This window comes from Lactuca serriola, chromosome 8, assembly GCF_051521515.1.
Source record: "Lactuca serriola cultivar US96UC23 chromosome 8, Lser_US96UC23_V15, whole genome shotgun sequence".
Lineage (NCBI taxonomy): Eukaryota > Viridiplantae > Streptophyta > Magnoliopsida > Asterales > Asteraceae > Lactuca > Lactuca serriola.
The window spans coordinates 55,101,263-55,173,351 of NC_136415.1; the positions used below are offsets into that span (position 1 = coordinate 55,101,263).

The 72,089-nt window shown below is 37.3% G+C and overlaps 3 protein-coding genes across 3 annotated transcripts; all 3 read right to left on the minus strand.

Annotated features, from left to right (window-relative positions):
• Positions 1-28,274: 28,274 nt before the first annotated feature.
• Positions 28,275-29,582, minus strand: LOC145069475 (Copper transport protein family). The gene is made up of 3 exons (XM_079016403.1): positions 29,349-29,582; positions 29,127-29,208; positions 28,275-28,590 (listed from the first exon to the last, which is right to left on the minus strand). The coding sequence occupies exons 1-3, from the start codon at positions 29,358-29,360 to the stop codon at positions 28,400-28,402; spliced, it is 285 nt and encodes a 94-aa protein (XP_078872529.1). The 5' UTR covers positions 29,361-29,582; the 3' UTR covers positions 28,275-28,399.
• Positions 29,583-29,947: 365 nt separating this feature from the next.
• On the minus strand, positions 29,948-32,400 carry LTA2 (2-oxoacid dehydrogenases acyltransferase family protein). The gene is made up of 6 exons (XM_079015390.1): positions 31,367-32,400; positions 31,040-31,231; positions 30,875-30,962; positions 30,698-30,768; positions 30,502-30,585; positions 29,948-30,396 (listed from the first exon to the last, which is right to left on the minus strand). The coding sequence occupies exons 1-6, from the start codon at positions 32,267-32,269 to the stop codon at positions 30,292-30,294; spliced, it is 1,443 nt and encodes a 480-aa protein (XP_078871516.1). The 5' UTR covers positions 32,270-32,400; the 3' UTR covers positions 29,948-30,291.
• Positions 32,401-44,694: 12,294 nt separating this feature from the next.
• On the minus strand, positions 44,695-46,545 carry LOC145070807 (ACD11 homolog protein-like). The gene is made up of 5 exons (XM_079017764.1): positions 46,380-46,545; positions 46,043-46,265; positions 45,625-45,797; positions 45,118-45,263; positions 44,695-45,010 (listed from the first exon to the last, which is right to left on the minus strand). The coding sequence occupies exons 1-5, from the start codon at positions 46,421-46,423 to the stop codon at positions 44,904-44,906; spliced, it is 693 nt and encodes a 230-aa protein (XP_078873890.1). The 5' UTR covers positions 46,424-46,545; the 3' UTR covers positions 44,695-44,903.
• Between the last annotated feature and the right edge of the window lie 25,544 nt (positions 46,546-72,089).

Below are 72,089 nucleotides of genomic sequence, written 5' to 3' on the forward strand. Positions count from 1 at the left end.
AAATTATGATATGATATACATTTTGTGGTTTTAAAAATTAAAATTTTAATTGGAAATTTTACGTTGTTACAAGTTGGTATCAGAGCCTTGGTTTGAGGGATTCGGATGCACCTTCGGGCGTATTTGAACTCAAACCGAGGATTTGAGAAATTTTACAACCAAAACTGCAAATTTTCTAAAAAGAAAAAGAAGTTTTGGAAACGAGCAAAGTGGATGGTGTGTACGGTCAGCCAGCGCCCGAACGGTGAATCCCCAAAATACCCTTACATTATATGTTATGAGTTATGAGATATTATTTTATGCATGATAGAGAGGCTAGGTATTCCTATAAGGACTAGAGTGGCCTGATTTGTGATGCCTTAGCCTAGGAGATTACCGCTGCTATGAGATACTTTGAGAGTGAGTAGGTGGCAGTGAGGAGCTCATGAGAGGTCTACTGAGGGTAGCCAGTGCATAGCGAGAGTAGAGTATTTACGACTTGGGATCCTAGGAGGAGGACTTGGGTTGTATATTGATTCGATGTGGACAATAGTATTGGGCCCGTACTGTTGAAAACACCGGATTGGTGCGCAGTCCAAGTAAGAATCCTTGGGGTACCAGAAGTGAGGATGATTGAGTTATCGAGTGTGAGTATACTCGAGAGTATCCCTGATATTTCTTATGTTGTATTTCAGAGGTTGATCATGGTCGGGACACGCCATACCCCCGAGAGCAGTGGGGTGAGTGATGAGGAGATCCGTCGGATCATCCATGAGGAGGTGGCTGCTGCCATCAGAGCCGAGATTCCGGAGATGTTTGGGTCTATTAAGACCACACTGATCGAGACGTTTGACGAGCATTATGCTGCCTTGACTGATGCTGCTGTTGCTGCAACCATAACAGCTGTTGCTGCTGCGAGAACCCAGGGTGGTGATTCGTTGCTGTACCGAGAGTTCAGCAACACGAAACCACCAGAGTTCGATGGTACACAGGATCCGATTGCCGCTATGAGGTGGATCTCAGACATGGAGGGATGTTTCTATACGTGCTCGTGTCCGGAGCACTTGAGGGTGCGGTTCGCACTCAACCAGCTTCGCTTGGGGGCGAAGGACTGTTGGAAGTTTGTGACCGCGAGCTATTCGACAGCTGAGCTGACTGCAGTGACCTGGGAGAGGTTTACTGTGATGTTTCGTGACGAGTATGTTCCCCAGGTGGAGAGGGAACGTTTAGCTCAGGAGTTTCTGACCCTCAAGCAGGGGACAGAGTCGGTGACAGTGATTAAGAGGATGTTTCATGAGCGGGCGCTGTTTTGCCCGGAACTGGTGTCCACTGAGCAGGGTTGCATGAGCCGTTATCTGAGTATATTGAGGAGGGACATCCGTGAGTTCGTGGCGAACTCGACTTACCAGACATTTTCCGAGCTCCAGGCAAATGCCCGGAAGAGGGATATTGAGCTTGAGACACAGGCGAGGGAGGAGACTGAGTTGCAGAGGGGTGATCGACGACCGACGCAGTCGCAGCCGGCCGCCAAGCGGGCAAAGCCCACTGATTCGAGGACGAGTAGTTCGAGGGGCCGCACTTGTGGGAAGTGCGGCAAGAGCCATGATGGGCCGTGCAAGACGGGGGTATGCTACAAGTGTGGGAAGGAAGGACATTTCGCGAGGGATTGTCCTAAGGGGTTCTTGGTTTGCTTTCATTGCAACTAGACCGGCCATCGGAAGGCCGAGTGCCCCTAGCTTCAGAGGTCAGCGCAGGGATCTGTACCTGCGGTTCGAGCTACGGAGACCCGACCAGTGAAGGCCGAAGCACCGAAGGCTAGGGGGAGAGCCTTCCAGTTGACTGCGGAGGAGGTCCGCGCAACACCTGACGTCATGGCGGGTATGTAATCTCTATCTATTTTATGTTGAGTTTATGCTATTGAATTTGCTATATGTTATGCGTAGGTACTTTTCTTGTGAGTTCTGTACCTGCATTAGTTTTATTCGACTCGGGTGCGAGTCGGTCTTTCATATCTATGACTTTTAGTCGGCACATTAGTATTCCGAGAGAGGCGTTGAGTCGACCTCTGCGGGTTTCCATAGCAGATGAACGTGAGGTATGTGCTACCGAGGTGATACGTGGATGCGTGCTGGAGATCTTCGGGGTGGAGTTCCCGATTGATTTGATTCCGATTACTATGGGGGATGTTTATGTCATAGTAGGCATGGATTGGTTGAGCCGTTTCGGGGCTGTCATAGATTGCGAGCGTCAATTGGTGACGATCCGAGATCCTAGTGGGGGAGCGCTGACGGTTTATGGCGAGGGGACTCGTGGTGGTTCGGTTTTCTGTTCGGCCGCAAGAGCGAGGCGGAGTTTGCAGTAGGGCTGCAAGGGGTTTGTAGCCTATGTGACGGATGTACGAGAGGCCGCTGGGAGGCCAAGTTCAGTGGATGAGGTGCCGATAGTGCGTGAGTTTCCGGACGTGTTTCCCGAGGAGTTGCCGGGTGTGCCTCCCGAGAGGCAGGTAGAGTTTCATATCGATTTGATTCCCGGGGCTGCGCCTATCGCTAAGACGCCATATCAGCTAGCACCGCCAGAGATGCAGGAGTTATCCTCACAGCTGCAGGAGCTGTTGGGGAAAGGGTTCATCCATCCCAGTAGCTCTCCCTGGGGAGCGCCGATCCTTTTTGTCAAGAAAAAGGATGGTTTACACCGGATGTACATTGATTACCGGGAGTTGAACAAGTTGACGGTCAAGAACCATTATCCGTTACCGAGGATCGATGATCTATTCGATCAGTTGCAGGGGGCGTCTTGGTTCTCCAAGATTGACTTGAGGTCGGGATATCACCAGATGAGAGTTCGGGATGAGGATATCCAGAAGACGGCGTTTAGGACTCGTTACGGGTATTACGAGTTCGTGGTGATGCCATTCGGGCTCACCAATGCACCAGCGGCGTTCATGGATCTCATGAACAGGGTGTGTAGGCCAATGTTGGATCGTTCGGTAATTGTATTCATTGATGACATCCTGGTGTATTCGAGGACCAGAGAGCAGCATGCGGAACATTTGAGGGAGCTCCTCGGAATTCTGAGATCGGAGAGGCTCTTTGCCAAATTCTCCAAGTGCAATTTTTGGTTACGGGAGGTCCAGTTCTTAGGGCATCTCGTTAACCAGAATGGGATATTGGTTGACCCAGCCAACATTGAGGCTGTGATGAGTTGGGAGGTGCCGAGGTCACCTACGGAGATCAGAAGCTTCTTAGGGCTGGCAGGCTACTATCGGAGATTTATCAGAGATTTCTCCAATATCACCGTGCCACTTACCAAGTTGACCCAGAAGGGTGTTACTTTCTCATGGGGTCCAGAGCAGCAGACCTCGTTTGAGACCCTTCATCAGAGATTGTGCGAAGCACCTGTGCTCGCACTATCGGAAGGGATGGAGGATTTCGTGGTGTATTGTGATGCATCGATATTGGGGATGGGAGCGGTGTTGATGCAGAGAGGGCATGTGATCGCGTATGCATCGAGGCAGTTGAAGCCTTACGAGACGAGATATCCCACCCACGATCTGGAGTTGGGGGCTGTAGTGTTTGCCCTCAAGATCTGGCGTCACTATCTATATGGGGTTCGGTGTACGATATACACTGACCACAAGAGCTTAAAGTACTTAATGGATCAGCCAAACCTGAATATGCGCCAGAGGAGATGGTTGGATGTGGTGAAGGATTATGATTGTGAGATCTTGTACCACCCAGGCAAGGCTAATGTCGTAGCCGACGCTTTGAGCCGTAGGTCGGAGAGCGCCCCGATCCGAGGCATTTGTATGAGGTTGACAGTGATGACTCCGGTATTGGACACCATCCGAGGGGCCCAGGCTGAGGCTGCGAGACTAGAGAACCGAAAGCGGGAGCGGGTTGTTGGGCAGGTGTCGGAGTTCGTTACCAATAGTCGGGGACTTATGACGTTTCAGGGTCGGATTTGGGTACCGTTTGTGGGCGGGACGCGTACCATTTTGATGGAGGAGGCACATCGATCGAAGTTCTCGATCCATCCCGGGGCTACTAAGATGTATTTGGACCTAAAGAAGGAATATTGGTGGCCTTGTATGAAGAGGGATGTTGCTTGGTTCGTCGAGAGGTGCCTAACTTGTCGCCAAGTTAAGGCCGAGCACCAGCGTCCGCATGGTAAGCTGCAACCGCTGGAGGTTCCCGAGTGGAAGTGGGAACAGATTACCATGGATTTTATCACCAAATTGCCAAGGACTGCGAGAGGAGTTGATGCAATTTGGGTGATTGTGGACAGGTTGACGAAGAGCGCTCATTTTCTTGCTATAAGTGAGAGCTCTTCTGCTAAGAGGTTGGCAGAGTTGTATGTGATGGAGGTGGTATCGCGGCATGGGGTTCCGATGTTGATTGTTTCAGATCGAGACGTGCGATTTACTTCTAGATTTTGGAAGAAGTTTCACGAGGAGTTAGGTACGAGGCTGCATTTTAGTACCGCATACCACCCGCAGACGGACGGACAGAGCGAGCGGACGATTCAGACGCTTGAGGATATGCTCCGAGCATGTGTTTTGGATTTTGGAGGGAATTTTCGAGCATTGGTATGCCACCTTTTGAGCTGTTGTATGGGAGGAGATGCCGCACCCCCATCTGCTGGGGAGAGGTGGGGCAACGGGTAATGGGTAGCACAGAGATTGTACTCTAGACGACCGAGCAGATACAGCAGGTCAGGCAGAGATTGTTGACCGCGCAGAGTCGCCAGAAGAGTTATGCGGACAGGCGTCGGTCCGAGCTCGAGTTTCAGGTTAGTGACCTTGTGCTCCTAAAGGTCTCTCCTTGGAAAGGAGTGATACGATTCAGGAAGAGGGGCAAGTTGGGACCCCGATACATTGGACCCTTCAGGGTAATTGCTAGGGTAGGCAGGGTAGCCTACCGGTTGGATCTACCTGCTGAGTTGGGACAGATCCACGACACCTTTCACGTCTCTTAGTTGAGGAAATGCATTGCCGACGAGTCGAAAGTGGTGCCATTAGATGATATTCAGGTGGATGCAGGCCTGAACTATGTGGAGAGGCCAGTGGCGATCAGGGATCGAAGGGTTAAGGTTCTGAGGAACAAGGAAGTACCCTTGGTACAAGTGCAGTGGCAACATCGGAAGGGGTCCAAGCTGACATGGGAGCCCGAGGCTGAGATGTGGGATAAGTATCCGGAGTTCTTTTCGGTATGAGACTTTGGGGACGAAGTCTGGTTCTAGTGGGGGAGAATTGTAACAGCCCGAAAACCAGGTACCCTTCTATTTAGCCCCTTTATCTTTGTTATGTTATCATTTTAGGGTTGCATGTTAGGTGAGTACGTTGGGCGTACAAGGAGTACGTTGCGCGTACTCGTGCACTTCATTTGGACGCGTTCACCCTCAGGTACGCTGGGTGTACCCAAGGTTACGCGGGGCGTAACCGGTCTAGACCTAAAAACCCTAATTCTTTTGGAGGGCTATAAAAGGAATGTGTGGCTCGACTTCTTAGCCACCATTCCTCAGAAAGAAACCCTAAAGAGAGTGTGCATCCATTCTTAGGCCATTTGTGAGTATTCTAAGCTTGGTGGTGCCATTGCAAGGTAGCAAAGGAGAAGAGGAGCTCATTGGGAAGGCTAAAAGTGGTACTCAAGTGTAGATCTGAGCTTTGCAAAGGTTGAGGCTTCATTATAAGGTAAAAAGATCGGATCTTGTCCTATAGTTCTTGTAATATGCTTCATGTACCATTTTCTAGGGTTTTAGTCCCAAAGGTGGAGACTTTTGAGCAAATGGTCTCCATAAGCTTAGATCCTTCGTATTTCTGGTCTATTTGAGTTGTAGACTCATAAAAATGTAATCTTGGTCGTGAATATTGCACCATGCATGAGATCTAGGTCCTTGAGTTGGAATAGAGTGATGTTATGAAGTGTTGGAGCCTTTACAGCCATGCCAAGGCTTAAAGGTCTCGACTTTATGGGTATAGACGCATAATGCCGGATCTAGAAGTTGGAGTAATGGCTTAACCGATTTAGACCAGAAATGGTGTATGTTAGAGTCTGATGATTACGCTGGGCGTAACTTCCAGTACGCGCAGCATACTGGGTGGAGACCCCGATCCATGGGTTGGCGATGTACGCCCCGCGTACTCATAAGGTTGACTTTTGTTGACTTTTAGGGTTTTGGTCAACATGAAGACTTTGGGTCAAGGAAGGGTAAAATGGTCTTTTACCCTCTGAGGAATGATGATAAGGGGTAAAGTTTTGTTGTGAAAGTCTTTGATTATTAAAATGATATTTTTATGATTAGGCGAGGTAGAGTCGTCGTTGGATTTTGGGAGGTAGCGAGTATGCGAGATCTTAGACTTTCCACGAGGTGAGTCTTCTCACTATACGTTACCTTGAGCGGCATTCTGAGTTGACCAGAGGGTCTTATGTGCTATGTATGAGATTATGTGTTATATTTGAGATTACATGCTATGTGTTATTTGTATGTTGTATGACTATATAGAATGGACCGGAGGGTCCAACGATTCAGACCGAGCCAGAGGGCCCAATGAGCTATGACTGGACCGGAGGGTCTGACGAGCTGCGGGACTGGAGGGTCCCGCTGAGACATCTTGACTGGGGGGTCGGGTTAGCCTCGAGTGGCGTATTTGTGGTATGTGGTATTTTGGGGAACTCACTAAGCATTATGCTTACAGTTGTTGTGTTTGGTTTCTCAGGTACAAGCGAGGACCGTGGGAAGGCGACGGCTTGACTCGTACACACTCACACCGATGGAGTTCAAATTTGAGAGATCTTGGGAATTTGTTTTGAAAACACTGTTGTTTCTGATTTGAAATTATGATATGATATACATTTTGTGGTTTTAAAAATTAAAAATTTAACTGGAAATTTTACGTTGTTACATCAAGAAACTACCAATTACTTTGAAAGATGAGAAGAACATGCATCAAGCTCCAAAAATTGCCTCCAATGGTCTCTAATGGTGGAAAATCGAAGTATGTGCTGAAAGACCTAACCCCCAAGGTAAATGGTGAGAAAAATGACCAAAATGCCCAAAAGTGTGCAGTTGCATGGGTACCCTCGCAAGTGTTGCGCGACTGAGACTCCACCTTCGCAAGTGTTGCTAGAATGTTATTTCTTCACTACACCGCTCCACTACTCAAGATTCCCTTGTTCCCCTCCACACCTCAGATGATTCAAATTTGCCCAATCATCTTCAAGCTTCAAAAGTGGATAGTCCAAGCCCAAAATAAGAATCTAAGACCCATCTTCATAAGCCCACTTCATCCAAGTCTTCAATTTTTTAATCCCAAATTTTCTTTGATGGCCAGTGACACATACCAAGTGTTCGATCATTGGTCAACACCTACAAATGGATCAGATCAATACTTATCATCCCTTCCATGGATCATCATAACGCGAAATGGTAATTTCCTTGTAATTTTTGTTTATTGCTTATTATAATAAAACTGATTTTGGTTATTTTGCCACTTCAATTTTTAAAAATACAATCCATGGATCAGTACTTATCATCCCTTCCATGGATCACATATTATATTTGCCTAAAATGTTTTTTTTTTTTCAGAATTCATATGTTGTAAATGAATATGAAAAAAATATTTTTTATATTTTTTGTTTATGTTGCATGACACATGTGTATGGAAACGCCTAAAAGAAAATTGATATTCAAATTCTAAAAATTCTAAAAGAACACAAGGAGAATTTTGACTTGGTTATTAGTGTTACTTGGTTCTGACCATGTGGTATGCATTCTGTCTGAATTATTAAAGTTTCTTGTTTTTGAGTGGGTTTTCGGAGGTTTCTTCATTTTGTCGGCTTCATTTTTATTTTTTGATACCAGGTTAATTGCAGTTCCCTTTTCTTGATCACATTTCATGGAGAGTATATTTTTGTAATCTAAAAAAGACGTAATTTGTTCTTTAATTTGATATATATGTTTTTAGTTCATTAAAGTTGGATACAGAAGGTAAGAATTTTGTGGGGGAAGGTGACTTGGAGATTTATCCAAACTTGTCGAAGAAAAATCATGGAGGTATATTTGATTTTTTTTATTCAAATGTGTGTTCTAAATTTCCATTTTGGATTCATATATATTAATGGTGATGGTAATTATGCCATAATTGAATCTTGAATTTCAACTATATCAAAATGAAATCTCGAATTCCGATTCTGTTGGAATTGAATCTCGATATTTCATCTGTGATTTGTGCATTTTCAACAATTATTGGTTATGAGTTTTGATGCAATTCACAAGTATGCAGATTTTGTACAAAGGACTTTAGTTTTTTCTTTTTCATCTGGTAATGAACTATTCTTTCATAATGGCTTGAAGAATGAGTCAACGATTGATCATACAATAGAAAGACTTGGATTTGAGTTCAATAGCAAGTTACATTGAAGAAGATTAAGTGATTATTTGGACCACTAAAGAAGGTTAAGTGTATTTGTTCAATAATTGTAAATTTGAGAATGTTATTCTTAAGAATTTTATTCATTTTGATGACATTCTGTTAGAATATGTACAATTATATTAAAATGTATCGGTATGTAAGAATATTTATGAATTTGTATATAAGTTCGGATGTGTATGAATATATTAGAATGTTGTTATTATTCAATTTCAGGTTCAAGAATTTTATTATTCTTTACTAATATTCAAATAGAAAAACAGTCTAACAAAACAATATCATAGAGCATCATTCCAACGGAATAGCATTCTGACAAAATTAAAATTGAATTACTTAAAAAAAAACCAGAATTCAAAATTAAGATAATAAAAATATCCCTTAAATTCCGAAAAATTCCATTTTAAATTTGTGTTTCCTAATTTGAAAGTAATAGAAATGTACATTTTTACCTTTCTTTTAATTAAATGGTATTATTCTATTTTTTTAATTTAATAATAGGGATAAATGTATTCTTAAAATAACTAAAATTATTAGTCCACAATCAATCCTACATCTACACAATAATTAGTTAGAATACAATAATCTAAGCCTATATATATATATATATATATATATATATATATATATATATATATATATATATATATATATATTTTAACACCCGAGATCAGAAAGGTCAAGAAAGGAAAGGAAAAACCCTAGGTTGAAGAGGGTTGACTCGTCGACTCCAGGGAGGAACTCGGCGAGTCAGAGCGGGATCCGGGTGTAAAGCAATTGACCGACTCGGCGAGTCGGCAAGTGGACTAGGCGAGTCAGGTCTGGGTTTGGAAACCCTAATTTCGGGACTTGGTACCCTATTTAAGCATCTTATTCTCTTTCCTAGGGCTCAGTTGCGGCCCTATAGTCCAGAACCAGAAACCCTAAGCCTCCATTGTTGCTCATTCAAGCTTTCTTGCATTTTTGGGTGATTTGACGGAAGAAGGAAGAAGGCACACATTGGGGATTCAAGAATTGGCAGTAGATCCAGAGTTTGTGAGGTCTTCCAGAGCATTTGAAGGTAATGAGTCGTTACCTTCCCTCTTTTGCATATAGATCAACCTTTATCATGGAACTTAGGGCTTTTAGGACAAGTTCATGAACCATTTCGAGTTAAAAGCCCAGATATGAAGTTGCTACTTCAGATCTATGTGTATCTTGGCCTAGAGAATCATAAAGCATCAGTCTATGGGATGATTGTTGAGCCCCTTTGTCTCAACCCTAGTCTATAGTGATTTGAGCCTAGATCTCGTTAGCTACACGTAAAGTTTGCCACTTTACGTATGGAATAGGCTTTAGAAGAGTGGATCTACAGTTTGGAGCCCATGCATAACTCAAAAGTCCTCTGCATGTATGTAGATCTGAATGGACTCGGCGAGTCCTTCGAGTGGACTCGGCGAGTAGCTTGAAGATGAGGAGGAACTCGACGAGTGGGATGAACAGCTCGTTGAGTCGGATGAAGTTAAGCATGAACTCGGCGAGTTGGAAGAACAACTCGACGAGTTGGTTGAAGATTGCCTTGGACTCGGCGAGTCTATTAGTGGACTCGGCGAGTCAGGTCGCGAAACCCCAAACCCTTCGAGTTGAGACTCGAATCAGTGAGTCGGGTGGTGACTCAGCGAGTTGGACAGGACAAGACTTGGAACTAGTTGGACTCGGCAAGTCATAGACTGACTCGGCGAGTCAAGTCGCGAATAGAAAGACCCTGAGCATATGAACTTGGCGAGTCATTAGGAGGACTCGGCGAGTAGGGTTGACCTGGAAGGTTGACTTTGACCAGGATTTTGACCTTGACAAGAGTTGACCTAGTTGACCTTTGGAGGTCAGTTGGACTAAGTGTTTTATGGATATTGATAGCTCGGAGAGCTAGAAGAGTAGTGGTTCAGGAGATTGTCGAGTAGCAGCCAGAGGTTTATCAGCAAAGCTCAGCAGTTCAGGTGAGTTTCCCTTCAGTAGGAGCGGGTCTAAGGCCACAATGCCGGCCCGTTCAACTAGCAGTAGTTTTCGGACTACGGTCCGATGTAGGGGATGAAGGTCCCAGTCAGCTTCGGACTTCGGTCCGATGTAGTAGTTAGTATGTTTGATGCCTTCGTGGCTCAAACGGGGTTTATGTGTTTATGCTAGTTGATATGTTTATGCTATGTTCAGCCAGCTTCGGACTTCGGTCCGATGTAGGGGACAAGGTCCCAGCCAGCTTCGGACTTCGGTCCGATGTAGGGGACAAGGTCCCAGTCAGCTTCGGACTTCGGTCCGATGTCAGCTTCGGACTTCGGTCCGATGTAGGGGACAAGTTCCCAGTCAGCTTCGGACTTCGGTCCGATGTAGGGGACAAGGTCCCAGTCAGCTTCAGACTTCGGTCCGATGTAGGGGGCAAGGCCCAAGTTAGTCCGGACTTCGTTCCGATGCAGTGGGCAAGGCCCAGTATGTGCTTTATATGTTATTGTGTGGTATGTGGTAAATTGGGGGAGCTCACTAAGCTTCGTGCTTACAGTTTTCAGTTTTGGTTTCAGGTACTCGGTTTTCAAAAGAGGAGCTCGGGAAGATTGCAAAGCACACACCATAGTCAGTTAGCCTGGGGACGTTTGACTCTGATAATGAGGTTATGTTTTGAATTAATACTCCAAAAATTATGTTATGACTTATGATACAGTTTTGTAAATATGGTTTTAGTAATGTTTTAAAAGAAATTTTTAGTCGTGATTTTTGGGTCGTTACAAGTTGGTATCAGAGCCTTGGTTTGAGGGATTCGGGCGCACTCCCGAGTGTGTCTGAACTCAAACTAAGGAAGTGGTATAGAGTTTTCAAAAGAAAAATCATAGTTACAAAAGGATTTTGAGAAAAAGAAAACAATTATAGAAAAGTGTAAAGAAAAGAGTTTTAGCAAAAAGAGTTTTGAAAAGAGAAAAGGGTGTGGTGAATGCAATCAGCCGAGCTCAAGTAAGTACTCTCAAGTTACCCATACAAGTTATGTTATGAGTATCAGTTTCAGTTTCAGTTTCAGTTTCAGCTTCAGTAGAACAGCATGCTAGAATAGGACTAAGGATCTAGGATGATGCCTTATATGCCTGCTTTATGTGTTCCAGCTTGATGAGAATTGCATGCTAGTATTGAGTAGACAGTAGTAGGATCGCCTGTGTAGGTGATGCCTGATAGTGTGAGCTTAGCATTGTATGCTAGTGCAGTTTCTTATTATGAGAATAGTTTTGCCTGAGTATGTTTCCTTTATCCGAATGCTGCTTGCTTTGTGTTTTGTGGGACTCTGAGTGATGGGAGTTAGCCATTAGGTGAATACGTCACATCACATGTGATCAGGGTTGAATAATCTCAGAGTGCTGGATTTGGCCCTACTGCGCAGCTCTCGTCTGAGTCTAACCGTTGTAGGGACGAGACTTTTACTCGAAGGATTATCCGAGCCTCATTGCATGTGATGGTATTCAGGTGGTGGCTAATTGGCATTACGAGGAGGCCTTCAGCAGCTGAGGATTGGTTTGGGTGGAATCAGAGGTTCCCTAGGGAAAGCCTAGGATGAGAGTAGTAGAGATCAATATTAGTAGAAGTGAGTTGGTAGAGTTGAGGTGACTCTTGAGGAAAGTACGGATAGATGTGGAAGGTAGTAGGGGCCCATACTACTGAAAGCAGAGGATCCGTACTCGATTCAAGAGGGGCCAAGACGAAACCAGAGTTGGTGGAGTGAGAAATCCCTCAGCAGTAGTGTGTAAATTGATCAGGAATTGTTATATTTTCAGCATGGTGACATTGCGCGAGCTACCAGTTAGCAGTTCACGCGCCGAGGAGGGATCGGGCTCGGGCTTTAGAGCCGGGCAGCTTGATGATCAGATGAGGGATTTCATTTCCGCAGAGATCGCGCGCAACATCATTGATCAGACTCCAGTGATTTTCGGTTCGGTTAGGGAGGCCATTGTGGAGCTCATGGACAGTCATCTTGAGGCCTTTAAGGTCGGGATAGTTTCAGGATAGGTTGGGGCTCGTCTAGATCCCGATTCTTATGGAGTTCGGGGATCCATCAGGGAGGGAGACCCCATTTCTAGTTTTTGCCATCAGGGGACAGGAGTGAGTGGGGCATCCTGTCTCCAAGAGAGACCTTTGGATGATTGGATAGTTGAGGAAGTTTTGCGAGCCATTCGCGAGGATCTGCCCGACATGGTCGTGAGGATCACTGATAGATTGATCGAGAGGCTCCAGGATCAGACAGTTGTTGTTCAGTCGGCGGACAGGGAGTCGGAAAGGAAGAGGAAAGCGGATGAGACTCAGGTAGCCTCAGGTTCGGGTAAGAGGCCCAAGGGTTCGGATTTGAGGACGAGGAACTATCAGAACTGCAGTCGATGTGGGAAGTGCGGAAGGACGCACATGGGTGTGTGCAGGCGTAGAAGTGGTGATGTTTTGGGTTGTTTCAGATGCGGTCGAATGGGTCATATTAGCAGGGATTGTACTACTACCATTGCCCAGGGACTTGACCCGATATGTTTCCATTGCGGTCAGAGAGACCACAAGAAGGACCACTGTCCGAGTTTGTATACAGCAGGACAGGTGCCAGCTCCTGCCCCTGGGACTTCGAGAGCCCAACGGACATCAGGGTCGGGCAAGGGCGCCTACGGCTCGGAGCCGAGTTTTCCGGTAGATTTTAGCAGGAATTCGAGCAGCACTGAGTGATGGAGGTATGTATCTTTTGCTTTTCTGTCATCTATTATTGTGATATTATTGTTATGTTGCTGCATTACCTGCTTGTGGTTGAGTTTTATGCCATCTGCATACCTTGGAATTCGAATAGTGAATTGGAGGTCGTTCCCTCTAGATCAGGTTACTTCGGATTCAGTATCTGTAGCATGTATGTGTAAGATGCAGTAGTGCTTTACTACTTGCGGAAGGCGTTAGTTGGGTAATGATCAGTTATATTCTCAGGAGTGATAGTCCAGAGTTTTAGTGGAGTAGCTAGTGGTCAGTAAGGAAGTGGGTTGGGGATGCGCACCCCAAACGCAGATTCTCGGGATGTAGTCCCTAAAGCAATTACAGTTAAGGATCGAAGGGTGCTCAGTCAGATAGCAGGAAGGGTGCGGACCTGGCAGGAGTTAGTTGGAGCGCTGGCAAGGGTAAACGTCGGCGGTCAGCATATCGCCCTTTTAATGGAAGGAAGGATGGAAATCCTTTCGACCAGTGAGTAGTAAGGATCTAGTCGAATCCAAGTGGGGGAGAACCCTTCCAAGTATACAAGGATAAGATCCATGTAGACTCAGAATGATTTCGCGGCCTCCAAAATGATTGTAGCACAGTAATCGATAGATTGAGGAGTTCAGATTTGGGAGTTCGAGGACCTTCCCAGCAATTAGTTCATGTAATCAAGATGATTAGAAGCTGGTTGAGAATCCAAGATTGGAGGACCACCTGTAGAGGCTCAAGTGAGTCGGAATGGGGATCCTGAGAACGGATAGCAGGAGATGTTTTCGTATTAGTAGCCAGTGGCAGAGTCAGCATGCTGGATTGCGTGGATTCAGGAGTTGGGAGTTTGGAAACTTCCCAACAAAAGCTTCTTGTATCCAGATTAGTAGACGGTTGGTTTGGGAACCAAGCCGAAGAGTTCCTCGACGAAGCGCTAAGTATATCAAGGATATAAGATGTCAAGAATGATGCAATATTCAAAGACTAAGAGCTGTTTTTGGGAAATCAGGATGAGGAATCACTAGCGGGACTATGGATAGTCAGGATGTCCTCGGGATAGTAATAGTAGTGTTGTAAGTCTGCGGGGGTAGCCGTAGCATTCACTAGCAGTCAGATAGTAGTAGTAGTGTTGTAAGTCTGCGGGGGTAGCCGTAGCATTCACTAGCAGTCAGATAGTAGTAGTAGTGTTGTAAGTCTGCAGGGGTAGCCGTAGCATTCACTAGCAGTCAGATAGTAGTAGTAGTGTTGTAAGTCTGCGGGGGTAGCCGTAGCATTCACTAGCAGCCAGATAGTATTAGAGAGTTGTAAGTCCGCGAGCGTAGTCACAGCCTTTATCAGATTGGTAGGTAGCATGAGCGCGTGTTGGACGCGGGAAAGCAGTAATACCCACCAGTTCGGGTGCAACGGTGAGGATATGGGAATCCACGGGTTAGGTTTCGGATTTCCCAAATGGTTCAGTTATGGCTAAGTCAGCAATTTTGGCTATAGATCGTCACATCAGTTATGAGATCAGAGTAGCAGTGGACCGTTGGGGTTCGGGTATGTTAAGGGCTACCGTCAGTCTGGGAGCCATCATGTTGTTAGTCGTGGAATTGATGATGTCAGGATGTGACGTATGGACCCGATCGGTTGGATCGGAAGATTGTTAGAGCCGCAGTGACAGGATAACTAGTGGAAACTAGTCCCAGAGGAAGATTTCGTTCAGAAGTCGTGGAAGCGACTAAGTGAGGAGTCCTTTGACTCCACAGTTGGGTTGGAGTTCAGTGTTTCAGTCAGTTCAGTGTTTCAGGTAGCTCAGTGTTTCAGTCAGATCAGTGTTTCAGGCAGCTCAGTGTTTCAGCCAGTTCAGTGTTTTAGGCAGCTCAGTGTTTCAGTCAGTTCAGTGTTTCAGGCAGCTCAGTGTTTCAGTCAGTTCAGTGTTTCAGGCCGTTCAGCGTTTCAGTCGGTTCAGCGTTTCAGGCAGTTTAGAGTTTCAGGCATGTTCAGTATTGCAGGCAGTTCAGTGTTTGGAAAGTTTCAGAATTTTGGACAGTATTAGTATTTGTGTTGGAATGCAAGTGCTGACGGTATAGTTGGTTGATTTGGAAATGGCAAGTCCCTCTCAGCAGGATCAGTCGAGCCTTCTGCCAAGTATAAGTGATCTGTAAGGATAGCTAGGCAGGTAGCTTTTCTTTCAGCATGGAAGGCTCGAGTTACTAGGAGTTGAGTAATCAGATGGGATATAAGCAAGCTGGTTCCAGCAGCTTCGTTTCAGTAGTGACCGACACTGTGAGTGGCTGGAGTGATGGACAAAAGGGTGTTAGTTTTTCCAGATAGAAAGTTGGAGGCAATTCGCAGGACAGTTGGCCATAGCAAACTTCGAGGACGAAGTTTAGTTTAAGTGGGGGAGAGTTGTAACACCCGAGATCAGAAAGGTCAAGAAAGGAAAGGAAAAACCCTAGGTTGAAGAGGGTTGACTCGTCGAGTCCAGGGAGGAACTCGGCGAGTCGGAGCGGGATCCGGGTGTAAAGCAATTGACCGACTCGGCGAGTCGGCAAGTGGACTCGGCGAGTCAGGGCTGGGTTTGGAAACCCTAAATTCGGGACTTGGTACCCTATTTAAGCATCTTATTCTCTTTCCTAGGGCTCAGTTGCGGCCCTATAGTCCAGAACCAGAAACCCTAAGCCTCCATTGTTGCTCATTCAAGCTTTCTTGCCTTTTTGGGTGATTTGAAGGAAGAAGGAAGAAGACACACATTGCGGATTCAAGAATTGGCAGTAGATCCAGAGTTTGTGAGGTCTTCCAGAGCATTTAAAGGTAATGAGTCGTTACCTTCCCTCTTTTGCATATAGATCAACCTTTATCATGGAACTTAGGTCTTTTAGGACAAGTTCATGAACCATTTCGAGTTAAAAGCCCATATCTGAAGTTGCTACTCCAGATCTATGTGTATCTTGGCCTAGAGAATCATAAAGCATTAGTCTATGGGATGATTGTTGAGCCCCTTTGTCTCAAACCCTAGTTTATAGTGATTTGATCCTAGATCTCGTTAGCTATACGTAAAGTTTGCCACTTTACGTATGGAATAGGCTTTAGAAGAGTGGATCTACAGTTTGGAGCCCATGCATAACTCAAAAGTCCTCTGCATGTATGTAGATCTGAATGGACTCGGCGAGTCCTTCGAGTGGACTCGGCGAGTAGCTTGAAGATGAGGAGGAACTCGACGAGTGGGATGAACAGCTCGTCGAGTCGGATGAAGTTAAGCATGAACTCGGCGAGTTGGAAGAACAACTCGACGAGTTGGTTGAAGATTGCCTTGGACTCGGCGAGTCTATTAGTGGACTCGGCGAGTCCGGTCGCGAAACCCCAAACCCTTCGAGTTGAGACTCGAATCAGTGAGTCGGGTGGTGACTCAGTGAGTTGGACAGGACAGGACTTGGAACTAGTTGGACTCGGCAAGTCATAGACTGACTCAGCGAGTCGAGTCGCGAATAGAAAGACCCTGAGCATATGAACTCGGCGAGTCATTAGGAGGACTCGACGAGTAGGGTTGACCTGGAAGGTTGACTTTCACCAGGATTTTGACCTTGACAAGAGTTGACCTAGTTGACCTTTGGAGGTCAGTTGGACTAAGTGTTTTATGGATATTGATAGCTCGGAGAGCTAGAAGAGCAGTGGTTCAGGAGATTGTCGAGTAGCAGCCAGAGGTTTATCAGTAAAGCTCAGCAGTTCAGGTGAGTTTCCTTTCAGTAGGAGCGGGTCTAAGGCCACAATGTCAGCCCGTTCAGCTAGCAGTAGTTTTCGGACTACGGTCCGATGTAGGGGATGAAGGTCCCAGTCAGCTTCGGACTTCGGTCCGATGTAGTAGTTAGTATGTTTGATGCCTTCGTGGCTCAAACAGGGTTTATGTGTTTATGCTAGTTGATATGTTTATGCTATGTTCAGCCAGCTTCGGACTTCGGTCCGATGTAGGGGACAAGGTCCCAGCCAGCTTCGGACTTCGGTCCGATGTAGGGGACAAGGTCCCAGTCAGCTTCGAACTTCGGTCCGATGTCAGCTTTGGACTTCAGTCCGATGTAGGGGACAAGGTCCCAGTCAGCTTCGGACTTCAGTCCGATGTAGGGGACAAGGTCCCAGTCAGCTTCGGACTTCGGTCCGATGTAGGGGGCAAGGCCCCAGTTAGTCCGGACTTCGGTCCGATGCAGTGGGCAAGGCCCATTATGTGCTTTATATGTTATTGTGTGGTATGTGGTAAATTGGGGGAGCTCACTAAGCTTCGTGCTTACGGTTTTCAGTTTTGGTTTCAGGTACTCGGTTTTCAAAAGAGGAGCTCGGGAAGATTGCAGAGCACACACCATAGTCAGTTAGCCTGGGGACGTTTGACTCTGATAATGAGATTATGTTTTGAATTAATACTCTAAAAATTATGTTATGACTTATGATACAGTTTTGTAAATATGGTTTTAGTAATGTTTTAAAAGAAATTTTTAGTCGTGATTTTTGGGTCGTTATATATATATATATATATATATATATATATATATATATATATATATATATATATACACACACACACACACTACATAACCAATAAATTTTTGCCCCCTTAGCGACTTGGGCCCTGGGAGGTTCCCGAGTTGTCCACAGTTAGGTTCGAGCCTGCCTAAAAAGGTAATTTAGTATTTATTTTGTACACATTTAGTCCTTATTATTTTTTGGGTAAAATTGAGTTCGTGAACTTATTGTATTTGTACACCTTTTGTCCTTATGACCAACTATTTCCAGGTTAAGTTCTTAATTTGAACACATCTAGTCTTTAACGCTTTTTTTGTTTTTTTTTGCGAAAATAAGTCGTCGTTTTTAAAAATAAGTACTTATGATGGGTTTCTTCTGGTTTTGCTCACGTGTATTAATGATGTGTTCTCATATGTGGCTCGTATGAGCAGTGAAATCATATGTTATGTGACAACCCAAAAAAATTTCCGTCACGATAACCCTTTCCCGTCAGCGAAACCCGTCTATCTTTCAATTTTTCCGCTAACATTTTGGGTTAGGTCATTTGATTTGAGACTTTTATAATGACCTCGTGAGTGTCCAAATGCATTAGTAACGCATGAAAACACCCAAAATTATTAATTGGAAAACTTTTAGTTTCGACCGCGTCGGTTTACGGTAACTTAATCGGGTACGACTAAAAGCCCCGTTTAACGTCAGTATCGGGTTGAATTCCACCGTGTCTCAAACTTAATCCATATTTAAAGTTCAAAGAACCTCATTTGAAACTTTTTCAACCTCTCTCTACTCTCTCTCTACAATTCCAAGCTTTTGATCCAAAATCACCCCATTCTAAGCTCCAAATCGGTAAGATAACTATCCTAGCTCATAGATTAACATCTTTAGCCTTCAAATTCGTGTTTAAATTATGAAATAGGACCATAAACATGTGTTTACGGCCCTGGAACACCCTTGGGCCGCAAACTCACCTAGATGGGGTTTTTGAGCCTCAAAACCCTTCCAAACCACATTTGGAGCTTAGATATGACTTAGGGGCTTACAATACTGGACTTGGAACACCAAAAACTCATCATTTAAGGGGTAAACATGTGTTTACAGCCCAAGATCATGCTTGGACCGTAAACCCATTTTCATAGGCCGTAAACACCTTTCAAGGTGTTAAGATGCCCCTTAAACACCTCGTAAGCCTTGGAATAAAGTCTAGAACCATCCAACAATGTGTTAGGGACCTTAAACATGTAAGAAACCACCCCCTAAGGAGTTCACGATCGTAAACCCCCCAAGGATGGGTTCCTGGGCCGTAAACTCCTATAAATGAGTCAATTGGTGCCCTAATTTCCTTCCATGGCTTGTACTTTGGACTAGAAACTCTTGTAATTGACCTAGGACCACCAAAACACATTAAGACTTGGTACATAAGAGTTTACGGCCGTAAACTCCTAGTTTACTGTAGTAAACTCCTCAAATGGTCCTTACGATGTTCACATTACCTTCCAATGCCTTAAAACCAAGCCTAACATTACCCCACAAGAGTTGTAAGACCATTAGGTACCCAAGAACACCCCCACCATGAGTTTACGGCCTTAAACGCATGGGGAGTTGGTCATTTGGGCCAAAAACTCCATTAGGAGTTTACTCTTGAAGAGCAAACTCCATATTCAAGCCATACACACCCTTAGATGCTACCCGGGTCACTCCTAACACTTGAAATAAAGTGTTTTCGTGCCTCGGAGTGTATATTCTATTCTAAATAGTAGTTCAAGGTCTAATTAGATACAATTATGTATATCTTCATATTACATAGGAACCTCGCGCGTTTTCAAGCCCCGAACCGACGTTTAGCATCCAAACCGACACATTCCTCGATTGGTGAGTTCATACCCCTACTCATTTTTCCATGTTTTTTAATTGTTTTCAGGGGGGGAATACAAGAAAAAGTACAAGGAAATCTTGTACTCAAACTTATTATTTCAGTTCAAATGTTCATATTTTGTATGCTTTTAATATCGAAAACCATATTAACCAACAATTTGACTTGCAGAGTTAGCTTTCATACTAATTGCAAATTTCTTTATAAAATGTTATAATCTATGTTTCATTTTATAATTTTACGAAAGATTAATGCTAATCATAAATTAAGGTTACTACTAATACAATACGCCTCCGGATAGTACCAGAACTTCGAAAGTAAAGCTAGGGCACGCCTTTAGATGGCACCAAGACTTCGGAGATACAACTAGTGTACGCCTTGACTGTCACCAGAGTTTCGGAAATAATTCGAAAGTACGCCTTTGGATATCGGCAGAGTTTCGAAAACATACGCCTTTGGATGTTGACAGAGCTTCAGAAATACGTCTAAAACACGCCTTTAGATGTCACCAGAACTTCGAATATACAGCTAGTGTACGTCTCTGAGTGTCTCCAAAGATTCAAAATTTCGAATAAGTATAGTAGATATTCAACATTCGTGTATAGGATAACCAGGCTTTAGAATACTTATCTAATACTATAAGTATGATAGATACTAATACATTGCATTCCGAACCAAGAAACGAACCACGACTTTTAGGAAAATAAGGGTTTTTCCTGGGATAACAAACTGTTCATAACCAAACTATAGAATAAACGAATCACCAAACTTACATATAAGAAAATATGGGATTTTCTTGGATTACGAACTGTTCCTAACTTGATTGTGTAATAAACGGATAACCAAACTTCACTTAACTGTGTAACAAGCGGATAACTAAACTTGCTTATAAGAAAATATGGGATTTTCTTGGATAACGACTTTTTCAGAAAAACCAAAGGAAAATTGTTCTTTTACGAAAATAAACCGCTTATGAACTCACCAGATTTATGCTGATTTTCAAACTGCTTGTGTTCTCAGGTCTACATTAGACAGGTACACAACGATCTTTTGGAGAAGACGGAGCGTATAGAAGACTCGTCTTAACTTTTGTTCATATGATATATATATATATATATATATATATATATATATATATATGTATGTATAACTCTTGTAACACTTTGTTTTCAGACAATGTAAATATTTCTATGTAATGTAATGGTTGTGTTTACTACGCTTACTATGTATATTGGTTGCGATACTACATGACGTCCTCCGCCCCGGAACGTTTTCGCCATTGGTTTTGGGGTGTGACAGATTGGTATCAGAGCCCTTGTTTATAGTGAACTAGTATACCAAATCTTACATGGTATAAGACTATAAACACTAAGGGGCCGAAGTGCTCTGAACTAAAAATATACTTTAAAATATAAGTATTTTCAAAAGTATACAAGTATACCTAACCGCTAGGAACCGTAACTACGAGTAGAACAAAACATAAGTAATTGGGTGTTGTGTGCTGCGGTTAAACCTGGGCAGTTATGTAGTCGTGTCTAGGGTCAATATAGTCTGATCAACTATATTCATTCGAGACACGGCCAACATGTGCTTGGAAGTGACTGTGGTGTGCAACATGCCTAAAACTTACCTAATATCCAAACAATGATTCATCGACACAACGAAACATAAAATACTATGGGAGTATTTTAGCCGCAGCCGAGTACATTGTAGAAACTCATTCCGAGTGCCGCTACTCATTCCTTCCTTAGCAATAGTTTATCTGCTTTGATAACTTTTCCTGTTTTATCGCTTACTAGATCTTTATATCTGTCATAAAGAGATATCTCTTGTTCCATATCTCTTGATTCAAATTAGAGGACTTACGATCCTCTCTTTCCTGGCTATTATAGATCAAGATGCATCCAAGGAAAAGACCCAGCTCAAAGAACAACAATCCTGCTCCGCCACCACCTCCCCCTCCATTTGATCTCGTCATGTTTCAAGCAGCTGTCAACGCTGCTGTGGCTGCTACCATATCACAAATGAACCTCTGTGGTTCAGGTGGGCAAGGAGGTGATACTCAGCCCCAAAACCAGGAAGGTAGCTAGGGACACCGGAAGGAGTGTTCCTACAAGGACTTTATGAACGCGAAACCCACGTCCTTCGATGGCACAGGAGGTGTCATTTCCCTAACTCGGTGGTTAGAGAAAATCGAATCTATCTTCAAAATTTGTGCCTGTTCAGAATCCGACAAGGTAAAATTCGCCGCTTGCACGTTCACCGATAAAGCTTTGACTTGGTGGAACGGCCGAGTCAAATCCTTAACCCTACCTGTAGCCAATGCTATGGGTTGGGAAGTCATGAAGGAGTTTCTACTTGCGGAGTACTGCCTTCGGGGCGAAATGCAGAAGCTGGAGCATGAACTCTGGAACCTGAAGATGGGTTCCGATATCGCCGCTTACACTTCGAGGTTTGACAACTTGGCGCTTCTTTGTCCGGGAATGGTTACTCCGGAAAGCAAAAAGATTGAGAGGTTCGTATGGGGGTTGACCCGGCCAACCAAGGGTAATGTATTAGCTGCAAAACCAGACACATACGACAGCGCCAAATGCCTAGCGCAAATCCTGATCGACCATAGTGATGACCTAGAGGAAGCAGCCACCACTCCTGAGCCGACAGAGAGAAGTGGTGAGAAAAGAAAGTTTTGGAAGAAGAAGAAGAGTCAGTCTTCACAGGAGTCCTCGAAGAAGCAGCAAACAGCGGCAGTCCATGCTGCTACTACCCCTACTGTTGTTTCTGTCATCGGTTCTTCAGCTCAAGCACCTACCACTGGATATGCTGGTCTTTTTCCGTGGTGCAACAGGTGCAGTTACCACCATCGTATCCCCGGTCCCTGTCGTGAAAAGTTTTGTAAAAACTGTGGCCAGGATGGTCACCTAGCGCGAAGCTGCAGAACACCAACCCAATCAACCAATCAAGCTTCCGGATAAGAAGCAGCCACGTCACCCTCGCCTCGTGTCCAAAGCTGCCGCGTCACCGAGTTGTGGCCAAATCCGAGACCGACACGTGCCTTCTCCATGTTAGCTTCTGATAGGCCCGAAGCCGAGGTCCAATAGAAGACCGATGTGCCTCGCATCGGTGGTCCTTCCGAGCCTCGCTGGCCTTCGCTGCTTCCGACGCATGTTCGCTTCTCAATCTCTCGCATCTGAGCCACGTCTCCCCTCCGTGTTCGAGCCTCGCAGCCTGTTGCGAGATTTGCCGACTAGAATTAGAAAATTAGCATTTTTCACCCCTCTCTCCATATATTGACTATTTTGACTTTTCTCAAAGCCCCGATATCATTTTTAAAGCCCGAAATACGTCCCGAAGTGCCCGAAGACCCGAAAATTTTTATCTTTTCGGTTTTGAAGCTCCAACCCTCGCAGAGCCCGGTTTCTCAATAAAACTCCTGGAAGAAGCAGCAAACAGCGGCAGTCCATGCTGCTACTACCCCTACTGTTGTTTCTGTCATCGGTTCTTCAGCTCAAGCACCTACCACTGGATATGCTGGTCTTTTTCCGTGGTGCAACAGGTGCAGTTACCACCATCGTATCCCCGGTCCCTGTCGTAAAAGTTTTGTAAAAACTGTGGCCAGGATGGTCACCTAGCGCGAAGCTGCAGAACACCAACCCAATCAACCAATCAAGCTTCCGGATAAGAAGCAGCCACGTCACCCTCGCCTCGTGTCCAAAGCTGCCGCGTCACCGAGTTGTGGCCAAATCCGAGACCGACACGTGCCTTCTCCATGTTAGCTTCTGATAGGCCCGAAGCCGAGGTCCAATAGAAGACCGATGTGCCTCGCATCGGTGGTCCTTCCGAGCCTCGCTGGCCTTCGCTGCTTCCGACGCATGTTCGCTTCTCAATCTCTCGCATCTGAGCCACGTCTCCCCTCCGTGTTCGAGCCTCGCAGCCTGTTGCGAGATTTGCCGACTAGAATTAGAAAATTAGCATTTTTCACCCCTCTCTCCATATATTGACTATTTTGACTTTTCTCAAAGCCCCGATATCATTTTTAAAGCCCGAAATACGTCCCGAAGTGCCCGAAGACCCGAAAATTTTTATCTTTTCGGTTTTGAAGCTCCAACCCTCGCAGAGCCCGGTTTCTCAATAAAACTCCTGGTTTTATCAGAAACGATCATTTTAGGGAACGAATTGCTGCCCGATTATCATCAAATCAAGTGAGTGTATAGTCACTTTCTTCTTACACATAGATATGAAGTATTTTCTATAAAATACGTGCTATGTGTAATTATATTGATTGTTTATTTGAGATGACTGTTGAATACATGTTTTATACAAGTTATAAACTGTATATGTATTTTTATCTACAAATATGTTGAGTAAAACATGGGTAGATGAAATAGTTGATGTGTGTTAAAATGATGAGAGGCCTCGATGTTGTTGTTGTTCCAGTCATCTAGCGGAGTATGGATGACGACGACGGACCCTTCTAGACAGTCTAGTGGAACGCTAGCAGGCTCGCAACATGTAGGTGTTTGTGGGCTTGATGTTCACCGGTGTACTCCATCCCCCTCATGGTTGCCTTACGGACATATATGGTTGAGGAATCCTCTTAGCAGTAAAGTCCATCCCGATGATAAAATCCTTAGACTAGGTCCCTTGTATAGGTGTTTAGGGACGTAAAGTGAGGATAACGGGAATGAGTAATCAGGGTTATTGTTGGTTTGATAAAATTAATAAATTTATTGTTGATCGATGAAATTAATAAATTTATTATTATTTGTGGGTTGAAAACCCTATATGCTCATCAGGCTCCCAAGCCTGACCCACTCAACTTTTTGTTTTACAGGTGGTGGACCCAGAGCATAATTTGGATGATGATGAGGGATTTTTGGATTATAGGCCAATAGTTGTAAATAATTGTTGTAAGGCTTATAATGTATTGTTTATGCTTTTGATCTATATCGAACATGACATCCCGAGTCTTTTTAATGAAATACATTTCTACGGAAATGCTTTGATAAATCTTTATCATATTTTTATTTTTGGAACAAATTCCGCAACACTTTTATGTAAAATATTACTCTGATTTTCAAACAAGCATAAACAAAATCGGTCTTTTCTGGCCGTGAAATTGGGGATGTCACAGTTTGTCGTTACTCAAACTTGAATCTTAAGGACAACATAAAATACTAAATGGTAATCGTTTATAGATTTATCTTGCATTTTATTTCATTAGAGTATGTGGTATTGCCTGTGATTGATTTATAAAGATTTTTTTGGGAAAGTAGCACAAAAATCATTAAGTTTACACTAAAATTCTAACTTGATATTGCGGTTTTTTTGTCTCAAATTTGACACTGTGTTTTCTAATTTGTTACAATTCTGACTACTTGACCGGTTAAACCGATTGCCTACGGACTTGACATGATGGCGTGTCATTTTTGTTGACGTAACATACTAGCATGACATGCTGATATGTCAGAATTGATTTTTTTCACACAAAACACTAGTTTTTATTTTTTTCAATTTTGACACTAAGTTTAATTTTTTTTTTTTTTTTTTTTTTTTTTTTTTTTTTTTGACACTTCATTCTTTCTTCCAAATCGAATATCATTTTTTCCATTTTGTTAAATATTGTCCGTTTTCCATTTGAAACCATATAACTTTTTTTTTCATTTGAAAACCACATTTTTGTATAAATGCAATGTTTTTTTTTCAACATTCAAATTATAATGTTATGTATAAATATGTTTTAGTTATATTATAACCAAGGTTGTAAAACTCGTTACTCGATACCTGTTCGGACGATTACCGAGTAGCGAGTACTCGGGAGTACTCGGATTCGGTAATTCATGTTGAAATATTTTTAGAGAAATTATATATGTCAAAATCATAAGTTAAAATCAAAATTTGATTGAAATATATAACGAAATTAGATACATATGAATACACAAAAACAGAAAAACGCATAATGAATACACACACACACACAAACACACACACACACACACACACACACACACACATATATATATATATATATATATATATATATATATATATATATATATATATATGTAGTAATAGTCACATGTGTGTGTTAAATAATAAATCATTAAGTATATTATATATATTAATCACTGAGTTGACCGGGTTTTACAACACCGCTTAGTTCAGTAAAGGGCAGATCGGGGAGTACTCGAGATTCTGCAACTCGCCTCGGTAAGGGGCCAAGTAGCGAGTACTCGGATGAGTAATCGGACAACTTGGCGAGTTTTACAACACTGATTATAACCGTATTTTATATTAAATACGCAACTTTAAATTAATAAGTTTGGAGATGTGGAGTGCACAATTAGATAAACAAATTTGATCATTATATATAGTTATGATTTTTTGGTTTTTGCAGATATAATTCTTCTTCATTTAATATTACAATAGTGAATTACGGTTATAATATAATTAATACATATTTATATACAACATAATGGTTTAAATGTAAAAACCTTATATTTATACAAAATGTGGTTTTTAAATGAAAAAAAAATTATATATATATATATATATATATATATATATATATATATATATATACACACACAGCAAGGAATAAATTTTTTTTCAACTTTTAGAACATATTTTTTATCAAAAAAAAAAACTAAAAATGCAGAAATTCATAACTTTTTATCATTTTTTCGATGATATCAAATTCAATTTTTTTTTCATCAAATTCACAATGTGAATATTTGAAAATTCACAATGTGAATCCGGATTCACACGGTGAATCCGAAAAATATTTTTCACATTCACAATGTTAATATATGAAGATATTTTTATATTTTTTTCCGATAAAGAATAAGCTCTAGAATTTGAAAAAAAAATTTGGTTCCTTGAAGAACCAATAATTATGGTTCTCTATTGAACTTTTTCTTTTATATATATATATATATATATATATATATATATATATATATATATATATATATATATATATATATCCACACACACAATTTCAAATGAAACAAAAAAATAGTGTCTAATTTGGAACAAAAAATGAAGTGTCACATCATCAAAACTAAACAAAATTGAAAAAATAATATTCGATTTTAAACAGAAAAACTGAATGTCAAAATTTTGAAAAAATAAAAAAAGAAAACCTAATGTCAAAATTGAAATTTTTTTTGAAAATTTAGTGTATTTTGTAACATTTTCTTTTTTTTCAATTTTGACATGTTGGCATGTCAGGTCGTTAAAACTAACATGTCATAATGTCATATCAATAGGCAACCGGTTTGACCGATTAAGTGGTCAAAATCATAGCAAATTAGATAACACAATGTCAAATTTGACATAAAAAAAAGTAATGTCAAATTAAAATTTTGAGGTAAACTTAATGATTTTTTTGTTATTTTCCTTTTTTTTTCACAATGTAATATAAGGCACTCGCATATGATCAAGTTAATCGAGAAACGAAATGCGAACAACAACCAAATCACCATCGATGTAGGGTTTGTACGAGAAAATATGCTATGTATATATTATGTGTCAGCATGATTAAATGTTGGGTTTTTGGACTTGTTTTTTTAGTTGGGTTATATATATATATATATATATATATATATATATATATATATATATATATATATATATATATATATATATATATATATATATATATATATATATATATATATATATATATATATATATATATAGGTTCAGGTTCATTTGAGACCATTCTAATTTTGTGAGACCGTGAGACCAAATCTAAAAATAATTTTAAAATGCAAAATAAATAGAAAAATCCAAAAATTCTTTTTTTAAATGTTATTTTCGGAACTTGAATTAACTAAAAAAAATATTAAAAAAAATAAAAAAAAAATCCGTTTTTTTTGAAAAATACGTGAAATATTCTAAATAGAATATTTCACTGACATATTCTAAAAAATAATTTTAAAATGCAAAATAAATGGAAAAATCTAAAAATTCTTTTTTTAAATATTATTTTCGGAACTTGAATTAACTAAAAAAAAAAATAAAAAAAAATTCTATTTTTTTTGAAAAGTACGTGAAATATTCTAAATAGAATATTACACTGTACATATTCTAAAAATAATTTTAAAATGCAAAATAAATGGAAAAATCAAAAAATTCTTTTTTTAAATATTATTTTCGGAACATGAATTAACTAAAAAAAATAAAAAAAAATAAAAAAAAATAAACAAATGCGTCTCACGGTCTCACAAAATATAAGTGGTCTCAAATGAACCTAACCATATATATATATATATATATATATATATATATATATATATATATATATATATATATATATATATATATATATATATATATATATATATATATATATATATATATATATATATATATGAATGAGTTCTATGGAAAACAAATAACTAAGGCAACATCTACTGGAACCAATAATCAAATGACACGTGTCCATTTTTTTCTTCACAAGTAATGTATTGTGGAAGTGATGTGTTGTCATGTTTTCATTGGTTCAAATATGTGTTGCCCTAATTATTTATTTTCCATATATATATATATATATATATATATATATATATATATATATATATATATATATATATATATATATATATATATATATAGAGAGAGAGAGAGAGAGAGAGAGAGAGTTTATTTACGTTTTTTTCTGTAATTCAATTTTTAGTCAGTAATAAAACCTTAACTGTTTTTTGTAGATCGTTATTAGTGTTCTAAAGAAATACGATAACATCCAAATAACTATCGATGTAGGGTGTCTACAAGTAAATATGCCAAGTATTATGCATATCTTCACCAAGGATTCTTCACAATGATTGAAGAAAAGAAAATTTGAAAGATTATTTACATGTAAATATTTACACCATGAATACACGTTTGTCATGATTATAACTTTGATACATAAATTAGTATTTGTAATGATTTATGATTGAATGTTCATGTTGTGCTTCATAATGAGTAGTCAGCTCCTCGATTTCAAGAATTTCAACTCTACGATTCATCTTTTTCCTTAATTTTATAGCAACATCTGATGGTTTAAACCTCCCGCAAATGCTAACCCTGTTTTGTTGTTTTTCTATCAAGTGTTTCTCTATTTCTTTGAAAAATAAAAGAAGAAAAATGTTAGTACATTTGTTATCTTTCTTTTTATGATAATTAATATTGTTGTTTTAAGTTTAAACCTCATGCATATTCTCTCCATGTTAAGAAACTACAATTAATATCTTCTATTTGGGTTGTCCAAAAAAGGCAATGTTTCCTTTTAGTTTGTATTTGTTTGTGTATGTTTTCTTAAAACTGTATGGTCCCAAACAAAATTAATTAAAAAAATTTAGTTGTATTTGTTTGTGTATGTTTTCTTAAAACATAACACAAAAGATGATCACTTAAACATATTTTGTTGAGGACACGACTTGATTTTCTTTAGGTTGATTTTTTTTTTTATAAATATAATACAAATAAAAGAAACGAACAACATTTTTTTTAAATTTATATATGTGATTGTTGTGTTATGATTTTGTTTAATAAAACTATGTATACACATTATTAATCATAAAAAAACTTGTAAAAATATATTTTAAAAGTTAATTTCACCAAAATAAATATTGTCATGGTTAACAAACAAATCTTTACCTTTCATGTTTAAGATGTTTCTCCTCATTTTTCTGCAACAAGAGTTGCAGTCAAGGTTGATCCTCATCACCATGCAACATACCTATGGAATTTCTCACACAACCAAAAAAATGACAATGATTTACCAACAAAATAAATAATAAAATGTTATTTAGTCACAAAAACAATTCATTGCTCAATGTCATAAATAAATAAATAAGTAAATAACAATTTGATGCTTGCCTGTCCTTCCATGACTTATTGAGATTTTTTTTTTGCTACGAGTAATATCAATGACGTGAATACAATAAAAATATATGGTAAACAAATTGTTTATATTATGTATGTTGGGGTTGTTTTTGCATAGATATGGAAATCATGATGTTTTTAAGGTTGAATACTGAATGAATGAGGATGGAAAACTTGATGAAAAGAAAGATGAGTAGGTTAAGTCACCTTTCTCAACAATTTAGGGGTTACTTTTGGACTACTTGATGTCATGTTAGGGAAAGCATATTAAGTTTCTTTGCTAAATCATTATGTGGAATAATAACTAATAAGCTTTGTCATAAGGATTGACATGGTTTAATTTTATGCAAATTCCAAGTGGGGTATTTATATTTACGTTACATGTTATTTTGAAATGGTTTAAGAGGATATATCTTTAGTTGTGCATAACATATGAATATATTGGGTTGTTAGAATTTCAAAATACCAAAGTTTCTCTTTTTTCCAAATACCTGTTTCTCAATTCATATGAATATAGTTATGTGTTTGATTAAGTTTTCAATTCAAAATATTTTAATCACTCAATAACCATTAGAATAATTGATTCATGCAAATTCTTTCAAACCAATAAACTTGATTTCTAACAACTCCAACCAATTACTCCATTGAAAGGAGCATAATCCAAACCAGAGAAAAAAAAAAAAACCAGTTTCTCAATCCTAAGCACTAGACAAAATACCATATCAATTTTCTTTGTTGTGAAAAGACTTTATTAACCCTGTTCAAAAACCACCTCAAAGAATATCCGAAAATGACAAAAAAGAAAAAAGAAAAATGGAGCTACAACATGTGCTAGAAACCGAATAATAACGCCACCTCTGCAAACCAAGTTTCTTAGCTGCAAGATCATATCATGTAATTGTTGTTGTTGTTAAGGATAAAAAGTTGGAACAACATTTTACATTGTCAAGATGTCTGGTTCTTGAACAATCTTTGCAAATGTTTTAAGGAAAGCAGCCAAATCTGCTCCATATACAATTCTGTGATCAGCAGTAACATTTACCTGAAAAAGATTATAATAATAATAATAACATCATGAATTTCTTAAAAAACGAATTTAATAAAGATTCCAAAAAACATTATTTAATATACAAAAAATAAAACTCACCATCATTTGATTTTTCACACTGAAATATCCATCTTTATCAGCAACAGCAGTAGGCTTTGAAGCTCCAACAGCCATAATAGCGCCCTGCAACAAATCAAACATTTCAAAATTTCAATATGACCTAAATAATATAAAACTTACACAGATAAAGATTTCATAAATTGACTAAAATCAAGCTTTTTTTTTTAACACATACCTGTCCAGGAGGAAGAATAGCATCAAATCGATCCACTCCAAACATGCCTAAGTTTGAAAGTGTAAAAGTCCCTGCAATCAAAATGGCATATGTCAATAAATACTATTTCATCCATAAAATCTTGAAAAGAAAGAGGATATAATTACAATGAGAAACTTATATGGTTTAGTGGTTTACCTGAGTTGTATTCATGGGGCTGAAGTTGTTTGGATCTTGCTTTCTCCACAAGCTCCTTCCATTTTTGGGATAACAGATAAAGATCCAACTACAAGAAAGCAAAAAGAATGAAGGATTTCTGTCTATGTTTGCTAGGAATAAAAAGACTTAAGATCCAATGCATACCTTGTCAGCATCTTGGAGAACAGGGGTGATTAAACCACCATTGATAGCCACAGCTACTGCAATATTGATGCTGTTGTTATAAGTAAAACTCTTTCCATCTTTGCAACTTGCATTGACCACAGGATGCTGAACAAGGGCCATGGCAGCAGCCTTTGCTAGCAAAGCAGTCATGGTAACACCCTTGGGCTTAACCTGAAGATCCATCCACCAACAAACAAGTTAAATTTAGGAATATTATAGGTCAAATGTTCAATCGAACTGTGAGAGTATATGATTAGTATGAGTATGATCAGATTTCAGTAAGAGATAGGTAAACATGAATTTGACCTTCTCATATAGAGCATCAAGAGCATCAGTGATAATCGGGTAACCAACACGGAATGTTGGCACAGACAAGCTCTCAATCATGTTCTTTGACACAGCAGCTTGCATTGTGGTAAATGGAACGATCGTAGCCCCGGGAATTTCAGCAAATGTTGGTGATGATTTAGCCGGAGCAGCAGGAGGAGGAGCAGAAGGAGCGGTGGCGGTTGCAGTGGCAGGCGAGGATTTCGCAGGTTTGATTCCGGCAGCAGCTTCAACATCCGCCGGAGTAATCCTCCCAAATGGCCCAGTCCCAATTACCTTGTTTATATCGACCTTATGCTGTTTCGCCAGCTTCTTCGCAAATGGTGTCGAAACAATCTTCCTCGATCCATCCGCCGCAACAGGAGCCGCAGCTGGTGTAGAAGGAGCAGCAACCGGAGCCGGAGGAGGCGGAGGAGGAGAAGGAGCGGAAGCAGCAGGAATCGACGGAGCAGAACTACCAGCACTAGCGGCTTTCGCCTTAGCTTCTTCAATTTCCGCTTCAGTCTCCGCTAACAAACCGATCGGAGCGCCAACTGGAGCCGACTCACCCTCAGGAACAACAATAGCGGCAAGAATTCCATCATAGAAGGTTTCAACATCCATATCAGCTTTATCAGATTCAACAACGACAACAGACTCACCTTTGGAGAGAACATCCCCTTCGGACTTGATCCATGAGACGATCTTGCCCTCAGTCATGGTGGAGCTGAGTGCAGGCATGAAGATCTCTCTGATTTTAGCACGAACGGTGTAATTCCTTGTGCGGCGAGTGAATGTAACGGCGGGTGAGGAGGTAAAGCGCCATTGGGTGTTGGCTGCGGAGATGGATGAAGAGAAAGAGAGTGATGGGGAAGCCCTGGCTTGCAGAAGTGAAGAAGACATTGTAGAGAGGGATATGGAGAGGATGGATTTGAGGGTGAAATGAGAAAATCGGGGAGAGAGATATAGGAATGGAAAGAGAATGAGGCGGAGAAGACGAGGATATGAGGAAGAGGGAACACTGTAAACATCGCCCAAACATTGGCCATGTCATCCGAGTTCGTTGGTCTACTCTACTCCCACAACTAAACACATTTCTTCTAAATTTGCTATTTGTTTCCTTCACTTAAAAAAACTATAACTATACCTTAAACATTGTTTTAAAAATCAAATATTTTACTTAGTATTGTTTTTCACTTTATAAAATTGTAACCATATGATCGGATTATGGTGGAAAGATAATGTGACTTTGGGACTTTGATATGTTATAACCGTTATTGATACGTTAGCAATAAGTCTATATGCAGTTGTTATAGCTGAAATAAAAAAAATCTCTTAATTTTAAAGGTAAAATTTAAAGACTTGGCTTTACATAAGATATTGATGTGGTTATGAACATTATTACAAGTTTGACAAACATGTGTTGTTCTTATGTGGATGTAGCAGAATTCTTTTAATCCTAATACTAATGCCAACTATAGACCAAGAGAATCCCATTAAATCAACAATCAACTCTCCGTAGACAACTCTGTAGACAGAAGAGCGACTATCATTATATGACCACCGATATACGAATAAAGAAAATCTGTAAAAAGAGCAAACAAGGGTAAAGTAAGTCATACTATGCAGTAGACATATACATGGTACTTCGGAAAGAAGTGTACGGATATGAGAACCTGCAAATGGAGAAAATACAGAGGGTATTGAATAGAGAGTAGTAAAACGATACATGGATAAGCATAAACTAACATAAGAGCATAAATCTTTTTCAACAATAAATATAAAAAAACAAAAAAAAAAACAAATACATACATAGTGGCATAGTGGTGAGACTATCCATCAACCCTAATGTTACACATCCACACCATATTTATATGAGGTCATGTATTATGTAAGAGCAAGTTTCTCCATGTCAAGCCTCATACTATCCTTCAACTTCTTTCAAGGATGTCATTTCTTTCTCTTACCATCAATCATCATTGACTATACTCTCCGTTGATTGTAGCCTCCTTATGATAGGTTAACTAGAAAAAAAAAACATTTTAACCAAAAAAAACAAATAGAAGAATTTGCATGTAGCGACATCATTATGATTTTGAGACGAATTAATGAAGTTGCGAGTTTACAATATGATGCTTGATATGAAGTTGAATGGACAAATTTTATAGATATTGTATTGGATTTTTGAAGTGGCATGAGATATCAATTTTGTAGAAAAGATTTTAGAGTTTACACTTTTAGACACTAAGAACCATATCACTATATCATAAAAAGGGTTAAAGGATTATTGTACAACCCTTTGATTTTACATTGGATCATATGATTATAGGTTCCATCTTGCTTAAATTGTCTTACTGGAATCATGATAAATTTTTTGTTTGTATAATCGTAAAAGTATCACGATCTTACAATTAAAATTCCGATCTAAATAACATTGATGTTAAAGAATATGTAATGACAAACTACGAATAATACAATTATATTTTTGGATGTTTTGTGGTTTAATTACCCAGATTTCATTTTTTTTTGATATTTTTTAGAACGGCGGGTTAGTATATTTTTGTGATAGAACTCCAGACCTCCTTGTTATTAAGTTATTGTTAAACAATTTGTTAGCCAATTAAGATATTCCCAACTTGTATTTTTTTTTCTTTAAATTAACCATTTTATTTCATATGTTAGCTTCCACCGATTTCATTCTTGAATGTTGATGTGGCATTTAATTAAGTGATATGCAATTTATGCGGCAATTTGGTTGACACATAGACAATTACTAATTCAATTGTAAAGGAATGTATGTTTCTTTCTTGAAATCGATCTAGAACAAAGAATCAAACAAATTAAATGCCTTCTTTTGCTTCCATATATAAATTTGGAGTAAATGTCCACCAATTTAATGACATTTATGTACACGGATCTAGATCTCAAGCTGGACTTCTTAGACCATTTAAAACTATGGTAGAAAATATATAAGGTGCCATAACTATCAAGTAAATTGTTGCATATTGTACATTTGAAATATAAGACTAAAAGGAGTGGGAGGCGCTAAGCCTTGCCACTGCCCTCGCTACCAGTTCGTTACTCCATCCCTTTGATTACCCTAAATGTCTTGCTAAGAAGAAGTCGCCAAGAAGCAAGCGAGATGTAACATCCAAAATTTCAAAACAATTAAAACTCTTCAAAGTCACCCATTTTATTAACATTGTTGCAAAAAGGTTTTCAATACATTATTAAACAGAGTAATTTCCCAGGTTCATATCATAAAACACCAACGCGAGGAACGGTATGATCACGCCTTTGCCTTGCCACAGTCTCTTGAGAACCTGAAACATAAAACCACAACTGTAAGCCCGAAAGCTTAGTGAGATACCCCCAGAATACCAACCACATATACGCCTTTCCAGGCCCTGACCTTCCGGTCCATGTGTCTCAGGGGACTTCCGTCCCTGCTGGGTAAACCTTCCGGTCCTACCCACGCCGACCTTCCGGTCCATCACACAACATAATCGCCTTCCGGCCCATAACATATTGCCTTCCGGCCCATAACATATCGCCTTCCGGCCCACAAGCATAAAATGCATATATAAAATAACAAACAATCATATAGCAGTTCATAGGCAACAATCGATGAACAGATCACATATCATAGCATTACTCTAACAAGATACCGGTCTAGCCGGTCGCTATCATAACATTACTCTATGAATCATTCAACATACTAAATGCATACATACGCCTTTCCAGGCCATGACCTTTCGGTCCACATAGTAATGCCTTTCGGCCCATAACATATATTGCCTTCCGGCCCATAACATATAACAACTGACAACTACCCGGATTTCCATCCAATAAAAGGGTTGGCATTGATGCCATAAACCCTAGCGATATAGTGAGGATAACTCACCTCGAAACTGCCGACTGAACAGATAGCTCAAGCTGCTCCGATCACTGATACGATCTCCACCTCTGGATAGCCACCAATGCACTGAACTCAACAATAACAACAATTACCAAAATACCCCTGGAACCACTGGTCAATCCTTGATCAAAGACAAGGTCAAAGTCAACCCCTGACTGACCCTACTCGTCGAGTCAACCCTGTGACTCGCCGAGTCCCCATACTCAGAACTTCACTTAACCCGCGACCTAACTCGCCGAGTCACCCCAAGACTCGCCGAGTTCAACGACTCTGAGTCCACTCGCCCTTGACTCACCGATTCCTTAAGATTCCTTTTCTACACGTCGAGTATCCCCTTTTTGCTCGACGAGTTCCTCCTGGAAGAATCGCGGGGCCACCCCGACTCAACTCGCCGAGTCTGAAGAACAACTCGACGAGTCCCAGTCAATCTCCAAGCTACTCGCCGAGTCTGTTCATCAGACTCGTCGAGTCCATGCCATGCAGTCGATCAAACTGCTTCCTGCGATAAGTATTGTCCCGAAATACACAAGCATGGGACCTTCTGGACCTCTAAGGTCCTAATACAGGGTTATAGTCGTTTGGATAACAAGTTACTAATCCATCTAATCATCAAATGGGTTCCATAAACCCTAAATCCATGCACACATCTACATAACAGAAGAAGATCCGAAATATTACCTGAATAACGCACTCTCTAAGTCCCCAACCCGCAGAACTCGAATCCCTTGCTGTTCCTTTAGCCAAAACTCTTCTCCTCCTTGCACAACAATTCCTTCAAGGCCCTAATATCCTTCAATATTGCTCCAGATGCCCACAGCCGTTTAGGGTTCTTCTCAGTCGGCCAAAAGACGGACAATGACGGCCTAAGAGGCGTTATATACGATCCAAAACCAAACGGCTAGGGTTTCTGCTGAACGGCGTCGACTCGCCGAGTCCATATCTGGACTCGTTGAGTCCAGTCGCGAACCCGCGACCAAGTCTGCGGTCCTACTCGGCGAGTCTAGGCTCCAACTCGCCGAGTCCCTTCTCAAAACACCCCCAAATCATAGTTATATCGATATTTGAAATTCCGGGTTGTTACAACTCTCCCCCACTAGAACTAAACTTCGCCCTCGAAGTCTCACTCTGAAAAAAATAGCCCCGGATGTTGCTCCCACATATCACGTTCCAGATCACAGTTCATTTCCGATCCCCTCCGGTGCTGCCACTGAACTAACTCCAGAGGTATCTCCTTATTCCTCAGAACCTCGATCTTCCGTTCTCTGATGACCACTGGCTTCTCGGCATAATTCAGGCTTGCATCCAACTGAATGTCTTCTAATGGAACCACTGCCAACTCATCGGCTATATACTTCCTCAATTGCGACATATGAAAATATCGTGGATTTGTCTCAAATCCGTGGGCAACTCCAACCGATAGACCCTCAGGATTACCCCCGCAATCACATGAAAATGCCCAATATACCGGGGCCCCAACTTGCCCCTCTTCTCGAATCGAATCACTCCTCTCCAAGGAGAGGCCTTCAGGAGTACGAAGTCACCGACCTGAATCTCAAGCTCGGACCGGCGTCTGTCTGCATAACTTTCCTGTCGGCTCTAGGCGGTCAATGACCTCTGTCTCATCTGCTGAATCTGCTCTGTCGACTGAAGCCCGATCTCCGTACTGTCCATCGCTCTCTGCAACCGAAAATTACCCAAGATGTAACTCTGCTCTAAATCTCAACAATCACTCGACCCATAAGGGTTAGGAAACCATGAACCACCGGATCCCCGATCCAAAGCCCACTTTGTCCATTCCGGACCGACCGAGAGATCCATTCTCACTCTCAGAGCAACTCTCACAAGTTCTCCTCTTGCCATCACATACACATGCTGAACTAGCCCCAACACCCGCAGGTTGGAAGACCCAATACATTGATGATATCCTCGAACATCTCCCAAGATGAACCACTACATCCACCCTACACTCTAATCAGAATCACACCGAGAATTTAAGATTCTCTCTCCCCCTGCATCCCTTCTGAGCCTCAACAGACATCTCCAACCCGGATGGGTTCCTACTTCGCTGTCGCGAACACGATGCTCAAAGCCATACTCGAAATACTCTAACCATAACTCTACTCTATTGCTTCCACTTTCATGAACTTGCACTCCCCTTCGGAGTTACACACCTTTCACTTTTCCTTTTCCAAGGAACCCGCTTGGCCATAATGCCACTCCAACCAGTGTCACGGTGCTCGCTCTAAGCGACACCACCCTTTTTGCGTAACCGCTATTCACATACTCTGGTTCTCATTGCAGGGGCTCTCAATCCCATGCACTCTCTCCACTCATCAAAATCACTGCCTCAGCTAAACAAGATCACTAACCCGGGGCCAGACCCTCCAATGTAACCACACTGCAACATACACAATCCGAAATCTCAAACCGATCCAACAATACCAACTGAGTCTCCAGCATGACTGGACCGACTCTCATAACACATATTAGCCACTCGAGGCTATATCTCTGTGGGTCCGTACACCCAAACTCTGCGAACCCTCAGGTTCTAACTCTGGGAACCTTCCAGTTCCAGCTCTAGAAACATGCACAACATAACCCCGTGGGATTAATGCAGTACAACCCATCACGTACCTCAAACATACACATGCTCTGATCGCATAACCCCGGTTACTTACTCAAGCTTGATCCCGGCCTTCTCTCAGGCCTCCACAATCAAATGCCCTAGGTCTGTATCCCGCCCCGCATATCCGACACTCGCTCTCGTCGGCCTATACTCTGAGCTGACAAACACTGCTGAATCCCAACAGTTAAGCACCCTCACATACTCATCGATCTCCCGGGGAATTCTCCAATTCTCCCCCACTAAAGCACTGACTAACTGCCACCGATCGTCATTAACGACTTTTCAGAACAATCCTGCACAGAGAGAACATTTACCCACCGACTGCTTCCCACAAGCATAAGTAACCCTCAGCAAAACACCTCTAACAAATAACTTACCACATATAGCATACATATCACATATCATATCCGACCTTCAACCCAGTGCCGCATCTCCACTAACAGCCCTCACGAACGATAACCAACGGAATACCCAACAATAACCCGTAACCAACCCACAACCTGCCAAAGGATGAATACCGCATCGAAAACCGCACAAGGCTACCGGCACCAAAACACCAAACTATAACCATACCAACCCATCAGGGAACGACGAATGCCAAAGCGAAAACCTGAAGCACCAATCCATAACCACGCCAAACCCGCGAAACAACAAATACCGCATCGAAATCCACACCAGATATCAGCACAAACAATACGCCACAACAACGCAAGATAATCAAGACATCAAGAAAGCATCATACCCGCAGCTGCCTCCGGCACTGCTCCGTCTCCCTCTTTCGCAAGCAGATAAGCACGACCCTGAGCCCTTGGGGCTCCGCTCCATCCTGTCCTCCTCCTGAACTCCTCAAGGTGGCCGATGCCAGAGCCTGCACCGGTCCTGCAGAAAGCTGTGGACAGTTGACCCTCAAATTTCCAATCTGCTGTCAATGATAACAAATCCTCGAATCCCGAATCGGCACTGACTGCCGACAGTCCCGCGCATAGTGCCCCTCTAATCCGCACTTGCGGCATGCACCACCGGACCAGCAACTCTGGTGTAATCCCTCCCACACTTCCCACAAGTGTGGCCGCTCCGATCCCCCATTCTAACATCTACAGTCCTGGACCGTTTCGGCGCCGACTGCGACTATATCGGGGCCTGCCTCAGCTCACGCAACTGCAACTCAACCTCTAACTCTCGCCACATGGCGGCCTCCTGCAACTCCAACAAGGTCTCATACCTCTACGCAGACACGAACTGTCTGATATCCCCCTTGAGCATACTCAGATATCGGGACATCTGAGCCTGCTCCGAAGCGAACTCAGGGCAAAACATCGCCCTCTCCATAAACATCCTGGTGATCTCAGTCACCGACTCCAAATCCTGCTTCAGCTCAAGGAACTCCCGAGCCAATCTCTCCGCCAATCTCTCCTTTTCATCCCGCGGAACATATCGAGTACTGAACATCTCTCTGAATTGATCTCATGAAACCGCAGCCCTCTGCGCATCGGAAAATGACCTCGTGGTCAATCTCCACCAACCCTTCGCCCCGAGCTTCAACCGGTTCAGAGCACACCTCACCCTCTGGTCAGCAGGGCACAAACTCGTGGAGAAATACCCCTCCACGTCTGATAACCATCTCATAGCAACACTCGGGTCCTGAACCCTATCGAACGTGGGAGGCTTCTTATAATAGAAGTCCCGATACTGAAAACCCCGATTAGCTCCTCCTCTTGCCGCTGCTACAACCGTTGTAGCCGCCGCGACAACCGTCTCTGCGAGAGCCGCATATCGCTCATCGAAATACTCAATCATGGCGGTCTTGATCGACCCAAACCACTCCGGCAACTCAGCCCGAAACAATGCAGCAACCCCCCTCACGCAGGATCTTACGATTCCTCGCATCCCGCTCGCTCGTGCTCGTCCGATCGATAACCTCCGACGGCACCGATCCACCCGGAACTCGCTCTCCAGCTCCCGATCCTGGTCCGGATCCACTATCATCATGCCTCGAAATCTCCATACTGAAGGCACCCTACCAATCTCAGACACTTCCCAAAATCCTGGGATCCAGCTCTCGCAACTCTACCCTAGAGACCATGGTTTCCCTGATACGCGTATGGGTCCTGTGCTTTCAGTAGTACGGGCCCATACTACCTTCCACACCTACCCATATTTGTATGAAGTACTACCACAATACCCTAGGAAACATGCATAACAACTATCAACCCTCACCACTAGAGGAACACTGAGAACATCCCATAAGTGACCCTAGGCTACAGGCATCACATATCAGGCAACATTATCATGAATTCCTGAAGATCCCTAGCCTAACTCTAGCATGCTGTTCTATCAAGCTCAATTAAACAAATATCATGTATGGTATCTTGGGGTTACTTACTGGCTCCGGCTGATCGTACCTTCGCGTCCTCCTTTTACCAAATTTGAAAACCATTTTAATTTCTCATTTTAATTTCTCTTTTTAAAATCCTCCTCGATTTGAGACTGGAGTCACACGAATGTTTCCCCAATTCACTCAAACCAAGGCTCTGATACCAACTTGTAACATCCAAAATTTCAAAACAATTAAAACTCTTCAAAGTCACCCATTTTATTAATATTGTTGCAAAAAGGTTTTCAATACATTATTAAACAGAGTAATTTCCCAGGTTCATATCATAAAACACCAACGCGAGGAACGGTACGATCACGCCTTTGCCTTGCCACAGTCTCTTGAGAACCTGAAACATAAAACCACAACTATAAGCCCGAAAGCTTAGTGAGATACCCCCAGAATACCAACCACATATACGCCTTTCCAGGCCCTGACCTTCCGGTCCATGTGTCTCAGGGGACTTCCGTCCCTGCTGGGTAAACCTTCCGGTCCTACCCACGCCGACCTTCCGGTCCATCACACAACATAATCGCCTTCCGGCCCATAACATATTGCCTTCCGGCCCATAACATATCGCCTTCCGGCCCACAAGCATAAAATGCATATATAAAATAACAAACAATCATATAGCAGTTCATAGGCAACAATCGATGAACAGATCACATATCATAGCATTACTCTAACAAGATACCGGTCTAGCCGGTCGCTATCATAACATTACTCTATGAATCATTCAACATACTAAATGCATACATACGCCTTTCCAGGCCATGACCTTTCGGTCCACATAGTAATGCCTTTCGGCCCATAACATATATTGCCTTCCGGCCCATAACATATAACAACTGACAACTACCCGGATTTCCATCCAATAAAAGGGTTGGCATTGATGCCATAAACCCTAGCGATATAGTGAGGATAACTCACCTCGAAACTGCCGACTGAACAGATAGCTCAAGCTGCTCCGATCACTGATACGATCTCCACCTCTGGATAGCCACCAATGCACTGAACTCAACAATAACAACAATTACCAAAATACCCCTGGAACCACTGGTCAATCCTTGATCAAAGACAAGGTCAAAGTCAACCCCTGACTGACCCTACTCGTCGAGTCAACCCTGTGACTCGCCGAGTCCCCATACTCAGAACTTCACTTAACCCGCGACCTAACTCGCCGAGTCACCCCAAGACTCGCCGAGTTCAACGACTCTGAGTCCACTCGCCCTTGACTCACCGATTCCTTAAGATTCCTTTTCTACACGTCGAGTATCCCCTTTTTGCTCGACGAGTTCCTCCTGGAAGAATCGCGGGGCCACCCCGACTCAACTCGCCGAGTCTGAAGAACAACTCGACGAGTCCCAGTCAATCTCCAAGCTACTCGCCGAGTCTGTTCATCAGAATCGTCGAGTCCATGCCATGCAGTCGATCAAACTGCTTCCTGCGATAAGTATTGTCCCGAAATACACAAGCATGGGACCTTCTGGACCTCTAAGGTCCTAATACAGGGTTATAGTCGTTTGGATAACAAGTTACTAATCCATCTAATCATCAAATGGGTTCCATAAACCCTAAATCCATGCACACATCTACATAACAGAAGAAGATCCGAAATATTACCTGAATAACGCACTCTCTGAGTCCCCAACCCGCAGAACTCGAATCCCTTGCTGTTCCTTTAGCCAAAACTCTTCTCCTCCTTGCACAACAATTCCTTCAAGGCCCTAATATCCTTCAATCTTGCTCCAGATGCCCACAGCCGTTTAGGGTTCTTCTCAGTCGGCCAAAAGACGGACAATGACGGCCTAAGAGGCGTTATATACGATCCAAAACCAAACGGCTAGGGTTTCTGCTGAACGGCGTCGACTCGCCGAGTCCATATCTGGACTCGTCGAGTCCAGTCGCGAACCCGCGACCAAGTCTGCGGTCCTACTCGACGAGTCTAGGCTCCAACTCGCCGAGTCCCTTCTCAAAACACCCCCAAATCATAGTTATATCGATATTTGAAATTCCGGGCTGTTACACGAGAGGAGAGAGATAAAGGGAAAAGCTGATTGGTTCTCTTTTTTTTTTGTGATTCACTTGGCTCTTGCTTTCACAACTTCAAAGGTTAGAAAAAGGGTGAGATGGGTAATGCAATCCATATGTTCGACAAAATGACAAAATGCAGGGAAGGACAAGACACAAAAATCTGAATTTGATAGAAATGGACCTCCAATAATCCCAAACTTACACATCACACCCCTATCTTAGTTCCTCTCACAAACCAATTTTTTGAAATTACCAAGAAGATTTAAATATTATACTTATTTTCATGTAATTGATTTATATTATATTAATTGTTGGTGGTTTAAAAAAATAATATTTGATTAATATCTGTATATAAAAAATATTTGTGTATTAAAATAAAATAATTAAATTAAATTGGAAAAAAGAAAAAAAAATAGAGTGCTAGGAGTGTTACAACTCTCTACTAAATGCTAAGACTGTAACAATCAAAAAGCTGATGTGACAAAGTACTAAGAATGTTACCACTCCCTTTAGCCTAAAGTTGATTTTGGAACCAAGTTTGTTATCGTTAAAGAACTGCAACTATTTTAAATGAATCAATCTCCCATCAACCCAATTATTGGCGAGAAATGCAACTATTTTTAGGAATTCAAAATGTTCTCCGCAAAAAAGTTATGGATGATATTTAGGTTTTGCTTTTTAACTAAATTAAGTATAGGGATAGATTTAGTTTAGATTGATCTGTTTGGTGTTGCCCTCCTCATATGACTTTAATCTGTAGATGTCTAGCATTTTGTTAGTTTGTTTATCTAATAAAATTTATTGAGTTCCTAAAAAAACCAATTAGAAAATTAATTAGAGAAATACAAAGTTTAAGATGGTCATGTTGCTTATGTTTACTTTAGTGTTTTTTTATATTTCTTATTTTGACTTTACTTATAATTTTATTACGTTGAAGGGATCGATTTTACTTAATCATTAGTTAAATATCTTTAATTGTACTTTTCCATCTTATTTTTGACATTTAAACTGTGTTTGGGTTAATGGCGGAGCCAAAGTCAAAGTTAAGGGGTATCCTAAACCGATGAGTTTGATTTCTCGGTTTTTCAAACTCGGTTTCGGGTTTAAACCTAAACCCATCCAAAAGTTTAACTTATTGAGAAACTTGTATTGCTTATATAACAGATGTATAAGAGTTATGTTTCGTGTTATGACCGATGTAAGTCAATTTTAAAATTTTAAAAAACAAGTTGTAAAACTGATAAACAAAATAAACATACACCCATGTAAGGGCCAAGATTCGAAATAGGGATCTTAAAGTTAAAGGTTCAATGCTTATGTTTGAAAGAAGATTTGAACTTGCAACCTCCATAAACACCCCCTAACGTCTTAACCATCTAAACCAACTACAACTTGTGTTATTATCTCGCTAACCATATTAATATTATGTATATATACACTACATAAAATGAAAACTTTCTAAAAAAATTACAATACTGAATTCTTTTTTAGGGGTATCCTTGGATACCTCGGGATCTACTGTGGATCCGCCACTTTGGGTGGAGTAGTTGGTATCCGACTTATTGACACAAATATTATACACATTCTATCAAAACATAAGCATACACATATCATTTTGAAACACACTACTAGAGTCATACATATATATTTTTCAAATTTTCATACATAAAAACGTTAGTATGTAAATTAGTCATATATACATTGTTATATGCATAACTACATATATACTCACATGTAAAATTGTGTTTAGTTGGATTGGTTAGTATGTAAAAACAGTTAATATGTTAGCACAAAACATTTTTATATACAAAATAGCTAGTATCTACCAAATAAGTTCAACAATTATTACATTCAATGTTCCAAAAAGCCGATCTTTAACATTCGATGTTGCAACTGACAAAAACAAGTTCATAAAATACATTCCGTTTCAAGTTTTCTAACACTTGGCATAAATTTTTTACATGTTACACGTGATCTACATACATAGACTTATTTTTCAACCTCAACCCACCCACCATTCAAATATTTTTCAACCTCAACCCACCCACCATTCAAATGTATGTAAATGTTAGTATGTAAGATATAACAATCAAAGAATATATGAAATTTTTTTAAGTCTTTACATTTAACATACATTAATACCTAAAACTCAACAAGCCCTATACACACAATGGGACTTAGGCCAAACTCATACTCCTTTGCATTGTAAATTATATCATGGTTGTTACTATATTACTATACAAAGGTTTATGTTTCAAATTTATAATGATTCGACTTTATTAACTATATTACCCATTATTACTCGAAAATTCCAACCACCAAATTATTGGAAAACGGGATGTGACACAACTATACATAAATTCAAGAAAAAAAAATACCAAAACAACATGTACATAAATCTCCAATAGTGCCAATGGTAATATAAAAACTAAGCTAATTCTAACACAATTCACCTAATTGTAACAAAGAATGGCCAATATACAAAAAGAATAGGAACAAACACACCTTGACACCATAACATAACATAGATGACTTCCATGGAAAAAAAAATTGTGAACAACTTTTGGCTTTGTAAAATAAAATATCACCAATCCAAAGTGATTCCCCTTGAAGTGTAGAGATTATCAATGTAATTTATAACCGGAAGCGAAGCCTTTATATACCTGCTCATTTCACTTTCTGCTGATTCATCTGTGATATATGACGCGACACCAGTTAAATGTTTATTTATGCAACAATGTTATACGTTTATTATTTACCAAATTATGCATAATTGGGAAGTAGAATTTACAACTTACCACTTTCATTTAGATTTAACAAGAGTTGATCTCTTGTTGGAAGAGCACACATTCCAGCTGAAACTGCAGTTCTAACCGCCCATGTGTGATATGGAGCACACACTTGTTTATAAGCCTCTGAAGCCGCTTCTTTCAATGAGTAATCACTAAAAGATTTCAAAAACATTTTAACATTATTAGAATAAATACAACATTAATCTTAAATGACAAAGTTCCCTATGTTGCATTTGTTACATGGGACATAACTCGATAAACTTTTCTAGACAATTTTTGAATATTTTCGTATTGGGACAAAATGTTGCAACTTTTGTCGATTGAATGACATGACATGACATAATACGGTTTGTTTGTTTTAGTGACATCACATGACATGATATTGTTTCTATATGTGATGACAAAAATTGAGGCTTTTGTATCGTATATGAGAAAAGACAACTTTTATCATTTGATGTATATGAGGAAAGATTGAAGTTTTTGTAATTGATGTATATGAGGAAAGATACGTACTCTGTTGACAAGAAATTCTGAAACAATTCTCTGATAAGATCTAGACCTTGCCTAACTCTTCGAAGCTTTCGAGTAAGGCTCTCAGCTGATTGCACAGTGTCACTTTTAACATCGTAATCAATTACTTTACTTAAAGTGCCATAAAGACTTGCTGCTTCAGAAAGATCACGCACCTGATGACCATAATGAACAATGAAATTAGGGTTTTTTCATGCATTGAATGATTGAATGAACCCTAGAGTTCAATAGATTCAAATTCGGTAAACTATTTCTCGAATTACTTTCAGAAACTTCCTATTTATCACCGATTTTTATGTTTGGCTGATTATAGTTCATTGATTTGACGTGATAACGTTCATTTTTCGTGAAAATAGAAAAAGCTTGTAATGAATTCGATGAAGAAAGCCAAAAAAGGTACCTTGGAGGTGTATTCCATCTCGGCAAATTTGAAAGCGATGCCAAGCGAACCAAATAGAACAGAGACCAAAGAACACGCATCACAAAAGGGCTTCAAACGCAGCTCGATGGAAACCCCATTATCCTTTTTAATTAAATCCGATAGTTCCTCAAATGCATCTGAAATCAAAGAAAGAGCTGTTCCTGTTTCAGCATCTTCGAATTCGTCGTCATCAAAACCCATCCTGTTGATCATAATACATCACAAGTCAACATAAGAAACAAAAAGCACAGTTTTCCCGATCATCGATCGTGAAAACGAAATCAAACCATGAAAAGGAAATTAACGAAGCACTTACTTCTCTGTGTCAATGTTCGAGGTGAAGTACGAAAAGATATCCATGGATTTCGTGTGTGATTTTGATGAATTTGCAGCTTTGCGTGTAAAGTCTACGATTGATGAATTTGAAGGAAAGTGGGAAGGGGTATTTGAAGGTGGCCGGTGACTACTTTTGGCGCCGGCCAGAATATGTGAGCTGGGAAAGTCCATGGGAAACTTCGATTATATTCCATAATTATTGGAATGTTTCATTAATGGTCCTTTTATATTTGGTGAACTACAAAATAAGACCCATATTTTTAAAAGTAACAACAAAATGGTCGCTTAATTAGTTAAATGTTACTCCATAAGTTCAGAAGAAAACAAGACCTCTTTACTTGCAAGGGTTAATGTCATAAAATGACAACGCATAGCATGCAATTTGTTTTTTAGATTGCTTATCTATTAATTGTAATTAAAGGTCATTAAACTTTTTTTATTATTATCAAACCATTAAAGTGTGTTTCAACCGGATAACTCTGTCATATCAGATGTCACAATGGATGCAATGTCAACGTCTCAAACAGAACTAAACAAAAAAGTGTCATGTTAAATTTCATAATACACACCACATATCATTTAATACTAGTTTATCTGGTTGAAATCTACCACAATTGTGTAATGAACTCAAATGAAGGTTACCTGCTTATCAAATACATTAAAAACATAAGTGACCTCAAAAGAAATAAATATATCTATTACTGGTTATCATTTTATGACATTAAGCTTATTTTTAATTGTCTAAGCAAAAGATGTGAAATGAGTTTCATTTGTTTGGAAAAATATTTTAGAATTAGCTATCAACAAACACTAAAAATGGATTTGTGAAATTGATAATAGTTTACAAAGTTTTGAATATTGTTTGATGTTGATTTCGTTTTAAAAAATAAAATGTTAAAACATTAAAAATTTTGAATTTACAATCACCATTCATGGATTTTAGTTTGTTTATCTTATGTTTTGACCTTTCAAGATTTTTTATGGATTGGATGCAAAATCGTAACTTTACTCGGATAAAATGTCTTTGCACTTGAATTTACACGTCTTTATCATGCAACTATCATGCATGATTAACACTTAATATCACTAGTATTATAAAACATAAAGGGAGATTACAATATATATATATATATATATATATATATATATATATATATATATATATATATATATATATATATATATATATATATATATATAAGATAAAGGTATGACATGTCTTTCATAAAAAGATTATGGGTTTAATTGTAAATTGTTGGAATGCTCATCATTGTTGGCAGTCTGGGACAGTTGTTTTAAGTTGAAATCTAGCCCATTAAGAATATTAACATTGTTTTTTCAACTAAAAGTTTCTAGATACAATGTTCTTTTGAATTAAAATATAACCTTGTCTTAATTTAATAGATTTTTGAACATAAACTTAATTAAACCGTTGTAAAAATAATCGAGAATATTATATGGCACCTTAAATCTTTCATCAATTGACCACGTTAAACTAAATATATCCTAAAAGCATAACGTGAATTCAAAATCAAACATAATATTTTTAGTACAACTTTTAAGCCCTCGCGTCATAGTTCCAATTGGTTTCATGATGGCATCTTTTAAGATAAGCGATAAAACAAGAGACTCGGATTTAATCCCTGAGAATGAGAGTAAATGAGTAATAATAATCGTAGTGGGCTAGTGGCTTCTAAGAAATAGACAATATGTACAAAATTACTTAAGAACCAAGTCTAATAATATATATAGTATTACGAAATAATTTAATTAATCGAAGTAAACATTAAATCAAATAAAAAAATCGTATAGCAAACATTAGGAAGTTAAGCAAATTTAGTAATTTACACCTATAACGCTTGGTCGCTTAATAAAAAAACATATAACACTGAGTCGTATAATAGTTGTTTTATTGATCTTTAGGGTCTATACTTTATACGTAATCCATCCTGAGCTTTTTATGATAATTTAAAATCATATATTTAAACAGTAAAATGCTATAAAATAAAAGCAAACAGTAAAATGGTCTTTGTTAACATAAAAGTTAAAATATTAAAATATCAAACAAGCTACAAAAACTGTAGGAGCAACTCCTTGGTGGCAATTGTGCCGTATTTTGGTTGGCGGGATGAAATACATCAACCCGTATATGACCTTTATAATTATTCGTGTCACGGGTTGGCGGGTTAGGAACATCAACCAGAAAATGACCCACTAACCCGTTTAGTTATATGGGTTCGTGGGTTCATGAGTCAGATTCGAATTCATGGGTTCGTGGGTAAAGATTTTAGAAGTAATTATGATACATGGATTCTTTTGGAGTTTGATAATATTAATGTTAATGAAAAGTTGCAAAGGAATGGTTTTGATGTTGTACATGTATGGAATCGTAGGGCATTTAGGTGTTGTTTGTTTTTTCTGAGGCAAAATGTCTGCAGTCTACGGACCACATCTGTAGACCTCTGCAGTAGAAGAGGTGGACCAAACATCTGCAGTCTGAAAAAAAAAATTGTTTGTTTTTTTAACATCTGTGGGCTACTAAAATAAACTGAAATCTAAATAAACTGATTTTTTTAAACTTCAAAGTGATTTTTTAATATTTTTATGACTTTGTTATAAATAATTAACGAATCTAGATCAACGTTTGTATAAAAAATAAAAATTAAAACGGTATGAGTTAACGTATATATTTGATAAAATCCAACAACTTTGGTTGTAAAGTTATAACTAAACATTATAATTAGTGATCAAAGAATTTGATACATAAATAGATGGAAATAAACTTTGATTTTTTCAATTAAATCCATTAAAAACGTACCATAAATATTTTCTCGAGAAATTGACGATACTGTATTAAATAATGTTTTATAAAATTTGGCAAAAAAATATAAGAATATATTATGATTTTTTTCATATTTATATAAACAACTTCAATGTCTATTATTGTAATAAATTTCAAAAATATTATGTTTGTATCTTCAAACGTTTTTTTTTTTTTTTTTTTTTTTTTTTTTTTTTTAAGTTTTGTAATTTTTTTTTTTCAAATTGTTTATCATTAATAAAGTTGGAAAAAATATAAATTAAAAAAAAACTTAAAAAACATAAAGATATATATGTTTTTTTAGGTTAGAAGATGTCTGAAGATGTTAGAAGACTCTGGTCCACATCTGCGTCAAGAAGAGGGCGCGCAGACATTTTTAGGTCTGCAGTCTTCAAAAAAACAAACAGTCTGCGAAGATTAATGTCTGTGCGTGGTCTGCGCGGTGCAGACAAAAGAGGGCACACAGATCTGCAGACAAAAAACAAATACTACCTTAGATTTTAACATACTGTTGTTTGTTGTTTCCTGGGTCTTTAGAATAACTAAAAACTAAAAGTAAATAAAAAATAAAATAACCATTAAAATATATATGAAATAATGATAACGAAAATATGTATGAAAATAGATATAAATGGTTAGTGTCTATTAATAATTAAGCATGTCTAGAAAAATAACTCATACAAACATATAAAATTTTACAAAGGCATGTGAGTGAGAGCAGCCAACGGTTACTATCTATTCCTAATTAAACATGTATAAATTCCAAAAAAATAAAATGATGCAAACATATATAACTAGGCGAATGCCCGCGTGTTGCGCAGTAGGATAATTATGTAGTTTAATATGGTTATATATGGTTTAATATATTGTGAATAAGCCATACATAAAACTTGTATGCGATTAAATAGCATGTATATTTTTTGATTTACAGATTTTTTATCGTAATAAATAATGAAATTTTTTTACTATTAGTTTAAAATTTTAAATGTAATTTTTATGTACACATTAGTATCTAATGTAATTAGTTGATGATTGATTAGATATGGATTCTCATTTGTGGTCGTCTATTTATGTTGAACCTTATAAAAATACATATTTAACGACTTTTGTTAGTTTTACTATTGAATAGAAAATAGTGCCGTATTTTAAGTAAATATAAAAAATCTCATTCTCAATCTATTTTAGGATAGTGATATATTTTAAGCTAATACAAAAAAATCATATTCTAGAACTAATGAAAAGAAAAAACGGGGCAAAAATTTTTAATTATAATAAAGTTGATTTCAATTAAAAAATGCTCAATCGAAGATAATATCATTCAATAAACATCATAAGATATTACGTTATATTCAAATTACAGACATCATTTTTGTAAGAGTCATTCAAAATATATGAGACTATAGTGCCTAATACAACAATGTTATAACCAAATGACCCTAACATATTTGAAATGAAATATAATTATAATATATTATCTATGCAACTAAATTTCTGCACAACATGTGAGATTCGCCTACTATATGGTATTCTTCTAATATATTATATTATAGTATAAACATTATATTTGGAAAACCACTTTGAGTTATATTGTAGTTTATAACATTAAATTTGTGATGGGTTGTATTTGACACACATTTGTGTATTTATATCTATATTATATATTTAAAACAAATCTTATATAAACATTCAACCTAAATATTCATCTTCAAGTCTTCTTTCTTCGCCACGTAAACAAACTTTTGTTATAAAGCCAAAAATGGAATAAAAGACACTTAATTATATGATCATGATATATTGTATTTTGATTGGGGCTTGTACAAAACATGCATGAGCATATATTATTAATTTATTTCTTGTTTTGGGTAATTCGAATAAGATAGCTTCAAATCCAACGTATCAAACGGATTACCCATTTACTAAAGTCTAAAACCCAAAAAACTCAAACATGTTCTAATACCATACAAATGAATGAGGTTTTAGCAAATTATTATCTCATATGAATTACCATTGATTATGTGTGATTAATTATTAAGAAGGTGAAAAGGTTTGGAGGTTTCAAATGCATGAGGTTTTAGCAAATTATTGTTGGGGGTTTCAAATGCATGACAATCAAGGAAAAATGCAAGCTTTATAAGTATGTAAGATTTTACAAAGGCATATGAGTGAGAGCAGCCAACAAGGTCCTTTAGTTTATTTAAACAAATATATAATTTAATACATGATTTTTTTTTGCAAACCCTTATACGACCCGTATAATAAAAGGGTTTGTAGCTTGCGGGTTGACAGGTCATACAAAATCAACCCAAACCTGTTTATATTCGTGTTGGGTTTGTGTTGTGTCATAGGTAGTGTCGAGAATTGACAGACCAAACCCGTTTAAAACCGAAGTCGAACCATTTGTTACCAGTTAACAAAAATTAGAAACTAAACAATTCGTTTTAAAAGTAGTTTGACTTTATCAGTTATTTTCGTTTTGATTCAGTTTTTTGGTTATTATACTCATTAGTCATTTCTACTATTGAGTTCGAGTTGTATTAAGGTGTGGGGTTGTTTCAGAAGGTTTGTTCATTTCTCATTTCATATATGCTTATGATGTTTTAATATAGGTGTGGGGTCGTTACGATTCATGGGTCAGTTTGCTTGACTTCTGATTTCATATATTAGCTTGACTTGCAAAAGTGTTCTATATCAACTGCTGAAATTATGTGTAAGTACTCTGTGAAATTGTGTTAAGAATGATTTTTACACAATTGAAGATGTTAAGACTTAAAAAAGTATTAAAGGTATCTAGATGCACCGAATGATCTGATGTATGAAACATTGAAACCAGATTTCTGCATTTTTTCCTTTCTTGAAGACTTGAACTAATTTTATATGATCACATATGTAGAAGATTCATCCCTGTATTCTATATCAAGAACCTAATTGATACCATTTTCTCTTTAACAATTATGTTTGCATTTCATAGCATGAATTCAGAAAGTACAATTGTGTTCGTGCATTTGTTTTGTTTTTGACCATTATACCCTTTTATGCATCCTTTGCTTTTTGGGTCTCTTTTTTACGTCTCTTATGTGATTTGAGTTCCCTTTTCATGTTGTTATTAAACAGTCCTCTTAGACCGGAGGGTATGGACTTTTTGTGGGTCATACCCCCATTTGCCTCACTTTTCTTTTCCTCACCTAAAACCCAAGGAATGGGTGGGAAGTCCTTTCCTCATTTTTTTTAATTAAATAAAATTAACTTTTTTTTATGATTTATAATTTTTAAATTAATACTAAACATAAAATTTAATTAAAAATAAAAAGTATTTCATTAATTAAAATAAAAATTACATTAAACCTAATATTTAAATAAGTAGAAAAATAAAAAGAAACGCAAAAAGAAAAATAAAACAACCCACAACATAGAAAAGATAATTAAAATCCTAATTTTATTTAAACCAAAATACTTCACTCGGAATCATCGTCTTCGTTATCGCCCTCATCGTCCTCGTCATCGCCTTGATCGTCTTCATCATTCTCCCCAGCGTCACTCTCGTCGCCGGAATCTTCACTGTCGACGAACATATCAGAATCCTCGTCTGATTCGTCAAACAAATCATCATAGAAAACTCTAACGGAGGCTGAATATGAGCCTTATAAATGTGCTCCACCAAGTCAACACGAAGAGTGTGATGAATGTCGCGATTGTGTACTTCTCTTCTATTCACCCTATACTCTTGTGTACCAACGGCTACTCCTTCGACATTTGGCAAAACTTCATTTTCGTTGTACCGGCATATCACTCTTCCTTTGTCTTCAAGAATCATATTATGCAATATGATACATGCATACATTACGTGCTGTAACCTTTTCACCTCATATGACCTTGCCCTGACCGTTAGTACTTGCCAACGTCTCTTAAGTACACCAAATGTTCGCTCCACATCCTTCCTAGCTGACTCTTGCGCCTCTTTAAACTTTTTCCTTTTCTGGTCGTTAGGAAATGTAAACGATTTACGAAAACAGACAAGGGAGGATATATAGATCATTACTATAACACGAAAGCAAGTCAACCTTTTCTTCTTACAAGAGCGACTTCATCACCCGTAAAGATTGAAATTTTCAGGATAATGTTAACAATAAGAAGCTGACATATTTCTCCAACCCATTTTTAAATATACAAAATAAAGAAATGGCAATTAAGGGTGTTCAAGGATGGTTAACCAAATATATCAATTTTTTAATATTTTGAACCTAAACCCAATAATCTAGTTAACTTGTTCTTGGTTCTTTCAGTGGATTGCTGATGTGGTTAACCATCTAACCATTCTCTAATTAATAAATGTATTTCGAAATGAACATTATAAGATGGTTTAACAAAAAGCAACACTTGTTTCAAAAGAATGTTAACATATATTCAAATCTAATAAAATACTAAAAATGACTCAAGAAAATAGGCTTTGAAGTCAAAAATTTCTTATTCCATTTCATAATTTATTTTTCTTTTTTATTTTCCGTATTGTTGATGAGTTTTTAGTTAGCTTTAAATTGTCATATCTACTTCGTTAAGAGTTTACTCAGACTGTTTTTTAAGAAAAAAAAATTATAGTTCAGTCTTTAGAAATAGTTATAGACTCCAAAAACATCTTATTTGCATATGTATTGAGTCACTTACAACCATCCAAAAATGAGATATCAGTGTTGTTTTGTTTCTTTTACAACATTGTTGCTGAATTTTTAGTTAACTTTAAATTATTATACCTGCTTCGTTATAACTCCGTTTGGACTGATTTTTTTTTTAAATTGTAGTTCACTGTTTGACAATAGTTACAGACTACAGAAACACTTTATTTGCATGTGTATTGAGTCACTTACAACCCTCAAAAAATGAGATATCAATTTTGTTTTGTTTCCATTAAAACATTGTTGCTGAATTTGTTTTAGCTTTCAACTGTCATATTTGTTTCGTTATAAGTCTGTTCGGACTGATTTTTTTTAAATGTAGTTGACTGTTTGACAATAACTATAGACTCCAGATTTTTTAAATGTAGTTCGGGCTGATTTTTTATATGTAGTTCACTGATTTTTTTTTAAATGTAGTTCACTATTTGGATATGTATCGAGTCATTTACAACCCTCAATACATTGGATATGTATTAAGTCATTTACAGCCTTCCAATATCATTTTTTATATAAAATTTATTGATAGATCGTTCTTTTGCACGAGATGTGGTAACCCCCCGTGAGTGAAGATTTTATAACTTGTCAAACAATGGTCTCCCTTCTTGTTATTAGCAAGTATTCGGTGTTACAACATATATTTTTTTTTCTTTTGTTCCAAATTTCGGTTTCTGGGTTTTTTCGGGTCTAATACATGAATCCAGTTCCAATTATCAATTTCCGTTTCCAACCGATTTCATACCCACTATACCTGATTGATACCTGGAGTCGAACGGGAACCAGTTACAGTATACCGGTTTGGTTCTTGGTTCTTATAATCCGTCAATTCCGGATTCCGAGTTTTTTAGGTCCAGGTAAATCGGTTTGGTTTTAGACCCACTTTCATCCGTGGCAAGTAGATAGCTAATACGTGTATAAATTTAAAATGCATTGCTAATACCAGTAAAAAAATATAAATTTGTTGTTGTTAGGGATAAAAAAAAGTAAGTTACATTTTTGGTCATTAAGTTTAATTAATTTTGTAGTTTTGATCCCAAAAGTTTAGTATAGCAATTTTAGTCCCTTTTTAAGATTCAATACTTTGGTCCCTGTAAAATGACTATGTTGCCCTATGATGTTTTTTTTATGAATATTTGTTATTTATTTCATATTGTTAGACCGGATGGTGTGGGAGGGAAGCTTCCCTCACTTTTTGTGGGCCATACCCTCATTTCCCTCACTTTTCTTTCCCTCACTTTCTTTCCCTCACCTAAAAGCCAAGGAATGGGTGGAAAGCCTTTCCCTCACTTTTTTTTTTTTAAATATATTTCATACATATATTATATTCATTTTGTAGGGAATTAAAAACCATGAGTTTTGATAACCATATTAGATTTGACATTGCAACTCTTTATGCACTCACGAAGCCCTTGATAAACTGTATCTGATTTGAAATTGCAACACCTGGAAGGGTAGCAACTCCCAACAACATCTCTGATGAAGCACATGGCCTAATATGATAAATACCAGAGATAACTTCAAATAATTATGAATAAACCATTCAGCTCGGTAATCATGAACTTAATCAAACTGAGTTCCACTAAATTGATGATAGAAAATTGAACTTTCTAGAGTAATTCCTTTGGCAACCAAAGTACAATATACAAAGGAACTAATCAAACTATAAGGGCTTTGAGTTTCTTGATTAATGTCTAAAATAATCATTAAATTCAACAGTTAAGCAAATAAACATTCGATTAAGTGGAGTTATAAGAATTGAGGCATCAATGAAATTGACAGGATATTTCATTCAACCATTTTAGCGATCAATTGGCGGGCAAAATTAAGCACACATATTTTAGGAAGAAAAACAACAAGTTGGGGATGGAAGTAGATAGAGAAGTAGGGTAGAAGACGCCAAGGACAATGAAAGAAGGATTTTATGTTAAAAAAAGATTAATGAACATCATTTACCTTAATATTATAAACATGGAAGAGGATTAATTGTTGTAGAGTGAGGGGAATAAGAGAGGTATCATGAAATGCATATGAAATCATTATCTGGAGGATCTAGAAAAAAATATAGAAACTGAATCAAACCGTAAAAGAGTTGAAATTTTGGTTGGTTTAAATATAACCAAAATCTAAAACGAAAGGGGAGGATGGATGTTCACCAAGAAAAGCGAAAGACTTGAGGAGTGTTTCTATTTACCTTATTCAGAAGAGATGATGATAGATGTGGCTTGAAGTCCAATGGAATGATGGTCTGGCCTATAGAGGGAAAAATGGTAGGAATGGATAGTGAGGGGCTTCTATCAGGCAGTACCTTTGCCAATTGTGATGGTCCGATCTCTGATGGAACTAGGAGGCTTACATATTTGGTGGTGGTGTACGACAACTGTGGAGGTTTAGGGTTGTCCAACGGTTGTGTTATTAGCGTACAGCAGCAACAACGAACCAATTAATCTCGTCTTTGTCGCTAGCAACTCGCCGGAAAGGAAACCTAGCAAACAATCTTCACCTCTCCAAGTTCTCAGAAGATACGATGGAGGTTCAATTGCTGGATGCACCATCCTTTACCTCTTCCCCGCTCAGTCATCCATCTTCCACATTCGACAATCATTCTCCACAAACAAACATTGTGAACGGTCAGTTCTTCCAGAGGCGGAGCATCTTTAGGGCTAGGAGGGGCTGTGCCCCCCCCCCCCCCCTGATTTTTTCTTAGAAGTATTCATAGCCCAAGAAAATTTACACAAATGAAGCCCAAAAATAAAAAGTTTGGCCTGCCTCCCTCCTCTCCGTTATTCCAAACTCCGAATAAAAGTTATGGACCCTCTAACCCTCGCTCAGTCAGATCATCGTTGTTCGCTGGAGCACCTATCCATGTCGGCACCTCCCAATCGACAATCTGCAGTCACCACTGAGAGCTCCACCTCAAACCTCTGCATTGGAATCGATCAAGTATGTTTAGTGTTCTCTTCATTTTCTCTTTTTTCTTCATCCATCCAACCATTAGCCCCTGATTAAGTTTAACTAATTTTTATCCTTAATTCTTCATAATGAATGTCTGATGTTACTTGCTATACTCAAATAGTCAGTTATTTGCTTCAAATTGAAACACCAAACCCAACAGCTTGAAAGCCAAACCCAAAACTTGTACACAAATAAGGCAAGATGCAATCTTTTAAACCTGTGGTTATATGAAAAAAACTTTAAAACAAACTGTATAGTAAGAGCAGCTAGAGAGAGAAAGAATAGAGGATAGAGAAGAGAGTGTGAATGTGAGTGTGAGCGTGCCTATGTAGTAAGCCAATAGGGCAATGGGGATTTAGGAATGGCGGTTTCAGAAGAAGAAAAACAGGTTTTGATGAGAGTTGATGTTATCCTTTGGATGGTGAAAAGTAGTAAGCCAATAGGGCAATGGGGAACACAGACTCACATAATACAGCTGTTGAAATATGGTAATTTTGACATGTTATGGTGTTTACGCGGCAGCATACTCTTGGCTTCATATCTCATTATTTGTTCTTTTGACCAAGTATCCTATTTTATGCCTTCCTAATATACAAACCGGTGAAATTTGAGTTTGCAAAAATATTATTATTCTAATCAAAGTAAAAGAATCAGAAAATGGAAGTTTAAATGACTTTTAGCCCTGGTGGTTTAAATGGATACAGAAATTACTGAAAACATTCATTCCAAGTTTGTAATTCTTCTTCTATGTATCTTTCTTGTTTATTTGCAAAAAAAAAAAATTATACTTCCGGCCCCTCCAAATTAAATGGTCAAGCTCCGCCCCTGAGTTCTTCGATGGAAGCAAAGAGCCCGCATCAGTTTCCAACTGATGGCGAGAGATAAGAGAAAAGATGGTGGTGTCGTGAGGTCGTATGGGGTCGAACATCGATGGAGGCAGGATGGATACGGTTTTGTGGGTATCGATGGAAGAGGCAATAGAGTTTTAAATAAAGTAATTTGCCTAAATTAAAAGGGTAAATTATTTAATTAATTATTTATTAAAATTAAATAATACTTGATCCATATTAATCCTTATATCCACATAATATTTGTTCATACACATTTGAACCTACCTCGATTTAAATATACACAAATATAATCATACGTTCATTAATACATAAGCAACCAGAAAGAAAATAATAGATTCCTAATTGTGCACCTCATAACAAATGCAATCATAATATTAGAATCAAATTTTCCATATTATTAACCTCAATACAATTGGTATGTATTTTATACCACAAGTGACGTAACAATTTGATTTACTATTGTAGTTATGTATACTGTTCAAATTAATCAAGAGCCAACTAATTAGTGGTAATAATAGGCCCAAACTGTGAATAACCAATGATAATTAACACATAAATATAATTGGTTGTTTCATGCGGCATAAACCACTAAACAAACAAAAAAAAAGCCAATTAGTGACGAAACGAAATGGTCACTAACAATAGGAGTCGTCACTAAATGATTTAGTGACCAGACTTTAGATCGTCACTTTTCGTTGCTATAGGTCCGTGACAAAAATTGATTAGTGACCAAATTATAAAACAAATAGTGATTAAAATATTCTTGTCATAAATCTATGACAACCTTTTTCGTCACTAGATGTTGTCATTAATCATAGGGGACGTTGAGGGAGCGGGGAGTGGGCAGCCGTACAGGGCCTAATTTTTTTATTATTATATATGATTTTATTTAAAAATAAAAAACTTATAATAACGATAAGGGTCATTGTTTCTGTCTTGTCCTGGGCCTTTAATGATATTTAATTTCTTAGGACCAACCATGTCACTGATCAATAAAAGTCATCACCATATTTGGTGAATACTTACTTAGTAGAAGGTTTTGGTGACTTATATTCTTGTTTTTTACTTAAATATTGTTGTTGCATTCCTATAGCTTTCACCTTCAGCCCTCATGGATCCATAAACTCAAGCTTTGTAAGACGCCATTGTATAGATCCCATCACTTCCATAAATGAATGATAATAAATCAAGATTTGTTTTATGTTCAATGATATAAAGTAAGTTATAAAATTAAATACAGTTTCCCGATCATTCCTCCTCCGACAACATGGCCAACAGACTCATTGGGACCACCTTCACTCAGCCTTCCATGATGTACCCCCTTTGCCACCATGCCCAACACCACCACACGCTCCATTTGAATAGTTTCCCAAACCAAAACCATTTCGACAACATGCGTTAAAAGTATACACATTTTAGTATTTAAAAAGAAATTGATAAAATATAATGTCATACGGAGTTTGAAATCAAAAGTATGCATGCAAATAGGAAACACATGTCTTGGTTACTACAAGGGTGTTTGGTTCGAATTGGAGTTGTACTATTAACATTTCATTGTGAAATTTCATCCAACACTTCATAGAATTGAAGGAATTAAGATAAGCGAAATTAAGCTATAACAAAACCAGTAATGATCCATCAATAGCGAAATTCACCTAAACTTAACAACAATTTGATGTTCTATATTCAAAATTAAAAATTTGAACTGACTGAATATTTCTGGAAGAGTGATCGTCATGCGAAGTAAGATGAGCGTTGAGAAAATACCTAAAATCGAAGCAAAGATGAAATTGTAAGTATTAAAAGCTTGTGTTGGCATACATCGGCGGAAGACAGAAGGCAAGGAAACGATGGTGTCAATGTTGATGCAGATTGTGGATAGAAGTAAGGGAGCCGAGCAGTGGCGTAGCCATAATTTTATTTTAGGATGGACTAAATAATTTATAAAATATAAACGATATATAAAATCTAGAATTTAGAATGGGGTGCATCAAATCATAACCTTATTTCATTTATTTAACAAAAATATTTTATATATATATATATATATATATATATATATATATATATATATATATATATATATATAAACTTAAAATTTTATGGGTGGGCTAATCCTTGCCTCTATGTGGCTACGCCACTCGAGCCGAGGATTATGTGTAATGGAGATGAGACTTCTTTTCGGTTCAAAATAAGGGCATTGTTGTCATTTAAGTTGATAAAATCTCCGATTAAATGTTATTAATTTATTCCAAATGATAATCTTCGTAACCGACTTCTCCTTGGTTCAATGATCACTACTTGATGGTCATAATATTTTTTTTTTTCTGATGAACATTTTTTTCTAGTCATAAATTTGCTGAGAGACCACCACAATGTATGGGTCTGAAAAAAAAAATCAAATGATCATTATTTTTCGTCAATAAATCTCTAGTGCAGTGACAATTATTTATAGTCCCTAAACGTCAAATCAATGACCATTATTTTTATTTATGATAAAATTAAATATATAAATATCATTTTTTTCGGGTTAGTGACCGTTGATTGACGGCCATCAAAAGAATTGGTCAATTGTAGCATTACCAAATGACTTAATATATAGTCACTAAATGATCATATTAGTGACCAAATTTTTGGTGGTCACAAAAAAATTCGTCACTAAAGAGAACCTTTCTTGTAGTGAACAAAAGGCTTATGAGCAAAAAAAGAGTGCTAATATAATTAATTTTTTTATTGTAGTTTTGGATTTTTTTTCCTCTTTATCCCAAATAGGACCCCATGTGTCTCAGCTGGACAAAGTGGAATGAATATGCAACCACAAATCTTTATGGTTGAAATTTGTTCATTGTTGACTTCGGTAGTTACAAACCCATCAAATAGATATGACAATTCCAAATTTTCAAGAAATCACGACAACTTTTATATATTTCTATTACTTACATGCAAAATCAACAACCAAAAAAAAAATCTTCCTTAGGAGTTATTATTTGTCATTTATGAAAACTATTTAATAATATATAGACAAAACTTCAAAAATGGTTCCTGTGGTTTTCGAAAATATCAAGTTTAATCTCTAAGTTCAAAAAACTTTACAGATGGTCCCTGTAGTTTCAAAACTTTTAACATTTGGTCATTCCGGCTCACTCCGTTACCATTTAGCCGTTAAGTAAGGGGTATTTTTGTCATTTCACTACCCAGGGACCATTTACGAGGTTTTGTATTACTTTTTTTAAAATAAATAAATAAATAAATAAAATTTAATATGTAAGGGGTCCCACCTCTCTAGCTATCTCTCCCCGATTCACCGGTGGAAGAAACAACCACTGGAGATACCAATTTCTGGCCTCCTCTCCGATCACACTCTACCACTTCCCACTGCCCACACACCACCTGCTGCCACCACCGTTTTGGTCGACCAAGCCCCACCGCCATAAACCGCCATACTCTCCTCCTCCAATTCCTTTTCTATCAAGCAAGTTGACAAACACCCTTGAAAACCTGTTACTGCTTTCCCTTTTCCTTCCGTGTTGTGAACCACTAGAAGCAAGAAAGGCCAATAGTAGGGCTGCCACAAAACCGCCACCATTCCACCGTTGTTCTTCTTTCATTAAACCACCCACACAACCTCCAACCACCTGTCATTGTTTCTCCCTATCCCTTCTTATGGAACTCGTTGGAACAGAAACAGAAACAGAGCAGCAGAAGGCTACCGGAGCAGCCCCCCAGCTACATACCGCCATTGTCGTTCTGCTGTTGCTGGTAAGCCATCGCCACCTCTGCCATCTTGAATCACATTGTCGAGACTTGTTGATTTCAACTGAGACCAAGAGACCCAACAAAGGGTCCCGATTTCCTTCTTGTGCATCCTGAAATCGCGATCAGTTAACCAAAGAGACCCAACGATGGGTCTCGATTTTTGTTGAATCTCAAACCTGCAAATCACAATAGGTAACGAATCTGGTTGAAATTGGGGGTGGGTTCTTGTACTCATTTTATAGTTTAGGGATGAACAAACTTGTTTTGCCACATATTCCCATTTGATTTTGGGTTTTTGAGATCCATCTGATGAAGATGAAAGGATGCAGGCGGTGGAGAGAGAGAGGTGGGACCCCTTGCATATTAAATTTTATTTATTTATTTATTTTAAAAAAAGTAATACAAAACCTCATAAATGGTCCCTAGGTAGTGAAATGACAAAAATACACCTTACTTAACGGCTAAATGGTAATGGAGTGAGCCGGAAGGACCAAATGTTAAACGTTTTGAAACCACAGGGACCATCTATGAGGTTTTTTAAACTTAGGGATTAAACTTGATTATTTCGAAAACCACAGGGACCATTTTTGAATTTTTTTCTAATATATATATATATATATATATATATATATATATATATATATATATATATATATATATAGATAGATAGAGAGAGAGAGAGAGAGAGAGAGTTAGGGTCATATGTATTTTATAATTATTGTATGAACGTATGACTCATTCTCACCCAATCATTTGATAAGGGTATGATGGTAATTTGACAAATAAATTTATTAATTAATTTTAAATATCGATCCTATCATTATGGTAATTGAAATTAAAAAGGGATTTGATTTCAAAACTACCATATATAAGATAAACCTAATTTTGGGAGGTTCTATTGTGGTAATTGATTCATACATATCACTCATCGCAGTCTCTCCATCCGTTCTTCGTCCTCACCACTATTGTTGATGTTTCAAACCTCTTCGTCTCCAACTCCAGTTGCCGGAGATCCGCCTATTTCCTTACAGATAGCTTCCGAAAAGTATTCTTCACCACTAATAAATATCAACCATTAGGACCTTCTATTCTAGTCGTCATCCTTCATCATCCAGGTAAGTTATTACATACGATTTTGCTCATCTTCTTTCTTTCTCTCATCTTCATCTACGATGAATCAATAATGCAATCGATTAAACCTTGAATTGTTTTTACTATATTGTTCCATAGTAAAGCCCTAAAACCACAACTCTTCTACCGTCTCCTACTTCACTTTTAATATATATATTTTTATTTCTAACGAAGAAAATATTGGAGGTGTTTGTTTTAACTGTATTGATTTCAAGAATCTTGGATTTTCATGTTAATACGATGGGGTGTGAAAGAAGTTTAAATTATTTAATGGCCAATAGTTATTTGCTTTAACTCAGATAAAAGGATTATTCCTAGGTGTTTGATTTATCTGTATTTAGCATAAAAAAGGTTGACTGAGGATTAAGTGTTGTATTCTTAAACTGTTGTATACGTTTGTGGTTGATTATGAAATTGGTGTTGAATTGCTTAATTATCATATTCTTTATGAATGAACCATATAAGATTGGTTTATTATTAATTTTCATTAATGGTACATATATACTATCATGATTCTATAATAATCTATATTCATATAATAATATAAAATTACATGCTTAAACAATGTTTACTTTTGTATGATATCACAGTGGATTGTGAAAATTGATTTCATACTTAAAATGGATTCTTAATTACTTTGTTTTACTTTTTTAGTTGCAGATGTAACACATGAAACACCACAACGACCACCAACATATTTACAAACATAACCTTTATAATAATTAGCATCGGAAGAAGTGTTTAAACAAGAAGAACAACAAATAATGGATTTAATTTTTGAAACTAATAGAGTGAGGTTGATAACCTTTGTGTAATACTATTTTTGAGAATGAAAATGTGAAATTGTTATGATTTCAAATTCATTCTTGAAGCATAATTATTTGATTTTTGTACATTCATTCTTGAAGAACGTGAGATGTAATAAGATATTTATTGTATTACAGACCTATAGGTCAATTCTTATTCTTCAATTCTCCAAGAATTCTTTACAAGACATTGTATTCTTCGAGCATTCTTCAAGAACGCTTGAATTCTTCAAGAATTCTTTGTATAAGATATTTATTGTATTACAGACCTATAGGTCAATTTTTATTTTTCAATAAGAATTCTTTACAAGAAATTGATAATTAAAATCAATCAGAGAGTTTTAAATATGATCTTCTTGAATTCTCTAAGAATTAACACTTGTGTAAATTTTTTTAGTGCTACAAACCTGGGAATCAACATACTAAATCCAAAAAAATAGATTTATTCTTACATAATTTCTAATAAGTAGTATATCATATTTTTAAAAAGAATACAAGCATAATAAATAACAAAATCAAACCAAAAGAATGGAAGTATTCTTAAAGAATTTCAAATATGTAGAATTTAATATATCATATTCTTAAAGAATGCATAAACAATGATAAACTTAAAAAAATACACTCCAGATGATTTTATCAATCATGCGATAATTAATTTAAAATATAAAATATATAGTTTTATTTTTGGAACTTATTTAAATTGCATCTCATATTGTCCTCACTCTCCAAAAATTATTGTTAACTTATTGGACTAATTTACCCTTGTAATTAATTAGGTGTGATTATATAATACATGCTATCTCATGTTAATAACATGTACTCTAAGATCACAACTTTTCATTTCTTTGAATCTAATGGATCAAAAATGGTTATACATTCACACTATATATATATATATATATATATATATATATATATATATATATATATATATATATATATATATCAATGTTTTAAAAACTAGTTTTTTAATTGAACTAGTCGGGTGACGTTTTCCGGTCCAACCGATTCAACCGGATGGTCAAACTAGTTTTATATTTTTATATGTTTTTACTTATCCTGCATACATCGATTACAAAACTTGCCATCTTTTTAGTATTACAAATGTAAATAGAATGCAACATATAAAAACAATCATTGTAGAAGCCAAAATCAAACAAAGAATCCCAAAACAAACACAAAAATCCAAGACTGTCCGGTTCAATTCAGCCGGTTGAACCTGTTTTTAACCAAAACTAGCCGGTTCAATCCGGTCAGGAAATCGTTATAAAACTGGTCCAAATCAAACCATCCTCACCCCCGGTTCCCAGTTTAAACCGGTTTTTAAAACAGTGACATATATATATATATATATATATATATATATATATATATATAATGATTGGTCCATAATCAATCATACATACACACAATAGATAGTGAAAACATTTGAATCTAACTCTCTCTCTCTCTCTCTCTCTCTCTCTCTATATATATATATATATATATATATATATATATATATATATATGAGGTAGGTTCAAATGTTTATCACATATATTGTGTGCTAGAATGCACCAATAGGAATTTAGTATTAATTATATGTATATTAAATGCTATCCATATTTATAACTCATTTTTATGGAAACTAATTAAATTCGTCATTAATGTCAACAATAATATTCTTTCAGAATAAATTCATATCTAGAAGAATTAGAGTGTATTCCAGCAGAATGAGAGTGTATTCTAGTATAATACGCATTCGTTCTTCATATTCCATTCAACTTTATTGTATTTTAAGTGGGTGAGTCCTGAAACAACATACAAACTCATATATAAAAACCTAGATGTGAATTCATTCTGAAAGAATGTTATTGCTGACATTAATGATAGATTTAATTAGTTTCAATAAAAAGAGAATTATAATTATGGATACCATTTAATATACATATAATTATAGAAATCATTTGATATCTATATTTATTTAATTAAATAATTATTTAATTTACTAAATTTCTATTAGTGCATTCTAGCACACAATAAATGTAAAAAAACAAAATAACCTACCCATATATATATATATATATATATATATATATATATATATATATATATATATATATATATATATATATATAGGGTTAGGTTCATGTGAGACGGCCTAATTTTGTGAGACCGTGAGATGCATTTTTTTATTTTTTTTTTAGTTAATTCAAGTTCCGAAAATAATATTTAAAAAAAGAATTTTTTGATTTTTCCATTTATTTTGCATTTTAAAATTATTTTTAGAATATGTACAGTGTAATATTCTATTTAGAATATTTCACGTATTTTTAAAAAAAAATGGGATTTTTTTATTTTTTTTAGATAATTCAAGTTCCGAAAATAATATTTAAAAAAAGAATTTTTAGATTTTTCCATTTATTTTGCATTTTAAAATTATTTTTTAGAATATGTCAGTGTAATATTCTATTTAGAATATTTCACGTATTTTAAAAAAAAAAACGAGATTTTTTTTATTTTTTTAGTTAATTCAAGTTCCGAAAATAATATTTAAAAAAAGAATTCTTTGATTTTTTCATTTATTTTGCATTTTAAAATTATTTTTAGATTTGGTCTCACGGTCTCACAAAATTAGAATGGTCTCAAATGAACCTGAACCTATATATATATATATATATATATATATATATATATATATATATATATATATTATACCTTAATATACATATTTGGTCAAAGGCTTAAAATTAAGAGGTACAAGCCTTATTGCTTCACGTATAATGATTTTATGCATTATCAAATCATAAATCTTAGTTCGGTCAACATTTGAAAAAGTCAAGATAAGAATAACCATGGTTTATCAGCTTATATTTATCTTCGGGTCAACATTTGAAAAAGTCAAACAAAGTTATACACACATTCAAATTCAAGTCCTTGATTATAGCTTTTTATCTTTAGCTTTTAATGTAGTTGAACGAGTTCAAAGTTGGAGTATTTTTCTGCCAAAAGAATTGGTCTACAAATACACTTTATATAGAATCTTTTACTTTCATCGGCATTCCACCTACATGTTTTTTCTTTATCTCTCTCTGATTTTCTGTAATCTCTTTTGATTAGTCATTTGTTATGAATTTTTTGTAGGGATGAACAATGAGATGATACAAGGTTCGACTATAACTGGTTAATGTGATTTGCTCCTTGGTGGATGTCTTTTAATTCATTTTCAACTTATTAGTTTCGCAAATGGGTAAATTGCTTTTTTTTTGCTTTTCCTTTTTTTGTAGAAATTGAGAATATTGCTATCACTATGGACATGAAGTCCTTATCTTTGAATACAATTCAGTGATGTGGAGCGAAAAGGTATGAAAAATAGATCCATTTTGTGTCAATTTGAGTACACCAAGACCCATGATGTGACATCCCCAAAATCTCGGCCAGAAAAGACCGATTTCATTTATGCTTTTAAAATAATTTTCAGAGTAAATCCTTTTGATTTGAAAGAGTTGCGGAATTTGTTCCCAAAAACAAAACATGATAAAACAATGTTTACCAAAGCATTTCATAAAAGAAATGTATTTTTCATTATATAATCAAAACTCGGGGTGTCATGTTCCGATACAGACCAATATTCATAAACGATAACATTACAAGTCATTCAACAAATATATATATACACACTTGTAAACAAAACAACTGATGGTTCATCCATCTCATGCCCTCGCGCCACTTACTGTAATACAAATAAAACTGAGTGGGTCAGGCTTGGGAGCCTGGTGAGCATATAGGGTTTTCAACCCACAATAAATAATTATATTTAATTTCCACCAACCAACAATAACCCAATTACCCATTCCCGTTATTCTCACTTTATGTCCCTAAGACAACTAACATAAGGGACCTAGTCTAAGAATATTTCATCGGGGCGACAACACATGCTTCGGGGTTCCTCAGCAATATAAGTCAAATAAGGCAACCATGAGGGGGATGGAGTACAGCGAATGAACACCCAAGTTCATTAACACCTACAGGTGGTGAACCTGCTAATGTTTCCACAAGACTGTCTAGAATAGCCAGTGGTCGTCATCTAAACTCCGCTAGATGACTAAAGCAAACAACAACGAGGCCTCTCATCTGTTTATTACACACCAACTATCTACCCATGTTCTACCCAACATATTAGTAGATAAAATATACATTTTTATACATAGTTTTGAAAACCTGTATAGCATGCTTTAATCAACACATAATCCACATAACAGATGAGGCACACACACACATAACACATATCTCATAGAGAATAAATCATATCTATGAGATAGAAGAAAGTGAATACACATTCACACACATAACAACAAAATATACACATAACACGTATTTCGTATAAAATACTTCATAATTATGCGTTAGAAGGAAGTAACTACACACTTATACGTATAAACAACAATATACTTAATACATTCAAACCATACTTGTATTATTATCGTGTTTATGAAAGGTAGTATACACTCACTTGATCAGAAGATGATCAGACAGCACTACGACTTGTAGAAGTAGTATTCTTCAGCAGATCTGGAAGATCTCTTTAAAAATCGAACTTCTCGCGGGCAGAGCTTCGGCTCGGGAACCGCACTTCTCGGGATCTTCGGGATCTCGGGACTTGCCTCGGGGCTTGAGAATAATACTGGGGCTTCGGGGTATTTCTGGCACGCAAATCGATGCAAAACGGGAGAGAGAAGAGAGAAAATAGCAACCCTAAACGGCTGGCCCTTCAAATCTATTTATAGGGCAAATTTGGCCATTGCCACGTTGTGGCAACCTTGTTCCACGTCGTGGGCTTGGTCATCACTGCATGCATCATCCCAAGTTGCATCTGGGGGCCTTCCGGAGGTGTCAGGACACTTGCCACGTCGTGGCACTGCTTGCCACGTCGTGGTCTCTGACAGTTTTGGGGTTTCGCGCCCCGAACTTCAGAAATTCATAACTTTCGCATACGAACTCCGTTTTCGACGTTCTTTATATCACCGCGAAGGTGAGATTATGCTCTACAACTCTCGTTTAGACTCCATTGGATAATTTTGACTTTATTTTTAATATATTATAAGTATATTACTTATATATATTATCTTTAGTAGGCCGGGACAGGAAAACTCCGTTCGAAATTCATAACTCCTTCATCTGAACTCCGATTCCGTCTGTCTTTCCGCCGTTGCACTACTATCGATGAGATCTTCAATTCTCATTTAGATCACTAAGGATAGATATCTATCTACCTTAAATTCACTATTTACGTCGCGCTGGGTCGCGCTGGGTCGTGCCGGTTCTGTCGTGAAACTTCGACAGGTCATAACTTCTTCGTTATAACTCGGATTTCGACATTCCTTATATCTCCGGAATCCTTGTTTCGACCACTACAACTTTATGAAAAGATATCGGGCTTATCTCACACTTTAATTTTGACGCTTATTTTTATTCTTAATTAATCAAACCACATAATTAAGCAATTAAGCACAAAACACATAATACTCAAATAATACACTTTTATAATTTAAAACGGGTTACAAAGGTTAACCTAGACTATTACATTGCTAAAAATGGCAAGCCCGGAAACACAGGCGTTACACATGATATGTCACTTTTTTAATTTGATTAAATTGTCTATTTCCGATGCCTTAACACTAAAGCAAAATTGTTGGAATACAAAAATAGATTTAGAGATACCAAGTTTCGATACCCTTCTTTTGGCAACTTATTGTAGAAAAATCATGTTAAATTTGATTAAAATGATTTTTTTGTTAAGTTGGTATTTTTAAAGCATTAGCAATGGTACTGAGAACCTGATGAGTTAATTAGCACATTGCCCATTGTATGGGAAACTTCAAAGTGCTGGGGACTCGCCTTTTTTGGTTTTTATGTGGACAAAAAGTTTAAAATTTTGTCCCATTGGCATCAATCGGCAAGTATAGTACATGTTATGTTATATGTTGTATAACAAACAAGGGTATTTTTGTCTTTTTGACGAACTTTTCTTCTTATATATAGTTATGACATGGGAGATTTGGCTGATGATTTGTGCTCTTGGTCCCATTTACTATTTTACTAATACTTGGTAGCAATTTAGGCTCAAATCCTCAGACTTTGGATCTAATTTTTAAATTTGAAGTTAGATAGATGGAATAGACCATTTCTAAAGGAATGACATTCCTTCCTTTTTGTTAATTTTCATTTAGATGTTTTTATTTCATTGCATCATGATATTTAACAAGATAATTAAAAATATTACTTTATTATAACTTATATTAGTGTTAGTGAGGTTTTATTATCTTTAAATGTTTGGTCATAAATCATCATACTTATATTGTTTTACAAGTTTCGTCTTACACATTACTATTATTGGTAAAGAGATACAAGTACATTGCTGTTATGGGTAAATATGTTTAAGCACTTTCTCTTTCCTGATAAAAGAAATATGTAACAACTAAAGTACAAATGCCCATATTAGTAGTGCAATGGAAATACATTTTGTTGTTGGTTGATGTATATTGTATGAACAAATTACAATTTTTCAACAGCAAGATTTGTTAAATACTTATATTATTGGTGTTTCGTGGTGATTTACCGACTCACGTCTTTTTTACATGCTATGTATGATTAAAAATTACTTTCTCGAATTATTTAGTTGTTGGCATCTGTAGTTATAACTAACTATAACCTTTCTTGTCATTATTGCTTCTCTTCACAGGAATAAATGGCTACGACCTCACTTGCAGATGTTACGTTCATGACTCATTATATCATTACACTTTCATTGTTTTCTTATTAGTGCGTTGTACTTTGGGAACTCATCCTTTTAATAGCATTCAATTTTTTTTTCTTCAAGGAAAATATTACTTTAAAATCATACATTAGGTAGCACACACTCACATTGTATTTATGTGGATGTGTGTGCTGCTACTGTGTGTTTGTGACGTGTGCTGTTAGAAAACTCAACCATCTGTCATTTCCTTTAACATTTTTGTTTGGTGGGTCTAGGAAAAATGGTCGAACAGGGAGTGTTGTTGTTTCTGTGCTATATGTGTCTGGTGATGTGTTTTATTTAAGTGTTAGTACGCTATTGTGTGTGTAGTGTGTATGTATGTGTTTAGTCCCTAAGAGGCCCATTAGCTTTTTATATTGGTATGATTTCAATAACTTGATAGAAATCCATATATATTTCTAGCGTATTATCTCTATGCCATAAATGATGTTTTGGTTTTGAACTTGTAATCAACATGTGCTGATTGAGTTACATGATTTGTTTAATTTGATGTTCATTTTTGTTTTAATTCAAATAAATCATTCATTTTCATTTAACTAATTGGATTTTATGTTAGTCTTTTTAATTGTTTGATGCTTCGTACAAACTAAATAAGCTTAAATAGCATAAAGTGATTTCAAACCCTTAGTGTATAAAGTTTTTTTTTTTATCAGTAATTATATTTATCTAGGAAATTTGTCAACAGACGGGTTAATCTCACAAAACAACAACTGGTTGTAGAGGGGTCGAGGATTATTTTTTTATGTCACAATGTTCATTTTTTATTTTCCAAAATTTTAATGTAAAGCTCTTAAATGCTATTTTTGCCTTTTTGCACTTCATTGGTTCAATTGAGTTAAGTTGTATTCATGTGAGGGGGGTTATTCAAGCCATAATTTAGGCTTTTAAATAAAAATGATTTATCTTATAATTACATCAAATGATAATGTTATGTAAATATTTAAAAGATTTCACACAAAAAAAATACAAAAAAACAATAATCTATAAAAATATTTATATACCGAAAAAAAGTATACAAAACTTCAAACAAATGTCATTTTTTGTTTAATGTTTTATTTATAATTTACTTAACTATTATTTTATTACATATCTTAGAGCGACAAAATGATGACAATCGTTCCACAATGTTTGAGGCTATTATTTGTGGATATGAATTTGGTGGGACGTGTATTCTTTTATTGATAATTGTTTAGATGTAGTAACTATTTGCGCAAAAACAAAACTAAATCTAGAAACTAATTTATGAAAAAAAAATTATTCGCACCCGTCGCTTAGCGCGGGTAAACGACTAGTATATATATATATATATATATATATATATATATATATATATATATATATATATATATATATATATATATATATATATATATATAATAAAAGACTTTTTTAGCTGGCACATGTCACCTTTTTAAACAACTATTTTACGTATCATCCTTATTGGAGAATAGTTGCTATTAACTCATTCTTTCATGTAATCCTCACATGATCTGGCTATTTTGCTTTACAATAAAAAAAAAAATCATCCAATTGTAGAAGTTATAGCTTTGTGTTCCATTGGTTTTTGATGCCATCTTAATTTCTCGTGTTCACATATCAAACGGCCAATGTAATTTTACTTTCTGCAACAAATGCCAATGAGTTTGACCTAAGGGTGGGTTCTATGATCGATTTAAGATTTACTCATAGTTACTAACTCATTTAGCAAAGCACATACTTTATGTTTAGAGTATTAGAGGTAGTTGTTGAGTATCCAATTTTAAATATTTGCACCCATACTTGTTTCTAAAAACATAATCATGTGTTACTACTACCTGTTACTACATGTCAAAGTGGTCCTTGACCCTTAGTTTTAATTTAATAAAGATGGCAATTTCTCTAGCAAATTGGAAAAGATCCAAAAACTTGGATGT

Excerpts from the sequence above, each read along its gene's own strand:
- LOC145069475 (XM_079016403.1), bottom strand. Across the intron at positions 28,591-29,126 it reads AAACATCTTAAACATGAAAG|AAATAGAGAAACACTTGATA; the intron begins GTAAAGATTTGT and ends TATTTTTCAAAG.
- LTA2 (XM_079015390.1), bottom strand. The coding sequence starts at position 32,269 with ATGTCTTCTTCACTTCTGCAAGCCAGGGCTTCCCCATCACTCTCTTTC. Across the intron at positions 31,232-31,366 it reads TTGATGCTCTATATGAGAAG|GTTAAGCCCAAGGGTGTTAC; the intron begins GTCAAATTCATG and ends ATGGATCTTCAG. Across the intron at positions 30,769-30,874 it reads GCCCCATGAATACAACTCAG|GGACTTTTACACTTTCAAAC; the intron begins GTAAACCACTAA and ends TTTTGATTGCAG.
- LOC145070807 (XM_079017764.1), bottom strand. The coding sequence starts at position 46,423 with ATGGATATCTTTTCGTACTTCACCTCGAACATTGACACAGAGAA. Across the intron at positions 46,266-46,379 it reads TCGAACATTGACACAGAGAA|GATGGGTTTTGATGACGACG; the intron begins GTAAGTGCTTCG and ends TATGATCAACAG. Across the intron at positions 45,264-45,624 it reads CAGAATTTCTTGTCAACAGA|TGATTACTCATTGAAAGAAG; the intron begins GTACGTATCTTT and ends GAAATCTTTTAG.